General features: G+C 36.6%; 5 protein-coding genes across 7 annotated transcripts; all 5 read left to right on the top strand.

The window, feature by feature from the left end:
* The first annotated feature begins 24032 nt into the window (after positions 1–24032).
* Positions 24033–32406, top strand: PKL (chromatin remodeling factor CHD3 (PICKLE)). The gene is made up of 31 exons (XM_078981254.1): positions 24033–24191; positions 24299–24384; positions 25490–25635; positions 25715–25852; positions 25943–26097; positions 26183–26344; positions 26438–26682; positions 26779–26874; positions 26956–27092; positions 27191–27403; positions 27480–27587; positions 27668–27718; positions 27830–27929; positions 28011–28153; positions 28240–28337; positions 28427–28565; positions 28631–28800; positions 28917–28983; positions 29077–29199; positions 29316–29425; positions 29531–29612; positions 29710–30049; positions 30141–30246; positions 30323–30397; positions 30496–30557; positions 30647–30723; positions 30824–30954; positions 31068–31401; positions 31490–31622; positions 31696–31769; positions 31841–32406. Exons 3-31 carry the CDS (start codon positions 25492–25494, stop codon positions 32093–32095), a joined length of 4068 nt encoding a protein of 1355 aa, XP_078837380.1. The 5' UTR covers positions 24033–24191; positions 24299–24384; positions 25490–25491; the 3' UTR covers positions 32096–32406.
* A 2711-nt stretch (positions 32407–35117) lies between these two features.
* On the top strand, positions 35118–36709 carry LOC145032433 (Golgi SNAP receptor complex member 1-1-like). The gene is made up of 5 exons (XM_078981246.1): positions 35118–35320; positions 35662–35892; positions 35958–36125; positions 36228–36341; positions 36473–36709. The coding sequence occupies exons 1-5, from the start codon at positions 35282–35284 to the stop codon at positions 36584–36586; spliced, it is 666 nt and encodes a 221-aa protein (XP_078837372.1). The 5' UTR covers positions 35118–35281; the 3' UTR covers positions 36587–36709.
* Positions 36710–43450: 6741 nt separating this feature from the next.
* LOC145032424 (uncharacterized) lies at positions 43451–45297 on the top strand. The gene is made up of 3 exons (XM_078981234.1): positions 43451–43902; positions 44696–44743; positions 44874–45297. Exons 1-3 carry the CDS (start codon positions 43549–43551, stop codon positions 45024–45026), a joined length of 555 nt encoding a protein of 184 aa, XP_078837360.1. The 5' UTR covers positions 43451–43548; the 3' UTR covers positions 45027–45297.
* A 13709-nt stretch (positions 45298–59006) lies between these two features.
* On the top strand, positions 59007–60342 carry LOC145032415 (large ribosomal subunit protein uL6-like). Its single transcript, XM_078981223.1, has 3 exons — positions 59007–59467; positions 59840–59962; positions 60065–60342. Exons 1-3 carry the CDS (start codon positions 59093–59095, stop codon positions 60152–60154), a joined length of 588 nt encoding a protein of 195 aa, XP_078837349.1. The 5' UTR covers positions 59007–59092; the 3' UTR covers positions 60155–60342.
* Positions 60343–65136: 4794 nt separating this feature from the next.
* On the top strand, positions 65137–69552 carry LOC145032401 (trafficking protein particle complex II-specific subunit 120 homolog). 3 transcript variants are annotated; one of them, XM_078981194.1, is made up of 8 exons: positions 65137–65612; positions 65778–65984; positions 66111–66293; positions 66369–66478; positions 66553–66886; positions 66988–67280; positions 67355–69018; positions 69132–69552. In XM_078981194.1, the coding sequence occupies exons 1-8, from the start codon at positions 65202–65204 to the stop codon at positions 69350–69352; spliced, it is 3423 nt and encodes a 1140-aa protein (XP_078837320.1). In that variant the 5' UTR covers positions 65137–65201; the 3' UTR covers positions 69353–69552. The 3 variants fall into 3 exon arrangements, with proteins under 3 accessions (XP_078837320.1, XP_078837336.1, XP_078837327.1); XM_078981210.1 differs by lacking the exon at positions 65137–65612 and having other exon boundaries at positions 65886–65997; XM_078981201.1 differs by lacking the exon at positions 65137–65612 and having other exon boundaries at positions 65900–65997; positions 66099–66293.
* Positions 69553–71812: the final 2260 nt, after the last annotated feature.

Genomic DNA, 71812 nt, shown 5'->3' with positions numbered 1-71812 from the left:
AGGTTCCTATGAGTCTAACTGATAGGGTTACCCTAGTCTATGCATCACTCTATGCCACTCACTGACCACAAAATCATCCCACTAAATCCATGATCCATTTCTTTGACCCAACCTGTTCTACCAAGTCTCACCTGCACTGTCATAATCTTGCGGGCCTCGCCCACGGGTCTCACCCCATCAAGAGCTACATAGGCCTAACCTCGCCTCGGACCCCAGTGGACCTCCTCTTACAACAGAGAAACACTCTCATACAATATTTTCCGCCTTGCCCAAGGTGCGAACTACTCCTCCTTTATACCAACGACCACCCCGACGATGGTCTATCTCAACCTGGCAAATACTACGATCCCATCACATACTTACAACATTTCCACAAGTGCCTAACATCCTGGTGAATGCTATGGCCACCTCGTAGTCTTAATACACTTCAATTCCGCCATGGTCATCGCCCATGATCTTACCACACCTCTACCATACTGACCATAATCGACCTAAATTAGACCAGTTGTTATATGTAACTATTGTATGGTCTATCTTTTGTTATTTATGCTTTTGGTATGTTTATCGGAACATGACATCCCGAATGTTGTTATATAATGAAAATGCATCTCTTGATGAAATGCTTTGATAAACTTTATTTTATCATATTTTGTTTTGGGAACAAATTCCACAACTCTTTTAAATCAAAAAGATTTACTCTGAAGTTATTTTAAAAGCATAAATGAAACCGGTCTTTTCTGGCCGTGATTTTGGGGATGTCAGAGTTGGTATCAGAGCATTAGTTTAAGCGAATTAGGAATTTGTAGGATTTCTAGACTTAAACTTAGAATGCTAAGTGGAGATTGTAAGATGTGTGTCTGTTATATTATAGACACGAGCACTAGTATATTTTAGGAAGCTGCCTAAAATGCTTTAATGTGCTAAATGTTATATGTTGCCATATATGATATTATTTGTTCAGATCTACGATTTGTTGCCAACTGGATCTGGAGACATTATGTGTTTAGGATTCTAAGTGTATGTCTATGGTATTAGAACTTGCATGTAAATGTTTTGGAGTGATAAGGATGATTTGAATATCTATCGTGAATGAGGATCTAATTTCACCTTATTCGATGTATAGATCAAAATGGTGAGAACAAGACGTGGAGTTGAAAACATGGACGAAAATAGGAATCAAATACCTGTAATAGAGCAAGTAGTTGTTGCAGCAGTAACACCTGAGTCAGTGACAATGGTTGGGGTGCAAGCCATGATTCGGGCTATGTTAGCCGAACAAAGAGAATAAATGTGACAGATGTTGCATGATAATAGGGACGAACCTATCATGCCCATTGTGGAACCTGAATTGATTCCCGAGCATTCAGAGGAAGGGAATAATAGCCACATTATGAGTCAAGTTGGGACTCAAGGAGAATGAAGGAAAGACCCGGAAAGAGGAAACAACAAGGATGGATGAATGTATAAGAATTTCTTGGGCGCCAAGCCGCCAAGTCTTTCTGGAAGCCCAAATCCTATTGAGATTACTGATTGGATCTATGAAATGGAGATGGTGTTTGAAAGTTGCGATTGTAGCAAAAAACAGAAGACTGTCTTTACATTTAGACAACTGAAGACCGGAGTCTTGAGCTGGTGGAAGTTGTTGGCAGATACTATGCCACAAGGAGAAGCCCTGAAAATATCATGGGAAGAGTTCTTGGAACAATTAAGGGCACAATATTGTTCAGAGGTAGATCTGATTGATCTGAATAATGAGTTCCAAAATTTAAGAATGGGAGAATAAGCATAGACAACTATGCTACTGCATACACTGAGAAAATGAAGTTATTTCCGTACCTAGTGCCAACAGAACTCTCCAAAATTGAGAGGTTCGCTAATGGACTGCCTGCCGACTTTGGCCTGATAGTCAAGATGGAAACCACTCTGAATACAGTTGTTTGTGCAGCTAAGAATGTGGAGGCCCAACAGAAGGAAAAGGGTCTAGAAAGGATAAAGGTTGGTGAAAAGAGGAAGTTCGATGGACCTTCGGGGTATAACAAGAAAAACAAGTTCCCGAAGTCTAGTTCGAGAGGCGGAGGAGGCGAAGCAAAATGGTGCGACAAATGTAAGAAGAATCATCATGGAAAATGTGAGGTAGTGGCCACATGTTTTAAATGTGGAAAGCCAGGGCACTATGCCAACGAATGCACTCTCACCAAGAAAGTTTGTTATGGGTGTGGTGAGGAGGGGCACATCTCGAGGGATTGTCCGAAAAAGAAGGATGCAGCAAAACCTAACATTCCGCCAAAGCCGAAGGCGAGAGCATTCCAGATGACACTGGAAGCTGCTAAAGATGAAGCCGATGTCGCTTCAGGTACCTTTCTCGTAAACAAATTGTCTACCCAAATTTTATTTGATTCAGGAGCCAACTACTCCTTTATTTCTAATGAATTTGGTAGAAAACTAGTTTTGCATGTTGATAAACTAGATAATGCTTTATTAGTCGAAGTTGCTAGTGGCAAGTTTGTACCTATTAGTCATCATATGAAAAACATCTTAATTGACTTGAATGGGAATAAGTTTCACGAGGAATTATTGCCTATCAAACTAAATGGTTTCAACATCGTGTTGGGAATGGATTGGCTTAGCGCCAATGACGCCAAGATATTATCCAAGAAGAAGATAGTTAAAGTAAACCTGCCTGGGAAAGAGTCGTTTATGGTGTATGGAGATAAACGCAGAGTAAATTCTGGAATCATTTCATTGATGAAAGCCAGAAAGTGTTTGGCCAAAGGATGTACATCGTATCTAGCATTCGTAATTGATGCTAAGAATGAGAAGAAGGAGGTGCAGAGCATTCCGATGGTGTGTGATTATCCGGAAGTGTTTCCCAAAGATCTTCCTGGATTACCGCCTAATTGGCAAGTAGAATTTCGTATTGACTTGTTACCCGGGACCACGCCTATAGCAAAAGCACCTTACCGATTAGCACCGACAAAGATGAAGGGGTTGATGATGCAACTTTAGGAGTTATTGGACAAAGGTTTCATAAGACCTAGTTCATCACCCTGGGAAGCTCCGGTGTTATTCGTGAAGAAGAAAGATGGAAGCATGAGAATGTACATCAATTACAGAGAGCTGAACAAGGCAACAATAAATAATATATATCCTTTGCCGAGGATTGGTGACATGTTCAATCAACTACAAGGTTCAAGTTACTTTTTAAACATCAACCTAAGGTCGGTATATCATCAGCTGAAGGTGAAAGAGCAGGATATAGAGAAGATTGCATTCAAAACGTGAAATGGACACTATGAGTTTTTGGTTATATCATTTGGACTAACCAATGCTCCAGCAGCCTTCATGGATTTAATGAACAAATTTTGTAATCCGTTCCTTGATAAATTTGTGATAGTGTTCATAGATAACATTATGATTTACTCGAAAATCCAATAAGAGCATGGTAGACACTTGCAAGAAGTGTTGGAATTCTTGAAGAAGGAGAAGTTGTATGCTAAGTTCTGCAAATGTGATTTTTGGATTTGAGAAGTCAAATTCTGGGGTCACGTGGTCAACCAAAAAGGGATAATGGTTGATCCAGCAAAGATCAAAGTTGTGATGAAGTGGGAGCAACCGAAAAATCCCACGGAGATTCGAAGTTTTTTGGGATTAGTCGGATATTACTGAAGGTTTATTCAAGGCTTTTCTTCGATCGCTACTCCATTAAAAGCTTTGACCCACAAAGGATCTACTTATGCTTGGAATGATAAGCATAAAGAACATTCGAGAAGCTAAAGAATAAGCTATGTGAGGCACCGATTCTTTCTCTACTCGATGGAGTTGAAGACTACGTTGTTTATAGTGATGCGTTTGGTGTTAGGTTGGGTTGTGTTTTGACCCTAAGAGATAAGGTGATCGTATATGCGTCTCGATAGTTGAAAGAGCATGAAAAGAACTACCCGACTCACGATTTGGAGCTGGCAGCAGTAGTTTTCGCTCTGAAGATATGGAGGCATTACCTCTATGGCACAAAGTGCAAACTTTTAAATGATCATAAGAGTCTCCAATAACTCTTTAGTCAGAAGGAATTGAATATGAGGCAATGACACTTGCTAGAGTTACTTAAGGACTACGATTGTGAGATACTTTACCACCCCGGTAAAGCTAATGTTGTTGCCGATTGTATCAGTCGGAAAGTCAATCTTGAAAGAAAAAGGCCAAGAGCGTTGGGAATAGAAGTTGTCTCGACAATTGTGGAGAGTATAAAGAAAGCACAAGAGGATGCTTCTGTGAAGAATGACCGAAAGGAAGAATGTTTGGGCAGAACGTTGGTGTTCGGTTTAAACAGTCATGGACTGAAGGTGTTCCAAGATCGTATTTGGATACCTAAGACAGGAGGAGTCATAGATCTTCTGATGGAAGAAGCTCACATGACCATGTACTCGATTCATCCCGGTAGCACTAAAATTTATAGGGACCTGAAACCTTACTACTGGTAGCCAACGATGAAGCTTGATGTTGTAAAATATGTGGTCGAGTGTGTGACTTGTGCGAGAGTAAACACACAACATCAGAAACCGTATGGGAGTTTAAAACCTTTACCTGTGCCTATGGGTAAGTAGGAAGACATTGCTATGGATTTTGTCACTAAACTACCCATAACGAAAAGTGGTCACGACATGATTTGGGTAGTCGTTGACCGATTCACTAAGAGTGTGCATTTCATAGCAGCCAATGAGAAGTGCTCTATGGAAAAGCTTGCGAATTCTTACGTGAAGGAAATTGTGAGGCTTCACGGTGTTCCGTTAACGATTGTATCGGATCGTAACAGCTGTTTCACCTCAAGGTTTTGGAAAAGTCTACAAGAGGAAATGGGTACCAAGTTGTGTTTAAGTACAACTTACCATCCTTAGATTGATGGTCAAAGCGAACGAACAATACAAATGCTTGAAGATATGATGAGAGCATGTACACTAAAATTCCTAGCTAATTGGGATGAACACTTACCTTTGGTAGAATTTTCCTACAATAATAGTTCCCACTCCAGTATAAAGATGGCACCTTATCAAGCTCTGTACATACATAAGTGTCTTGCGCCGTCTTGTTGGCTTAAGGCTAGGGAAAAGCAGTTTATGGAACCCGAGATGGTCCATCAAACTGCTGAAAAGCTGAAAATAATCAGGGAAAGAATGTTAGCAGCACAGGATTGTCACAAGAGCTATGCTGACAACAAGCAAAGACCGATGAATTTTGAAGTTGGAGATTCGGTTTTGCTTAAAGTCTCACCATGGAGGGGACTCATAAGATTTGGTAAAAGGGGAAATTTGAGTCCAAGGTTTATTGGACCGTTTAAAGTTCTTCAAAGAATTGGGAACCAAGCTTACAAGCTCGAATTACCCGAAGAACTGAATGGAATTCACAACACTTTTCATGTGTGTTATTTGAGGAAGTTCACGGGAGAAGTTCCAGACATGATTCCACTTTCGGAGTTGAGAATTGATGAAAACAAGAGGTTGATTGAAGAACCAGAGGCAATCATTGATTGAAAGACTAAGAAGTTACGACACAAGATGGTCGAGTTAGTGCTTGTCCGTTGGAAACATACGAATGAGCCAAATCTCACTTGGGAAACGGAGAGTGACATGATGAGTTACTATCCACATTTGTTTATTGATGTGTGATTCCGGGGACGGAATCATCCTAAGGTGGAGAGAATTGTAACGCCTGTGTTTATGGGATTGTCATTAATAGCAATGTAATAATCTAGGTTAACCTGTGTAACCCATTTTGAAATAATAAGAATGTATTATTTATGTATTATGTGTTTTATGCTTAATGGCTTAATTGTGTGGCTTAAATGAATTAAGGATAAAAATATGAGTTAAAATGAAATATTAGATAAGATCGATGTCGATACATGAAGACGTAGTGGTTGTAACGAGCTTAGCAAATATATAAAGAATGCCGAAATTCGAGTTATAATGAGGAAGTTATGACCTGTCGAAGTTTCGCGACAGAACTGGTACGGCACAACGCGACATAAATAGTGAATTTACGATAGAACGATATTTAGCCTTGGTAATGTAAACGAAAGTCGTAGAATACATTAAACCGAGAGCGTACATAAAAAGAACATCTAAATCTGAATTCGTATGAGGAAGTTATGATTTTTCTAAGTTTCAGCTTAGCAGTATGCAACCCGAAGTTCGATTACGAGATCGAGTGATTTCTAGCCGAAGCAATCTAAACGAGAATCGAAGATCTCGTTATTAGTAGTGCAACGATAAAAAGGCAGACGAAAACGGATGTCAAATGAAGAAGTTATGAATTTATAACGGAGTTTTCCTGTCCCAGCCTACTAAAAATAAACAATACAAATAAATTCAAAATTAGCCAACTGAGTCTAAACAAAAGTTGTAGAGCCTAGTCTCACCTACGCGTGGATATAAAGAACATCGAAAACAGAGTTCGTATGAGGAAGATATGAATTTTTGAAGGTTATTAAAAAATGTAAATATAAATTCGGATATTATCCAAAGGGGTGGGGGGAGTCATCGGGCTTATCCGAGTTACGCCCAACGTACCTGGATTTACGCCCAGCATAAATCGAGAATCCAGCCCCTATAAAAGGAAGTCGAGGCTGTCGAGTTCTTTGCTCATGTTATCTTCTTTCTCTCTCGTTTTTGCATCGTTTTTCGTGCAAGAAAGATCCCGAAGCCCCAGTATCAACCCCGAGACCCGAAGCAAGTCCCGAAGCCCCGAAGATCCCAAGAAGTGCAATTCCTGAGCCGAAACTCTGCTTGCAAGAAGCCAATTTTTGTGAATATCTTGCAGATCTACCGGAGAATACTAGTTCTACAAGCCGTAGTGTTGTCCGATCATCTTCTGATCAAGTGAGTGTGTATTCACTTTCTTCTAACGCATAATTATGGAATATTTTATATAAAATACGTGTTATGTGTATATTTTGTTGTTATATGTGTGAATGTATATTCACTTTCTTCTATCTCATAGATATGATTTGTTCTCTATGAAATACGTGTTATGTGCATGTGTCTCATATGTTGTTTGGAATATGTATTGAATGAGAATGCTATACATGTTTTAAAGTATGTATAAAAATATATATTTTGATCAACTAATATGTTTGGTAGAACATGGGTAGATAGTTGATGTGTGATAAACAGATGAGAGGCCTCGATGTTGTTGTTGTTAATCTAGTCATCTAGCGGAGTATGGATGACGACCACAGACTCTTTCTATACAGTCTTGTGGAACACTAGCAGGTTCATAACCTGTAGGTGTTGTGAACGATGTGTTCACCGGTGTACTCTATCCCCCTCAGGGTTGCCTTTTGGACATCTACTGTTGAGGAAACCCCTTTGCAGTAATATCCATCCTGATGAAAATCCTAGATTAGGTCCCTGGTAATAGATGTTGTTTTAGGGCCGTAAAGTGAGGATAACGGGAATAGGTAATCGGGTTATTGTTGGTTGGTGAAATTAAATATAATTATTTACCGTGGGTTGAAAACCCTGTATGCTCACCAGGCTCCCAAACCTGACCCACTCAGTTTTGTTGTATTACAGGTAGTGGCGCGAGAGCATAAGTTGGATGACTTATCAAGATCTTTTGATATTAGACCAGTTGTTATATGTAACTATTGTATGGTCTATCTTTTGTTGTTTATGCTTTTGGTATGTTTATTGAAACATGACATCCCGAATATTGTTATATAATGAAAATGCATTTTTTGATGAAATGCTTTGATAAACTTTATTTTATCATATTTTGTTTTGGGAACAAATTCCGCAACTCTTTTAAATCAAAATGATTTACTCTGAAATTATTTTAAAACCATATATCAAACCGGTCTTTTCTGGCCGTGATTTTGGAGATGTCACACGTAATTCTCACCTTGAAATATCTAATCTAGTAGATTGGAACCATCAAATTTGGGGGCAATTAGGTGTGTAGTGTTCAGCGGCGGAGGATCGTGAGAGCTAGACGATTCAAGTTTAGGAGGTGGACCGGAGTGTTCATTCTAACGATGTCATTTACAATATTGTTTGTGATTTCGGTTGTTTGCTGAGTTAGGACAAATATGATTAGTGGTTTCTGGTATTTTTTGAGTTGGTTGTGGCTAGTGAACTTGGTTGAATTTTTTGTGCATAACGACCATATAATCTTCGAATTATGGTGTTTCATGAAGTGAAGTCATTATGAGTTAGGAATGAAAGAACCAATTGTTAGACTACTTCCATCGCCAACCCAATCTAATCCAAGTCTCCAACCCTAACTTTTTATTAAAAAATAGTTTCTTTCTATTCTACATACACAACTCAACTAATATCAATATTTTACACCCATTAGTAACCCAACAACCCACTCTTTGGGTAAAGTTAAAATATAACAACATTGATGTTTACTTGTAGAGGGAAAAAAATACGAATTCAGCGTAAATTATTTATTGATTGATTAAAATAAAACTTATTTTAAGATTTTTATTTTTATATAAATAAAAACCAAGAAACCAATCTTGTGTTACACCTGGTGTTATCCATGTTGTGTGAGGATATTGATGAATCAGAATCGTAAGGGATTGCATGTATGCTACATTTTTTTTCTTTTTCTTTTTTAAAAGAAATGTATGGACATGGTTGGAAATGGGTTGGAATAGTCGTAGTTACTAGTTTGAGGTAATCTCTGAAGAAGAAGAAGAATAAGAAGAAGCAAGATTGTGAGGGCAAGATCACCCCCACAAAGTATGTAGCTAGACAATTTTGATGAACCATCATTTTTTGAAAAAAAAAACTCATATGTTCAACAATCATTTTGCAATCGTTTTGACTTTTTCTTATGCTCAAAACATGATACGTTGACTTTGACTTACAGAAGCATCATATGCTAAACATGTTTAGATAGGAATGATAAAACTGGAGGTTTGACTTGAATTTTAAACAATAATATGTATATACTAAATTCTTCAAGACAGGTGGTATAGGGATTACATCTATTTGACTCTTGAACTTAACTCGCTTGGTTCTTCCTTACTAATTACTAATTGAATTTGCTCCAGGCCTCTCTCTCTATATGCTCGATGAGATTCGGAGAAAGGGAAATCAGGGTTTAAGATTACAACAAAAAAACCCACAACATATGGGGGAAAATACTTCAAATAAACACAAACAACTCCTTTAATTAAGATATCAGCAATGAATTTTACACCGAGAAGTTACCAACAAGTAGTTTTTGTTACCATGAGTCAGTGCTTCGGCCGACGACAACGGCTTAGTCATGGATCCATCCTGAACTTTCAAATGTTCAGTACCTGAATTCGATTGATGAGGATTCACATCGTTTAGGGAGGGAGGATTAGCAACAATATCTTGTGTTTTGACGTTTTGGATCAAAGACGGAGGTCTTGGAGCCACGTGTTGAAACGACAGTGGTTTGTCATTGGTATAATAAGAACCACCACGGTTTTGCCCGTCTTCTGCCGCAAAATTGTAGCACCTGGTTCCTGGTACGTATAATCTATTTAAGTGATTTAAATTTTTATCCTTGGACTTGGCGAGTTATAGGCCTCACTCGTTGAGTAGTGACGGGACATTGATCACGTTTAAGTTGGCGACTCGGCGAGTCCACATTCTGGACTCGGCGAGTCCCCACTGTTTGGATGAAACCCTAATTTCAAGGGTTTGCGCCCTATTTAAACCAACCTTATGCGCCCCAAGCCCGACTCCTTCACCCTCAGAGCTCCCTATATCGTCCTAACCCCTTTTTCTTGTGAGATTGATGTGTTTTGGTGTGATTTCTTGAAGATTTTGAGAGAAGAAGAAGAGTAAATCAAGAGGAGAAGAAGGAGGTCGAATATCTTGGTGATATTTCAGTGATTCATTGAGGTATAACTCAGTTCCTTCTGGTTTTATGCTTAAAGTCCCTTAGAGCACCATTAAAGTCCTTCTTGAACCATTTCCAAGATTGAGTATGGATTAGGGTTTGTAATGAGTTGTGTAATCTCTAGATCTAGGCATGTTTGAACTCTAGAAGCTCGGATTTAGGGCCTTTATGGAAGCATATTGCTTGAATGTTCTAGATCTACCATTTTAGCCCTTATTTGGCCTTAAATCCCCATTCTATGCATGTTTACACGTAAAGTTGGAAACTTTACATGTAAAACCTACCCTAAGAACTCAGATCTATATATGGCATAAGTTGGATTCAAGAAAAATCGAGTATATAGTAATTGCATGTGAATGACTCGGCGAGTCGTTCATCGGACTTGCCGAGTCGAGTCGCGAGTCCCCGAGTTTTCCCCCTTTTCGTGTTTGCTGAGTGGAGTTGTGAGTCATGGGTGGACTCAGTGAGTCGGAAGCCAGACTTATCTATGGAAGGACTCGGCGAGTCCAAGGCAATCATCTTACCTCAAGAACAGACTCGACGAGTTGTTCATACAACTCGGCGAGTCACAGCTAGAGTGTTCTTCGGATGAAGACGAACTCGACGAGTTGTTCATACAACTCGGCGAGTCGGATGAAGGATCATTGGTCATCAGTTAGAAGGATAACTCGTCGAGTCATCGCCTAACTCGATGAGTGGATTTGTGTATGAGGACAAATGGGAAGGATAGGGACTCGGCGAGTCAGGTAGTTGACTTTGACTTTGACTTGTTCAGGGGTAAAATGGTCATTTTACCCCAAGGGTAGTTAACAGTGTTTGATTGAGTATTTTGTAGGAAATTACAGCTGGAGGATTTCCGGAGCAGCCGCAGCAGCAGACAGATAATTCCCACACAGACCAGCAGCTACTACGAGGTGAGTTACCTTCCAGTAGCGGTGGGTCTACGACCACAATGCCGGCCCACCAGTAGGAGTTGTATGTTAGATGATTGTCTCTGTGATATTTATCTAGGGTTTCTACTACCTGTGCTATGTTTATGTACTAGTCTGATATGATGTTATGTGTTAGTGACGGTAGGGGAGATAGTCCCCAGATTAGCGGTCGATAGGGTCAAAGGGGCAGTCATGTCCAGCCACGCTAGGAAGATTATGTGATATGTGTTATGTGGTGGTAGTAGGGGGTAATAGTCCTCAGTATCCGGTCGAGAGGACCGAAGGGGAGGCCAACACCCAAATATGCTAGTCAGTATCCGGTCGAGAGGACCGAAGGGGAGGCCAGCACCCAAATATGCTAGTCAGTACCCGGTCGAGAGGACCGAAGGGGTAGGTCGGGCACCCAGATATGCCTGATAATATATGTATGTTATGTGGTTATATGGTATGTGGTACATAGGGTAACTCACTAAGCTTCGTGCTTACGATTTTCGGTTGTGTTTCAGGTACCTCTTCTGTCAAGGGGAAGGAGTTGGCGCGGTAACGGCACATCACACACACGCTTTTGTTTTCCGCATCATGAGTCATTCTGGGATTTTGTACTCTGACATTATTATGTTTTACATTTTGGTTTACGGTCACGAGACATGTTTCACTAATAGTTATTATCGTATGATGTTTTGTGACAAACGTTTTGCAAATCACTTAACTTGTAACGACCCAATTTTCACGTCCAAAAATTTCGTTTTTAAAACATTCCTTAGAAAACATTAATAATTGAAACATTGTTTAATTAAACCATTTCACATCGAAAACCCAAATTTGAAATCCACAACATGTAAACAACCAAAATATCAGAGTATCAGTCCCGGAATAAACTCATAACTACGGAAACAAGAGTGTGTGTGAGATGCTGCTACCGCGCCGACTCCTTTCCCTTAGCTGAAGAGGTACCTGAAACCAAAACTGAAAACTGTAAGCACGAAGCTTAGTGAGTTCCCCCATTGTACCACATACCCTATAACCACATAACATACATATATTGTCAGGCATATCCGGGTGCCCGACCTACCTCTTCGGTCCTCTCGACCGGACGTTGCCTAGCATACCTGGGTGCTGGCCTCCCCTTCGATCCTCTCGACCGGATACTGCCTAGCATATTTGGGTGATGGCCTCTCCTTCGGTCCTCTCGACCGGATACTGCCTAGCATATCTGGGTGTTGGCCTCCCCTTCGATCCTCTCGACCGGATACTGGGGAACTATTTCTCCCCTCTACTACTACCACATAATATACATCACAATATCAGAATCAATCTTGCATGGCTGGGTATGACTACCCCTTCGGCCCTACCGACCGGATGTCTTGGGGACTATCTCCCCCCAACTGTCACAAGCACATAACATCATATCATACTAGCACATAAACATAACACAAGTAGTAGAAACCCTAGATGAATATCATAGAGAAGATCATCTATCATACATCTCCTATTGGTGGACCGGCATATTGGCCTTAGACCCACCGCTACTGGAAGGTAACTCACCTTGTAGTAGCTGCTGATTTGTGTGGGAATAGTCTATCTGCTGCTGCTCCGGAAATCCTCCGGCTGTAATTCCCACCAAACACTTAGTCAAATACTGCTAACCGCCCTCAGGGTAAATTGCCCATTTACCCTTAACAAGTCATGAGTCAAGTCACAATCAACTTCCAGTTGACCAGACTCGCCGAGTCCCTTTCTCTATACCCAAGTCTTAACAGTCCTTCATCCTACTCGCCGAGTTGTATGAACAACTCGCCGAGTTCTCCTTCATCCGAAGAACACTCTAAGCTGTGACTCACCGAGTTGTATGGACAACTCGTCGAGTTGTTCTTGAGACAAGAAGATTGCCATGAACTCGCCGAGTCATGGCATTGACTCGCCGAGTTACTTTATGAGTGAGTCCGACTTCCAACTCACTGAGTCATACCCTATGACTCACTACTCCAACTTGCAGACACAAAATGGAACAACCCTGGGACTCGCGACCCGACTCGCCGAGTCAGATGAACGACTCGCTGAGTCGGCCACATGCAAAAACTACACACGCGATTTTGCTTGGATCCAACTCATTCCATTTATAGAGCCATGATCCTAGGACTTGATTAACACGTAAAGTTTCCAACTTTACGTGTAAATAGGCAACCATGAGGGTTTTAGGGTCCAAAATGCACCAAAAGGGTAGATCTAGGGCTTTCATGCAATATGGTTTCAAAAAGGCAGTAGATCTGAGCCCCTAGAGCTCAATCATGCCTAGATCTAAAGGTCAATCAGCTTATTACGAACCCTTAAACATACACAAGCTTGAAAATGGTTCAAGGAGGACTTTAATGGAGCTATGAGGGACAATAACCAAGAAAACAAGGGGAAAACGAGTTATACATTAGGAAACACATTGAGATAGCTCAAAGATGCCTGACCTCCTCTTCTTCTTCTTGATCTACTTTTCTTCCCACTCCAAAACTTTAAGAAGACACACCAAAAGCTTCAAATTCACAAGGACACAAGGCTTGAACGATATATAGGGCTCTGAGGGTTAATGGGGGCGAGATTGGGGCGGAAATAAGGTTTAAATAGGGTGCAAACCTTTGAAACTTAGGGTTTCATCCAACAGCGGTGACTTGCCGAGTCGCCAACTTAAGCATGCCCCCGGACCACGTCCCTACTCAGCGAATCGGACCTACAACTCGCCGAGTCCAAGGCTAAAATGACAAATACTTAGATAAATTTTTACATACCCGGAACCAGGTGCTACATAATTAAAAATGAAAATTTTGGCCCGTAATTTTGGGATGTTACAAGTTGGTATCAGAGCCCTGGTTTGAGGGATTCGGACACACCTTCAGGGGTGTCTGAAATCAAATTGAGGGATTAAAATATTTTGAAAAAAAGAAAATGTTTTCTAAAAGATTAAGTAAATAGTTTTAAGAAGGAACAAAGTGTGTGATGTACGCGACCGGCCGAGCTACAGTAAGTATTCCCCAATGTACCCATACAAGTTTATGTATGTTTATCAGTTTCAGTAGAACAACATGCTAGAATAGGACTAAGGATCTAGGAGTGATGCCTTATGTGCGTGCTTTATGTGCTTAAGTATATGAAAATTGCATGCTAGGATTGAGTAGACAACAGTAGGACAACCTGTTTAGGTTATGCCTGATAGTATGAGTATAGCAGTAAGCAGCAGTAGTGAAAGGGATCTGGTGGAGTCAAGGCAGTCCTTGAAGAAGGTACGGATAGATGTGGAAGGTAGTATGGGCCCATACTACTGAAAGCAGAGGATCCGTACCCGAATCGAGGAAGGACAAGATAAGACCAGGGAACTTGTAGTGGATGTGATCCCTCAGGAAGTATCAGTAACACTAGCGAATGATATTTATGTATTTCAGAATGGTGGTACTACGCTCGAGGCCAACAGTTGGTAGTTCAAGAGAGGGATCGGGTTCGGGATCAGGTTTCGAGCCGGTGGATGATGGGCTATGCGATTTCATCGCGTCAGAGATCACCAGGGGCATCCTTAAGTCGGCCCCCATTATCTTCGGGTCGATCAAGGAAGGGATAGTTGAGTTGATGGAGGATTGCCTCCGGGAATTCAGGAGCGACATGGCATCTGGTCAGTCGGGATCTCGCACACTGTCCTTTAAGGACTTTAGGGGTAGTGATGCGTCGGATTTTCACGGGGCGAAGGACCCCATAGCTGCTAGGCAATGGATTGCAGACATTGAGTCTGCACAATTGACTAGCTTCTGCCCTGAGGGGTCGAAGGTGATATTTGCAGCAGGATGTTTGAGGGATCTAGCTAGGGATTGGTGGAAGTCCGTTGGTGACTCGTTGGGAGCCTCGGCTATCGAGGCTATGACCTGGTCGGACTTCGTGACCAGGTTCAGGGTAGAGTTTGCACCGACCGTCGAGCTTTAGCAGCTGGCCAGGGAGTTCCTAGATATGAGACAGACAACGGAGACTGTGGCGGAAATCACCGCCAAGTTCCGGGAGAGGGCGTTGCTGGTGCCCCAGTATGCGGGCGATGAGGATACGAGGAGGACCCGCTATCATGACATGTTATCGAGCTGATATTCGGGAGCACGTCAGTTTTTCAGCCTGCCCTACCCTGGACTCTATGATCGCCAGGGCAAGGGAGAGGGAGATAGATCTGGAGCACATCCGGAAGAGGAAGGTGGAAGAGGGGCATGTTATGGGGGCTTCAGGGAAGAAGCCCAAGGGATCGGATGCGGGGCCGAAAGGCCAACTTGGACGGGGCCGCTGCAGAAAATGCGGCAAGACACACGAAGGAGCGTGCAAGTTGGGGTTGTCAGGCTGCTATAAGTGCGGCAAGTCATGGCACTTCAACAGGGATTGTACCGCCCCTGCACCTGTGATACAGACGTCTGAGTTGCTGTGTTTCCACTGCAACCAGAAGGGCCACAAGAAGGCCAATTGCCCCTAGTTGACAACATCAGTGCCAGTAAAGGCGCCAGCTCCAGCGACCCTGCGTATCATTGATGGCAGGCAGGACAAGCCAAAGGCTCCAGTGGTGAGGAGCTGGGCATTTCAGCTGACTACCGAGGAGGCACGCGTCGCATCCGATATGGTGATGGGTATGATTCTTTCGCTCTATTTTTATTTATATGATGTTATGTTATTGATATGTGCTTTGTGTATATGCGTTAGGATCGTTCCACGTGAACGGTATCCCTGTTCAGGTGTTGTTTGACTCGGGTGCCACCCGATCGTTTGTTTCTGTTGCGCTTAGCAAGAAGTTTACTGAGTCTTCAGGCATGTTAGATTGCCCTTTAGAAGTAGAGATTGCCGATGATCGATCGGTGCGGGCATTAGCGGTATTCAGAGATTGTGTTATGAGGTTATTTGAGGAGTGCTACTTGGTAGATTTGGTTCGCATTCCGTTGCGTGGGAACAGAGTGATTATAGGCATGGATTGGTTGAGCCCTAATGGGGCGGTGATAGATTGCGCACAACAGCTAGTGCGGATCAGGACCCCAGGTGGGGGATAGTTGGTGATCCACAGCGAGAGGCCATAGCGCGGACCCACAGTATGTTCAGCAGTGAGAGCTAGGCGCTACCTTCAGCAGGGTTGCACGAGATATGTCGCGTACGTTATGGACACCCGAGAGGCGGGTAAGGCGACGTTGAGCGAGGTTCCGGTGGTGCGAGACTACGCTGATGTGTTCCCGAAGGAGCTTCCTGGAATACCTCCGGAACGACAGGTAGAGTTCAGGATCGATCTAGTCCCTGGTGCGGCTCCGATAGCCAAGGCACCGTACCGGTTGGCTCTTCCCGAGATGCAGGAGTTGTCTACGCAGCTGTAGGAGCTATTAGACAAGGGATTCATTAGACCGAGCAGTTCACCCTGGGGAGCCCCGATCCTGTTTGTGAAGAAGAAGGACGGGTCGCATCGGATGTGTATAGATTACCGGGAGCTAAACAAGGTGACGGTGAAGAATCGTTACCCACTCCCGAGGATTGATGACCTATTTGATCAGTTACAGGGAGCATCTTGGTTCTCCAAGATCGATTTGCATTCAGGTTATCATCAGATGAGGGTCAGAGAGGAGGATATGCAGAAGACCGCGTTTCGGACGCGTTATGGCCATTATGAGTTCATGGTGATGCCGTTTGGGCTCACCAATGCTCCTGCCGTGTTCATGAACCTCATGAACCGAGTGTGCAGACCGATGCTGGATTGGTCTGTGATAGTTTTCATTGATGACATCTTGGTTTATTCCAAGACGCACGAGGAGCACGAGGAGCATCTGATAGTGGTTTTGGAGACCCTGAGGAGGGAGAACTTGTATGCTAAGTTCTCCAAGTCCGAGTTCTGGTTGCGCGAGGTGCAATTCCTTGGGCACCTTGTCAACCAGAATGGCATACTGGTTGACCCGGTCAAGATAGAGGCTGTGATGAGATGGGAGGTTCCGAAGTCTCCATCCGAGATTTGGAGTTTCTCAGGATTAGCGGGATACTATCAGAGATTCATTCAGGATTTCTCCAATATAGTCATACCCCTGATGCGGTTGACTAAGAAAGCCGTAGTCTTTCGATGGGGTCTGAGCAGCAGGCAGCGTTCGAGATTCTGAGGTAGAGGTTGTGTGAAGCGCCAATCTTAGCCCTGCCCGAGGGCGTTGAGGATTTTGTGGTATACTGTGACGCATCCATTTCGGGGTTGGGCGCGGTACTGATGTAGAGAGGGCACGTCATCGCCTACGCTTCGCGGCAGCTGAAGCCTCATGAGGCTAACTACCCAACACATGATTTAGAGTTGGGGGTAGTGGTCTTCGCCCTCAAGATTTGGCGACATTACCTCTACGGGGTTCGATGTACCATTTACACGGACCACAAGAGTTTGAGGTACCTCATGGATCAGCCGAATCTGAACATTAGGCAGCATCGATGGTTGGACGTTGTGAAGGATTATAATTGCGAGATCCTTTATCACCCGGGAAAGGCCAATGTGGTGGACGATGCGCTTAGCCGTAAAGCGGCGCCGATCAGGGATGTGTGTATGAGGATAACGGTGGTGACTCCCCTGTTAGAGCGGATTCGGGAAGCTCAGCAGGAGGCTATGAAGGAGGAGCATCGTAAGAGCGAGCGGATAGTGGGCCAATTCACCTCCTTCAATTTACATAGCCGAGGATTATTAACACTACATCGTAAGGTGTGGGTGCCGTATCACGGAGGCGTGCGCCAGATCTTGATGGAGGAGGCGCATAAATCCCGATTCTCAATTCATCCCGGGGCGACGAAGATGTATAGGGATCTTCTCCTAGACTATTGGTGACCCTGCATGAAGCGGGATGTGGCTTGGTACGTTGAGCGGTGCTTGAACTGCAGGAAGGTCAAGCCCGAGCATCAGAGACCGCACGGAAAGATGCAGCCGTTGGATATCCCATTGTGGAAATGGGAAGATATTACGATGAATTTTATCACAAAGCTTCCCAGGACTGCGCGAGGGGTAGATTCGATATGGGTCATCGTGGATCAATTGACCAAGAGCGCCCATTTTATCCCTATCCAGGAGAGTATCTCGGTCGAAAAGTTGGCCGATATCTATATCAGGGAGATAGGGGCACGGCATGGGGTGTCGGTGTCAGTGATATCAGACCGAGATGTGCGGTTCACTTCCAGGTTTTGGAAGAAGTTTCATGATGAGTTGGGCACTCGTCTGCATTTTAGCACCGCCTTTCACCCGCAAACGGATGGTTAGAGTGAGCGGACCATCCATACTCTAGAGGATATGTTGCGGGCTTGCGTGCTAGATTTCAGTGGTAGCTGGGATACATATCTTCCCTTGGCTAAGTTCTCGTACAACAACAACTACCACGCGAGTATTGACTGTACTCCATTCGAGATGTTGTACGGACGGAGGTGCAGGACCCCGATATGTTGGGGTGAAGTTGGCCAGAGGGTCATGGGGAGCACAGAGGTGGTGCTCAAGACGACCGAGAGGATTCAGCAGGTTCGGAGCAGGCTTCACACTGTGCAGAGTCGGTAGAAGAGTTACGCCGACAAGCGCCGATCAGACATGGAGTTCCAGGTCGGGGATATGGTTCTCTTGAAAGTGTCACCTTGGAAGGGCGTCATTCGATTCAGGAAGCGGGGCAAGTTGGGCCCGAGATACATTGGACCGTTCAGGGTTGTAGCCCGGGTGGGTAAGGTGGCATATAGGCTGGACCTGCCAGCCGAACTCAATCAGATCCACAGCACCTTCCATGTCTCCCAGTTGCGGAAGTGCCTAGTGGATGACTCAGCGGTGGTGCCGTTAGAAGACATCCAGGTTAATGACAGCCTGAATTACATTGAGCGCCCAGTCGCAATACTCAACCGGAAGTCGAAGGATCTGAGGAACAAGAAGGTGGAATTGGTGAAGGTGCAATGGCAGCACCGGAAGGGTTCAGAGTGGACTTGGGAGCCGATGGAAGAAATGATGGAACATTACCCCGAGCTATTTCAGGATCGAGCAGCAGACTTTGAGGACGAAGTCTAAAATAAGTGGGGGAGATTTGTAGCACCTAGTTCCTGGTACGCATAATCTATCTAAGTGATTTAAATTTTTATCCTTGGACTCGGCGAGTTGTAGGCCTAACTCGCCAAGTAGTGACGGGACATTGATCACGTTTAAGTTGATGACTCGGCGAGTCCACATTCTGGACTCGCCGAGTCCCCGCTGTTTGGATGAAACCCTAATTTCAAGGGTTTGTGCCCTATTTAAACCAACCTTAGGCGCCCCAAGCCCAACTCCTTCACCCTCAGAGCTCCTTATATCGTCCTAACCCCTTTTTCTTGTGAGATTGAAGTGTTTTGGTGTGATTTCTTGAAGATTTTGAGAGAAGAAGAAGAGTAGATCAAGAGGAGAAGAAGGAGGTCGAATATCTTGGTGATATTTTAGTGATTCATTGAGGTATAACTCAGTTCCTTCTGGTTTTATGCTTAAAGTCCCTTAGAGCACCATTAAAGTCCTTCTTGAACCATTTCCAAGATTGAGTATGGATTAGGGTTTGTAATGAGTTGTGTAATCTCTAGATCTAGGCATGTTTGAACTCTAGAAGCTCGGATTTAGGGCCTTTATGGAAGAATATTGCTTGAATGTTCTAGATCTACCATTTTAGCCCTTATTTGGCCTTAAATCCCCATTCTATGCATGTTTACACATAAAGTTGGAAACTTTACATGTAAAACCTACCCTAAGAACTCAGATCTATATATGGCATAAGTTGGATTCAAGAAAAATCGAGTATATAGTAATTGCATGTGAATGACTCGGCGAGTCGTTCATCGGACTTGCCGAGTCGAGTTGCGAGTCCCCGAGTTTTCCCCCTTTTCGTGTTTGATGAGTGGAGTTGTGAGTCATGGGTGGACTCAGTGAGTCGGAAGCCAGACTCATCTATGGAAGGACTCGGCGAGTCCAAGGCAATCATCTTACCTCAAGAACAGACTCGACGAGTTTTTCATACAACTCGACGAGTCACAGGCTAGAGTGTTCTTCAGATGAAAACGAACGCGACGAGTTGTTCGTACAACCCGGCGTGTCGGATGAAGGATCATTAGTCATCAGTTAGAAGGATAACTCGTCAAGTCATCGCCTAACTCGACGAGTGGATTTATGTATGAGGACAAATAGGAAGGATAGGGACTCGGCGAGTTGGCGAGCCAACTCGGCGAGTCAGGTAGTTGACTTTGACTTTGACTTGTTCAGGGGTAAAATGGTTATTTTACCCCAAGGGCAGTTAGCAGTGTTTGATTGAGTATTTTGTGGGAAATTATAGCTGGAGGATTTCCGGAGCAACCGCAACAGCAGACAGACAATTCCCACACAGACCAACAGCTACTACGAGGTGAGTTCCTTCCAGTAGCGGTGGGTCTACGACCACAATGTCGGCCCACCAGTAGGAGTTGTATGTTAGATGATTGTCTCTGTGATATTCATCTAGGGTTTCTACTACCTATGCTATGTTTATGTACTAGTATGATATGATGCTATGTGTTAGTGACGGTAAGGGAGATAGTCCCCAGATTACCGGTCGATAGGGTCGAAGGGGCAGTCATGTCCAGCCACGCTAGGAAGATTATGTGATATGTGTTATGTGGTGGTAGTAGGTGGTAATAGTCCTCAGTATCCGGTCGAGAGGACCGAAGGGGAGGCTAACACCCAGATATGCTAGTCAGTATCCGGTCGAGGGGACCGAAGGGGAGGCCAGCACCCAAATATGCTAGTCAGTACCCGGTCGAGAGGACCGAAGGGGTAGGTCGGGCACCTAGATATGCCTGACAATATATGTATGTTATGTGGTTATATGGTATGTGGTACAGTGGGGGAACTCACTAAGCTTCGTGCTTACGATTTTCGGTTGTGTTTTAGGTACCTATCCTGTCAAGGGGAAGGAACTAGCGCGGTAGCGGCGCATCACACACACGCTTTTGTTTTCCGCATCATGAGTCATTCTGGGATTTTGTACTCTGACATTATTATGTTTTACGTTTTGGTTTACGGTCACGAGACATGTTTCACTAACAGTTATTATCGTATGATGTTTTGTTACAAACGTTTTGCAAATCACCTAATTAAAAATGAAATTTTTGGCCTGTAATTTTGGGATGTTACAAAAATGTCCAATCTTCTTGACCCCTGAGCGAGATTCTGGTATAGACATTGGAGGAATTGATGTTGAATTTGTTGAATGTGATTCCAAATTAAGAGGACTACTTATAGGAAGAAATACATACACATCTACGTAATATGACGACCTATACAATGACGTCGCTTCCTACATTATTAATATTTATTGTGAAATACATGCCTTTTAACTTATATTCATAAATAATTTTATTTTTCTATTGTATTAAAAATGAGTTTTACGAAATCTTAGAAAAAGATTTATTAAAAACTCAACTAATATAAAAAAAAAATAGAATGCTAAATGTTAGATTAATAGATAATATAATATTTGTGGCACAACAAATGTAAAATGATGTATAGCCCTTAATTTTTTTTTCTTTTCTTATTTCTTGTGAGTTTTATTTTTGATAATATATAATATATTTTCATGAGATCATGGGCGTGTTTGACAAAAGTAGCTGTTAGCTAGAAGCGGGTAGCGGTTAGCTGGTAGCGGGTAGCTGGTAGCATGTAGCTGGTAGCTAGTAGCGGAAAGTTGTAGCTTTTATTTGTTATATGAATGTTTGGCAAAAGGAGCTGAAAGCTTTTGAAATATATAAAATTACATAAAAGGACAATTGATTAAAAATAAAAAATTTAAGGGTAATTATGGAAATTAATTTCAAAAGCTCCGGAGCGTTTTGTTAAAAGCTACATGAAGTAGCTTTTAGAATCGAAGCGTTTTGATAAAACTAAAAGCTAAACGCTCGTACTGCCAAACGAAGTTTTTTGTTTAAACTAGAGCGTTTTGTCAAAAAACTAAAAGCTAGAAGCTCCTAAACGCTTCCAAAAGCTCTGTACCAAACACACCCCATATAATGTTAAAATTTTCAAGAAATGAACACAACGTGAAAGAACAAATAACGCGAATGTGAACATGCTTGTTGCAGGGTCAAGGAATCAAATTATCTAAATAATTCACACTGAAGATATGCTTCATTAAATAATCATTTGATAGGGAGAATATTCATAGTTAATAACTTAATATCATTGTTTTGAGTTAGTTTTACACTTTTAGTAAATTTTCTATCTTTTGATTAAATTGTTAATCTGCAATTATAAAATAAATTTACTATTATATATTATATTTGTGTAACATAACTACTTTCTTATAAATCATGTAATTTTGGTTTTCTTACTTGTAATAGACGAAAAAACTGTAAAATGAACCATATTTGTTGCATGCATACTGTAAAATGAACCATATTAGTTGCATGCATAACCCCTCATTAATTGTTAATGCTTTGTGGATCATAATCTAATACATAATTGAAATCATACAAAATTAAACATAGCGAAAACACTCATTGAGATCTCATAATTGGACACTATGTGGATCATGATCTAACATGTACAACCCGTCAGCTAAATTGTGGGATTATTGGTATGCCTCATAATGTTGGATCACAATCTAATGACTAACCCTCATATAAATGTTGGATCGCAACCTTACGATATCCTAAACTTTTGATCAATTATTAGCTCGATCGGTAATGTTGGATCAAAGCCTAACAACTAAATTATGCCAACATCCCAGCCTCATAATCCACAAGCATTGAAAACATTATCATAAGCCATACTAGCATAACACATAACTTTCCTTTTGCAAAACATGCATAACAATTTGGCATAAAGTAAAACATATTAAATCTAGCACAACATACATAGGCATGTATCCCATTTGCAAATCACATGAACTCACTTGACAACGTTTGATCTCTCAAGTAAATTCATACTGCATAAATCATTACTAAGTTTCTAAGTTTGTATTGTAAGAGAATGATTGATACGACAGAAACGAAAAAGGAACGACGATCTTTTAGTTTTGTTGTAATTATGGACCAAAGGGTTTCTAGCTCAGGGGTGTAGGTATCGTCCTCTCTCTTTGAGATCAAGGATTCAAGTCTCGTCATAGACATTGGTGGAATTAGATGTTAGTTTATGATTAAATTAGATTTGTTGGTTAAAAAAATCCAAACATTCACCACAAAAGACTAAACCTACATGTAACTAACCCCATTACTGACTTTCTAATTAATAATGAAGACCACTAACTAACTTTTTTTAGAATATCATATTACTAACTAACTATCAATCTATCGTTAACCTACTTAAATGTTATCATAATTACTTTCCTAATATTCTTCTTTAATATACACACGCAAGAAATGTTTTTGATAGTCATCTTAAAAAAAATAGGTAATCGAAATCAGAATCAAGGTATTCGTTCGATTCTCAATTATTCATTTCCCACTAAATCGATTCTCAGTTTTTCAGTTTTCGGTCCGATTTGGGTATCAGACACATCTTAGAGGATACTTATCTATAGAACCGAACTGGAATCAAGAATCGGAGTATTCAGTCGAGTTCTTGGTTCTCCATTTACTACTAATTCAGTTTCCAGTTTCCAGTTCTTCAATTACAGTTCGAGTCCTAACCAATATTCATCCCTAGTTTGAATTCTCTCTCTATTTTTCTACATTAATGATGACTTTTGCAAGTTCGACGTGATTTATATTGTTAGCTGTTTTATTATAAAAAAGGTTTCCATAAAGAAGAAAAATGATCTTCAACACAAGAATTAATATAAATTAACGATTCTATAAAGGTATTTCATATATAGAAAATTCGAATTTTGAATCTTTATTATTTAAAAGTTGTAGTTGTTTTTATTTGTATGACCGTGTTGAAAGTTGAACCATATAAATTACCATGATTTAAGATATACATAAAAATTGGTACAGATAAAATATATTTAAACTGGGTTGAACAATAATTTTTTTTAATTATCAAATTATTAAGTACAAATTTTAGTAAAATCTAAAACAAAACAAATTATATTGATATGATTTTTTTTACATGATAATTTTCAAATTATTCCAATAATTAATGTTTTTATTAAATTACAGCTAAAACATAGATCAACGGAAAAAAAATAGTATATATGGTCACTACAACATTGTATCTCCGTATTTACATATTTATTTTATTTCTATAAAACGAACCCTAGTAAATCAGTTAAAAGAGAATCAAAAAAGAAAGGGTAAACAAAAAACAGAGGTGCAAGTGCAACAAGGGAAATCTCGGTTTTTTTTCGCGCAGGGTTTTCTCAAATTCCTCCAATCCTAAGTGGGAGCAAGGAGATTTGAAACACATAAACTGGTCATCAGGCAAGTATCTATCACTGTCTTAATTTTGCTCTTGATTCCATGCCCATGAACTTTAGATTTAGTGAAACCCTAATACCCAATTCCCTGCAATTGTAAATAATTATCAGAGTTTGGGTTCTGTGTACCGAAATCCAAAATCTCAGTCGCGTGGATTGGAGTTTGACACTAAGTTACAAGATCGCTGCGGTTTCAGGTGAATTCTGATGAACCTTTTCTTAGATATGATTGGTCGATTAAAATTGAGATGCTGTTGGAGCCTCATTTGCTTTGAGGGGTTTTTCTATTATTATGGCGTCGAGTTTGCTACATTTCAGTAATTATATGCAACACGTAATTCCTGTATATATTGAACCTTTGTCGAAGTGGGGTTGTTTTTGCTCGAAACCCTAGCTTTTAATCACGAGAATTCATGTATGATCAGATATTAATATATCAGCACTTGTTATAAACACCTTTGAGAAATGGCATATACACCTCAATTAACCTAATTTTTGTTCTCTTGCGAATTTGTGTTTTAGGGATTCTTTGATTGTGTATCTAAATATGTTACTGATAGTTGTATATGCACAAGCTTTTAAATTGATTGTTGATATATGTTAATTGACATCCTTTCTGGCACTACTTATAGTTTCTTTGAAGGGGCTATTTCATGGTTGTTTATATGATGCTATTCTGTTTATACTTGCTTAGTTGTAGAAGCTTCATTCTATCTAGAAATGGAATGAAGCACAGAATTAATACATATACGGGTTCACACATTTGAGTTTGTATGCTGCAATACTAATCCGATTGAGAAAGTTTGAGTCTGACCAGGGTCTCACAATCAGCAGTCTCATACTTATGAAATGAATGGTTGATGCAAATAATTTGACTGTATTGTTGGGTTTCTTACTCTCTTATGGGATCTTGGTCATGGATTTTATATTGCTATTTGCTAATCATTTTTCCTTTTCTGAAATTAGAACTTTGGTTCTTGGTAGTAATGGAACCTTTTCTGCTAATATGTGCATGCCTGAATTTGTAGTGCCACTATGTATGTGTCTGAAATATCCTAATTTGATTCAAGTAAACCCTTTTTTGAGAAATGTAAGGTTTTTTCATTTTTGTGTCCCTAGTCCCTACTGGTTACTCTTCAAATAGTAATGAAATAGCTTGTCATTATCATTTCCTGTGTAATGTATGAATTCTTTGTAGAGCTTAAGTACCTATCAGAATATAATTGATCTTTATTGTTAGAGTTAATTTGTAAGATCCTGCAAGGTAAATAAAAAGTAATAGTTTTGTTGGTTATGTTGCAGGAATGAGTAGTTTAGTTGAGAGACTTCGTGTCAGATCAGACTCAAGACCCCGCTATAGTTTGGATGATTCTGATGATGAGTCAGACATCCTGCTAGGTAAATCCAAGAATGCAGAGCAATTTGAGAAGATTAACAGAGATGATGCGGTAATTTTCTTTAATTTCATCTTTTTAGATACCAATTTCATTGTGTTCTGTTGTGATTGGGTTACATATTCATGTACAGAAAGAAGATTCATGCAATGCATGCGGTGAATCCGGGAATCTACTTGTCTGTGAAACTTGCACTTACGAATATCATCCAAAGTGTTTAATACCACCTTTGAAAGCTCCTCTTCCTACCAGCTGGAGGTGTCCAAAATGTGTAAGTTCTAAAATAGCACTATATGAATAGCTTTCCTTCAACACTTCAAATGCTACATTATGATTTTAATGAGTTTTTTTTTACTTGCAGGTTAACCCTCTAAATGATATAGAAAAACTTTTGGACTGTGAAATGCGGCCTACTGTTGCTGATGATAGTGATGCCTCAAAGTTGGGTTCCAAGCAGATATTTGTGAAACAATATCTTGTGAAGTGGAAAGGCCTATCTTATCTCCATTGCACATGGTATATCTACTTATCTGTTTATCTACTCTCTTATTCATTTAAACAGTATATGTTTTGCTGATTAGCAAAATCACCTGTATTTCAGGGTACCTGAAAAAGAGTTTATAAAAGCTTACAAGGAATTGCCTCGCTTAAGGACAAAAGTAAACAATTTTCGCAAGCAAATGAATGTGGGCAACAACAATGAAGATGAATATGTCCCTATCAGGCCAGAATATACAATGGTTGATCGAATTCTTGCTTGCAGGTGAACTTTCTTGAAAATCATATATTAGCTATATAAGACAAAATTTCATTTTGGTTCTTTTTAGTGAAATCTTATATGTGGTGGATGAATCAGGCAAGAAGGTGAGGAGGAAAAGGAATATCTTGTAAAATGGGTGGGACTTAACTATGATGAATGTTATTGGGAATCAGAGTCAGATATCTCATCATTTCAACAACAAATTGAGAATTTCAATAGACTGCAGTCTAGATATCGGAAACTAAGAAAGCAGAAAAGCAACAATCATGATGCAGCTGATTTAAGAAAGAAGTCAAAAGAATTTCAACAATTTGAAAAGAGTCCTGAATTTCTTCCTGGGGGTAGGCCATATCTATCTTGATTTTGGGAATATTATTTATAGCAGGTTTTGTACTTTTGATACTAAGAGATCTTAAGTGTTGTTGTTATAATTGTAGGTGAGCTCCACCCATATCAACTTGAAGGGTTAAACTTCTTGCGTTTCTCATGGTCTAAACAAACACATGTCATACTTGCAGACGAAATGGGTCTTGGTATGTTTTCCCTTTAGTCTTTTTACAGGTTTGTGACTTGTTATTGTTAGTTACAACTTACATTGTTATATACAATTTCAGGAAAAACAATACAGAGTATTGCCTTTTTAGCCTCTCTATACGAAGAGAATGTCTCTCCACATCTAGTAGTAGCACCACTTTCTACATTGAGAAACTGGGAACGTGAATTTGCCACATGGGCGCCTCATATGAATGTTGTAAGTTACAAGATCTTTCAGTTTCTAATATTTTCTTTTGAATAAGAATAAGTTGTACAAAATAAAGCCCTAAACCCTAAACCCCAAACCCACTGCAGGTTATGTATGTTGGAACAGCTGCTGCACGTGCTGTCATACGTGAATATGAATTTTATTTCCCAAAGTCTCATAAGAAGGATAAGAAGAAGAAGTCAAGTCATGGGTCAAATGAAAATAAGCAAGCCAGGATTAAGTTTGATGTCCTATTGACATCTTATGAAATGATCAACATAGATAATGGGTCCCTCAAGGCAATAAGCTGGGAGACTATGGTAACTTTTTTTGACTTTTTACCACAATGATTACATCATGACATCTTTGTTTGATGAATTTTTTTCAATCATGCAGATAGTGGACGAAGGCCATCGTCTCAAGAACAAGGATTCAAAGTTGTTTTCTGCACTGAAACAGTTTGATACCAGACATCGTACATTATTGACTGGAACCCCTCTTCAGGTTTGTTCTAGTTTTTAATTGTATAATTTACTTTATCTTTTATTTTTATTTATTTGATCTGAATTGAAAATGGCTTTCAGAACAACCTGGATGAGCTTTTCATGCTTATGCACTTCCTTGATGCTGGAAAGGTTAGTATTATTGCAACTCCTTATCATTTCCTGTGTGTGATTATGATATTTCATAAGGAGAAGTAGATAACCCTAAAACATCTTCTTGTGTTGCTACAATTTTTTTTGCAGTTTGCAAGTTTGGAAGAGTTTCAGGAAGAGTTTAAGGATATCAATCAAGAAGAGCAAGTTTCAAGGCTCCATAAGATGTTGGCCCCTCATCTTCTAAGAAGTAAACATTCAAAACTTGTGCTTGTTCATGTTTCTTAAATCTTAATTGAACTTTATAATAACTTTTTGGTGATAAATGTAGGATTGAAGAAAGATGTTATGAAGAAACTACCTCCTAAAAAGGAGCTCATTTTACGTGTGGAGTTAAGTAGCAAGCAGAAAGAGTACTACAAGGCAATTTTAACTCGTAACTATCAGTTATTAACTCGCCGAGGAGGCGCCCAGGTGAAAAGACTGTTTTGTCCTTGATCTGCTATCACCTTATCTTCAACTTAAAACTAACATCTAATACTTTTTAATTCTGAATTTAGATTTCTCTCATTAATGTGGTTATGGAATTGCGCAAGCTCTGTTGTCACCCTTTTATGCTGGAGGGAGTTGAACCAGAAGACACCAATGAGTTCTACAAGTAAAATATATTTTAGCTTTTGTTATGTTTCTTATAATATTTGTTTTCCTTTTCTTTCTTGTGTATTGATGTCCATTTTCATTTGTCAGACAACTGTTGGAATCTTCTGGGAAACTGCAGCTTTTGGATAAAATGATGGTGAAGCTCAAAGAGCAAGGACATAGAGTTTTAATTTATACACAGTTTCAGCACATGTTGGATTTGCTTGAAGATTATTGCAATTACAAGGTATGAATGTTTAACCAGTTTACCCTTTCATTTGGATTGATTTAACCTTTACTTTTTTCTTCTAGAAATGGCTATATGAACGAATTGATGGAAAAGTTAGTGGTGGAGAAAGACAAGTTAGAATTGATAGGTTCAATGTCAGTAATTCTTCTAGATTTTGCTTTCTGCTATCTACTAGAGCTGGTGGTTTAGGTATTAACCTTGCCACTGCAGATACAGTTATTATTTATGACAGGTAAAAAGTTGTAATTTTTCAATATTTATTAGTATTAACCTTGCCACAGTTATTATTTATGACAGGTATTAACCTTGTAGTTGCCTGTTTCTATCTTGATATATATTTTGTAACAGTGATTGGAATCCTCATGCTGATCTACAAGCAATGGCCAGAGCTCATCGTCTTGGACAGAAAAATAAGGTTAGAAATTGTTACAGGAGATCAGGCTATATGTTTTGGTCGGTTAACTAACATAAGGGTATTTCTGTAATTTCTGATAACTGCCATTTTCAGGTTATGATATTTAGACTTATAACAAGAGGAACAATTGAAGAAAGAATGATGGAGATGACCAAGAAGAAAATGGTGTTAGAGCATTTGGTTGTTGGCAAGCTTAAAAATCAAAACATCAATCAGGTACATGTTTATAGTCATTTGATGTTCATATGCATGTAAACAAAATATATTACATTGATTGATTAAGCAATTGTTGTATCATATATGATCTGGTTATGATTTATTACAATATGTAGGAAGAGCTGGATGACATCATCAGGTATGGATCAAAGGAGTTATTTGCTGATGAGAATGATGAGGCTATGAAATCAAGACAAATCCATTACGATGATGCTGCAATAGATAGGTGAAAAATGCTTAACTCATTAAGATCATTAAATAAAAAAGGAACATTCCTTAAATGGTTTGTTATATCTTATTTTAACGTTTGTAATGTTTGACACTTTGATAGATTGCTTAACCGTGATTACACTGAAGAAGAAAATGCTGCAATGGAAGATGCAGAAGAAGATGGCTTTTTGAAAGCATTTAAGGTTTTCCTTTTTTCGCACGATAAATTGATATTTATTCACCTCTAGACTAAAGATATGAACTTTTAAATTTTTTGCTGTGTAAATGAATATGATTTAGGTGGCAAATTTTGAGTACATTGATGAGGCATCAAAAGATGAAGAGGAAATACAAGAACCCATAGCAGAGGACAAAAGTGCAGCCACAAATCCAGAAAGATCAAGTTATTGGGAGGAGTTGTTAAAAGACAGATATGAAGTTCACAAAGTTGAAGAGTTGAATTCTATGGGAAAAGGTAAAAGAAGCAGAAAGCAGATGGTGTCTGTTGAAGATGATGATCTTGCTGGATTGGAAGATGTAAGCTCTGATGCTGATGATAATTATGAAGCCGAGTTGTCTGATGGAGAGAATTCAGCTGGAGCAACACCTGTGAAAAAGCCTTACAGGAAGAAAACACGTGGTATTTATCATTTAATCTTCTATAAGTTGCATAAATTTGTTTAGGGTGATAATATTTGTTAATGGGCTCTTTTTCTTAATCATTTTTGCAGTTGACAATGCTGAGCTACTTCCTCTTATGGAAGGTGAAGGGAGAGCCTTTAGAGTATTGGGATTTAATCAAAGTCAAAGGGCTCAATTTGTTCAAATCTTGATGAGGTATTATAGACTTGTCTTTATCTTTTTACACTTTTTTTATTAGCAATCAGTATTAACTGTGTAAAGTACATTGCAGATTTGGGGTTGGAGACTTTGATTGGGCAGAATTTACTTCACGTTTGAAGCAAAAGAGTTATGAGGAAATTAAAGTGTAAGAGCTGTTTCATCTGCAAAAATTAGTTTAACATTTTCTTTTGTTGGTGGATTGAAATATAAAAGACCATCTTTTTGGTTTATTATGTCATGCAGTTATGGAACTCTCTTTTTGTCACACATTTCTGAAGACATTACAGATGCTGCAACTTTTTCAGGTGATTTTTTGTGGTTAAAACTTAAAAAACTATGATTTTTATTTTTTTTGTCAGAGTTCATGTTTTTTTATAATTTTATTTTAATGCAGATGGTGTTCCGAAAGAAGGGCTAAGAATAGAGGATGTACTTGTCAGGATTGCAGTCTTGCTTCTTGTAAGAGATAAGGTAAGTTGATGATCAATACGTTTCTAAAACTATCTTTTACATGTTTGATTTTTTTTTTCTAATCTTTTTGGTATGTTAATTGTTTTAATTACTGCTACAGGTCAAAAACACTTCAGAGAATCAAAGTGCTCCCCTTTTTACAGATGACATCATCTATCGGTATCCAGGGCTAAGAGGCTTAAAATTCTGGAAGGAGGAACACGATCGAACCCTTCTCCGTGCTGTCTTGAAGTGAGCTCAATAATTTAAAATTTTATTTTGTAATTATAAATAAATAAATACGACTCAATATCATGTTCATATTCTTTTTTTTGTTTTGTGTGTATAAACTATAAACTATAAAGACATGGTTATGGAAGATGGCAAGCTATTGTTGATGACAAGGATTTAAGGGTGCAAGAAGTGATCTGTCAAGAGTTGAATCTTCCTGGTATAAATATGAGTCTCCCAGGGACAGGGGCACCTCAAGGTCAATTTGTCCCACCTGGAAGTGTTGAAGCTCAAACACCAGCAACAGCAGTAGCAGCTACTCAACCACAAGTTCAGGATTCCACTACTGCTGCAAATAATGCTTTGTATCACTTCAGAGAGATGCAAAGAAGACTGGTTGAGTTTGTTAAGAAACGTGTCCTCCTTCTGGAAAAAGGACTTAATGCTGAATACCAGAAAGAATACTTTGTAAGTCATTATTATATATGTTTCTTTTTCTTTCTTTCTGCTGTTTTTTGCTCATTTGGTGTTTTTTTTTTTTAAATAAATAAAATAGGGTGATGAAAAACCCAATGAGATTCGGAATGATGACATGGAAACCGATCAAAAGGTTGTGGACAGACCAAGTGCAAGCCACAATGACACAAGCTCTCAGATGATTGGTCAATTGCCTCAAATCCAAGTTATCTGTAAGTCAAACTGTCAAGTCAAAATAATAACACATGCAGTTTTTTATAAAATCTAATTTGTATTTTCTTACAGCTCCAGAAGAAATAACAGCAGCAGCTTGTGATGATAAAAAGGATCGATTGGCAATGGCCCGCCATTACAACGAGGTAACTAGTATTTTTTTTTAATTATGTAAAGTTATATTTACTTTAGCTAAATTGTTACATATAATTTGTAGATGTGCAAGATAATTGAGGAAAATGCAGTTGAATCAGTTGAGGCATATGTGGGGAACAAACCTGGTGCAGGTTTGAAGCTGAAAAAGAAGCTTGAACCACTGGAAGGGATACATGAACAAGTCTCCAAGATTCTTGGAAATGAAAAGAGCAATGGTGATGTGAGTCAGCATGAAGTCAATGGTACCACAAACACTGCTGATGTGGCAATGGAAGATGGGGAAGGACAAAGCCCGGGTGTCATTGTGTTGGAGTAAAACATGTTACTACTACTAAGTTAATTTTTTTTCTCATGCTTTTGAGACTTGTTGAGAAGGTTTTTATAGAAAAGTGGTTGATGGGGTTTAGATGTTTTGTGCCATGAAAATGAAAAACAGTTTACTAATCAAAGTTATTAGGAGCTAAAGTTTGTGTAAGGTGTTCCAACATGCGAGACACCACCAAATGTTGTTAGTTTGATAGTTAATGTTGTCTTTTGAGTATAGGAAGGAGGAACTGATGATACATTTTCATTTCAGCTACTTTTATTGTTATATCCAAGTTTCTACTATGGGTAAACTTACAACTATTAACTGTCGCATTTTACTTGTCGTGGATTGTTTTGTTTGGGACAATCATTAATTAAGCTGTGTTTTAACTTTTAGTTAATGGACTTAAATTGAAAATGACTTAATCTGTTAAGCTATATATGAACAGAAAATATTGAGAAGGAAAGAGGTCATTTATTATTTTTGTAAGATCTTTGTGTTAAATTAGATATTTCAAACAGTGAAATTCAAGAATTCTTTTCACCAAAGGCCTTGCATTCTGCTCACCATATAGATCCACTGCTACTTCATGATAGTATATATGATAAATATACAAAATAACCATAAAACTTACATCTATTAATGAATCAGTATACATAAATTGAGTCGGTTAAAGATTAGTCATTTACTTGGCTATAAAAAAATTAAGATTTCAACCATTTTCAAAATTAATTTATGAATAGATCTGACATATTGAAAAGGTTTTCAAGTGTAAATTACGCAAACTTTGGTCACAATCTTTATTTTATTAATCATGAAATTACTTTGCTGGTGAGAATATATGATAAGAAATAATTATTTGTTTAATATTTTTATTTAGTATATGACTTTGGATAGGTTCACCAACGTTTTTTTGAAGATTTAGATGTTTCATATTATGGGTGTTTATAGTTCGTTCCGGTCATTACGAGGTACAAAATTCGGCCAAATTGATGATCTTGGTTATTGCAAAACAAATCTCAGTTTTTCATTGCATAGCAAATTGTTTTTCACCAAACCAATCAAGAGTTTAACACCCGATTTTTGACAAAAATTATTTGAAGAATTTCGTATATACCTTTATTAAACGTTAAAATATCATAATTACTCAGTCTAATTTCTAAATATTATATTTACCGTTCTAAATCTTTGAAAATATCACATTTGCTCAAATATATATTTTTAATATTTTTTAATCTCCTTTATATTTTAATCACATTAAAAAAAAAAAAATAAAAAAAAAAAAAAAAAAAAAAAAAAAAAAACTATGTTACCCCTACATTCTAAGAAAGTCATCTTGGAGACCTCTTGTTCAAACGTGTGATGAAGATTACTTTTCTATTTCTTTCTTATTTTGATTTTTTGCTTCTTAAAATATACAAAAGAGGAAAACTATGACTTTTCTTTTTACTTTTTGATTTTGTATTTCATCAAAATAGTGAAAAAAACATATTAAATAGGTATAACCAACTGTGCTATCAATTGGAATCTCTATTGTAGGTCGTGTGCACAATGGATAAAAAATTGAGTGATTTCTAATATATTTTGTGTGTATACAAACCAAAATTTGACTTCTCACTGTGACAACATAGTCTATTCGACGCAAAGTTAAAGTTAGTTTGCTAATGTTCTTTTAGTTTAGAAGATAAGGGTAATTTGGTATATTTAATTATTATTTCAATTTTAATGATTTTAAATTATTAAAAAATATATTTGGGTAAATATGATATTTTAAAAATAAAAATGAAGAAATATGATATTTAGATTATTTGATAAAATATGATATTTTAATGTTTAAGAATGGAATATATAAAATTCTCTCAAAAATAATTTCTATAAAAAATAAATCAAGTTATTAAAACTAGTATTAAAAAGCAACTAATTTAATAACGATTAAAAAGTAAAAACATAATAGAATCAAAAACTTGACTCACCAAATTGCTTTGATTGTGGTGAAACAACTCAAACAAGTTTGGTGTATTATGTTTTTTATGTGCTTACTTTTATATAAAGACCGGATGAATGTTCATGTTTTTATATGAATAAAATATTAATAAATATATATTGTTAAAAATAACAAAGAATTTGTGATCGATTATGAAATAATAATAACTTATTATATTATATTATTAATATATAACATTGTTATTTTCTTGGACGATATGACAGATGACATATTTATTAAAAAGTTTGAAGTTGAGAAAATACAATATTTATAATTGTTGAGAATCACAAAATAAAATATATTAATATAATTTGAGATAAATATTTATATGAAATCATATTATCTCAATAATCCATATGATAAAAACTATTGATCTCTTAATTAATTAGTTTAGTCACCATGAATTTTTGAAATGTTATTAACTTGGTTTTTAATTTTATGTAAATTTTAGTTGTTACGAAGTTTTCGATCTAATATTTTTTTTATACTATTATTTGTAATTAACTTACAACTATTTATTTTCATATACTTTTTTTTAATTTCACAAAATATGTGAGATATATTTTTATTTCTTTTTCATTTTGATTTATGTTTAGATATAATATGACATTAATTTTTTTTAAGTATTTTTAAAAAATAGTTTTCAGCTATCTTTTTAATTTAACACCATATTTGAATTTTGTCTATTTTTTAAAAAAAAAATAAAATTCAGCTATCTTTTTAATTTAACACCATATTTGAATTTTGTCTATTTTTAAAAAATAATTTTCAGCTACTTTTTAGTTCAACATCATATTTGAATTTTATCTATTTTAAACATCAAAATATTATATTATACGTATTTCAAAGATTATATTTATTATTTATAAAATTTTAAAATATCATATTTCTTTTACATTTTTAAGTATTTTATAATTATTTTAAATTGTTATTTTTTTAATCCACTGATATATATATTTCTTATAAATTTAATTTTAAAATATAAGTACCTTTCACCATGACTATTTCTTTTATATATTATAAAAAATACACAAAATTAAGGTGCATCTACAGAAGGGGTTTACCTTCCTTTGTTCAAGTGTGTATGTGTATATACGCGAGGGTTTTTATTTTAATGGTTCAAGTGGTTTCGTCTTAATCGTCTGTCGGTCCATCACAATTCTAAACATCAATTCCATTCAACAGGGAGGAACTGGTTTCCTTCTTCTCCCATGGATCCACCAACCTCTTGGGACTCCTTGCGAAAGCAGGTTTTTATGTTTTCCCTTTTTACCTGTCAATTTTCTGTTTTTGATTGCTTAATTTCAATTCGCACAACTCGGTGTTTGTGGTATCATATATTTATCTCAGCTTTACTAGTAATTAGTACCGGATTTGAGATTAAGGACATGTTTTCCTATCGAATTCTGGGGTGTTTAAATTAGTTAGGGTTTATAATAATAAACCAATGATGATCGGATCTAGATTCTAGATTGAGATCAAATTTATTGGACTTCACAATTTGGATTGATAACTTTCGTTTTGGGTATATAAAATGTTTCTTTCATTGTGAGATGGTTCTTATGTTTCTTTCATTTTGGGTATGGAAAAGGCAAGGAATCTCGAAGCACAGTTGGATGATCAAATGCATTTGTATCGTAAATTAGTTTCAACAAAAGTTGATGATGGCAACGAGAAGGATCTTGGATCACAAATAGAACAACTACTTAAACAACTAAACCATGTAATTTCACAAATGCAAGCGTGGGTGTCATCTGGAGGATCAGAAATATTTTCTCATACATTAACTCGTCATCAAGAAATCCATCATGATCTTAGTCAGGTAACATCATTCTTGTTATCCTTTCAATCAAGGGTTTCATGATCCTTATTTCTATTTAATTACAGGAATTCAACCGTCTTCGATCTAGCCTTAGAGCAAAAAGAGAGCATGCATCATTGCTTGAAGATTTCAGGGAGTTTGATAGAACAAGATTAGATCTTGAAGATGGTGGTGCCTCTCAAGAACAGTCTCTCCTTAAGGAGCGAGCTACTCTTATGAGAAGTACAGGCCAGGTGTGTATATAACTGGATCTATTGGTTGAATTTAATTTTTTTTATAAAATTTCATTTTTATATATATTGAAATTTGAAATGCTGTATTTAATGTGGATGTAGATGGATGGTGTAATATCACAAGCACAAGAAACCCTAGGTACTCTCATGTTTCAAAGATCAACATTTGGTGGTGTTAATTCAAAACTTAGCAATGTTAGCAGTCGTCTCCCAACTGTAAGTAAACTATCATAAACTAATTTCATTTTACTAAAACTAAAAAAAAAAAAAAAAAAAAAAAAATCATATTTGCAAAAGGGTTTATTTATGATTTAACAACAAACTATTTTGTAAATGTTTAAAAACAGGTGAATAGCATTCTGTCATCGATAAAGAAGAAAAAATCATTGGACACAATTATTCTTTCATTAGTTGCTTCCGTTTGCACCTTTCTAATCTTGATTTACTGGTTGACAAAGTAGCAATATATACAGGTATATTGTATGGGTATATGTAATGTATGTCATTGTTTTTGGGGACTCGGTGTGTCATAAATGTATTTTAATCGACATGTTTGCAGTTATATGATCAATGTCCTTCAAACATCTTTATGTGGTCGTTTGAATGTGCTCAAAACATTAACATTAGGATCCGTCCAATACATGTCAAACACAATCTATGAGTCTAAGACTGACAGACTGTCATGTGTCAGTCCAATGCATGACAAACAGAGTTTATGAGTTTAAGATTGAGAGACTGACGTGTGCTTACCTCTTTTTTATGTATAATAAACACAAGGGTAAAATATTTTGATGGGATTTATGACTATGAGAAATTAATATTTTTTATGTATAATAAACACAAGGGTAGAATATTTTGATGGGATTGATGACTATGACGCTCTTTGAATATGAGAAATTAATGATATGTGTAAGGTTCGAATATCAGATTTATGGTACGTAAAGCACGTGATGTGTCGACCATTCAAAAGCATACGTAGGAAGGATAACTGGTATCTTGATCCTGGACAGTGCACACGCATCCACTGAATCATGAACTACCCCACATCCCCCCTAATCCAACAAGACAAGTAGACAACTATACAAAATACAAAATTATAAAAGACCAAAAGGCTGGTCAGTTCTCTACAAGAATATGTATGGTCTTGTAGGTTGTAAAACAACACGTCAATAATAAATACAAAAAATTCGAGTTTAAGCGTTCCTTATGTCGTTATCTTTTACAATAGGTTATCTTTTACAATAGGTTATGCCTGTCTGATTAAAGTGAAGTTACTATTTTTCTTATGTTCTTAGACTAGATTACAACTTACAAGCGATATTATCCTCCTTTACTCCCGTGATATCATTTGCTGCCCTCTCGCGGGAGTGTCATAATCATAGTGCAGTTTATCGTTATTAAAACTCACGATGGATTTGAATTCCATCATCTATTGTAAGACTATCTTATAAGGTATCATGATGATTATCTCCACCTCTTTCTTGTGTTCTGTAAGATGCGTCTGGAGCCACCATAACGTGGAATAAATTATATATTTGGTTACTACCGACATCAGATCAATTTTCCCATACAGTTGATTTTTAGTTAAAGTAGGATATTGATATGTGACTACTCGGTTCTCACTGTATTCGAAGAGTAACTACACCTAAAATAATATTTGACATTGTTGTTATGAAGTATATGGATAATAACGAACATTCCAAGATATTGATAATACAAACATATTTGATTTGGTTGTAACCTTAATTTGGAAGCCACATAGTTGTTAGAATTTAAGGGTTTAGAATAACAATAGCTTGGATAATCTTTTGGATCATGTTTGGAAATCGCTTTCTGAAATCTATAGTTCTACCCTTATTCATGGGGTTACACGAATGAAGACTTATGAGACAGTTTAAGAGATCGAACCATATCACATCACAGGACCAATCTAATTCACAAACAAATAATACTTTGATTATGTTATGTGTTCTTCGAAATAGTTTGATGCGGAGACATGGAAATCTGTTTTTGATTATAACCCTTGTGTGCAACGGCGATCTTCCTTCTATGCAAGGAAGATGGCAGTTAAAAGGTGTTTACAACACCATATTGGCGCCAAAAAATAGCGGTTAACGGTAGTTATAAAGAAAAACCGCAATTGTATCATGTAATGTAGCAAAAGAGTTTTAAAAGGGAAAAAATGATTTCAAAAGAGTTTTAAAAGAGACAATTTGATTTTAGACCAATCCCTTTATAGAAAGGGTAGTTACAAGGAACCCGTCAGGGGCTCTATCACCTGGACCTCGTTAGGGGTGTTGTCCTTAGACTTCGCCAGGAGGGCCTCTCCGAGACTCCATATTCTCGATTTCACATTTATCATTCTGTATGTACATCTCGTACCTTCAGTCTCGAATAATAAACTGAACTCAATCTATCTCGATAGTAAATACTTGTTACACTAAAATATATTCACAACACTAAAATTATCGACATGGTATACAACTCACAAAAGTTGATATTAAAAGTCAAATTTCCATTATAACATTTATATAATATGGGATTATATAATATATAATATCATTGATTCGCACCCATTACAAAAAAGCGACTAAAAAATTTGGTTATATAAACTCATATTGAACAACTTTTTGTATTAGATAATTTATTAAAGACTCGTATTATCATAAACACCTTAAACTTGTGAAATTTATTTTATCGGAAATATAAATCTAAAATTTACGGCTGTCAGATAAACAAATTTTAAAATATACGATTGTTTATGTTTTAAATTGTTTGTGTCACGTCTCAACGACATCCTGAAAGTAAAACCAAAATTGATTTAATCAGAACAAACTTCAAAAGTGGTGATCATTTTATTAATTTGAAAACATTAGATTAGTTTCCTACATTCCGTATTTTCAAATGATGCAATATTCTAATAAGTAGTTATGAAAAATGGTTAATATAATAAAAGATCTTACATATTTGGTTTTTTCCAGATTACACTTTAACTTTTTTTTTTCTAACAAAAACTTGCATTTTTTATTTTTTTCACATTCAACCATTATTGAATGTAAATCCCTTTCCGATTTTAGATATCTTCTTTGGGAAAACCCTATACTTCGGAAAAAAAAAAAAAAAAACTCACATTTGACAAATTCGTTCTTTTGAACCAACTCTTTCGTTTTGGCTCATAATTCTTATGTCCAAATATTGTTGATAAAATACATATCAAAATTTACTTGTATGATGCTTAAAGATTGTAGCAAATGAAGAACAAATGTCTATTATGGCTAATGTTTCTAATCAGGAAAACATGAAAACTTATATTAGATTATAAATATTGATTAATGTTTGGAAGATGTCTTTATGTTTATAGCTTTTTTAAAACAAGATAAGATACCGAGTTTACTCGGATTGTTATTCTTCATCTGTTACATTCTCCAAACATTATGCAAATATATTTTTATATACATTTTGGCCAACAGAAATTTAACACAACAGTTTTTCTTTTTCTTTCGAACAAATCAAATGTTTTATTTAAATTCTAATGCTGATAAACCATTAAAATGCTATAAACGGCAGCAAAAAAATATGAGAATTATGAGTCAAAATAAAAAAGTTGATTCAAATTGAAACAAAAATTAAGTCTAATGATATTATTGATCAAATATATTCTAAGATGGAAAATATTTGGAAATGGAAAAACATGAAGATTGAAGTTAGATTCCAAAGTGTATATATATATATATATATATATATATATATATATATATATATATATATATATATATATATATATATATATATATATATATATATATATATATATATATATATATATATATATATATATATAGGTGGGTTCAATTGAGAAAATAAAAAAAGGTTGAGGGGGAATCATTCTCAACCACTCATTTTATTCGAGTATAAAAAAACACAGTGACAAACTTGTAAATATGAGAACAACCTTCAATCTCAAATACGTATCCGTAGTTCAAACCCATTCATCGTTTGCAGGAAAGGAGACCAAGGTGAAGATTCTCCGGTGCTCGTCTTCATCTGATTAAGGGGGAGAAGCACGCAGGTGCGTCGCCCGACTCGCAAACCGAGATGGTCTCCGTGGTTTTGACTAGACCAAGAGGTGTTTGGTTTTGCTAGGAAATTGCGGTCGGAAAGAAGCCAGAAGCGAAGGTTTGGTTTTGCTAGGAGATTGGGTCGGACGTCCGCTGCCTCTCATTTGCTTCCTGCCGGCGAGAAATGAAGAGAGAGTGAGGCAAGGGAAGATGGCATCGGTGTTAGTGGGTCAACGAGCTAAGGCATAAAGGGAAACCGAGGTTCCAATCGACGTAAATAGTCTAGAAGATGGTGGCTTTTGGCTGTGGTAATCGACGGGAAGTGTTGAAGGATCTCGATGGGGTAGTTACTGCTTCAATTGGTACGGTCCTCTTCTCGTTTCTTTTATTTTGATTGTAAATCAGTTAGGTGGGTGTTTGGGTGATCGATGTTCAACGGGTGAGTAGATGGGGGAAAAGGATTTGATCAGGTTTGGTGTGTTCATCATGAACAGATGGAGAAAGGGGTTTGACTGGAAATCAACGATAACGAAGAGAGTTTGGTTTGTTTCATTTGACAGGAAAGAAAACAGATGACAATGATTTCATGGATGTTTGTTTGCTATTGTTTAATCTTGTTTGGATAGAAATGTATGGTGTGTTTGGTTGGATCATTTGACAGGAAAGTCTGTATGTTATTCATATGTGAATAACATATAAAAATTATATATATTTGTGAAAATACATTATAATATTCATATGTGAATATATTGTGTAATATTCATATGTGAATATATTGTGTAATATTCATATGTGAATATACTGTGTAATATTCATAAGTGAATATATCATCTAATATTCACAAATAAATATACTATGTAATATTCACATGTGATATACCATGTAATACTCTGTAATATTCAGATATGAAAATATTATCTAATATTCATAAGTGAATATACCATCTAATATTCACAAGTGAATATACTATGTAATATTCATAAGTGAATGCATCGTCTAATATTTAAATATGAATATACTATGTTTATTATATGCTATATTCATATATGAATGATACTTAAATTGTAAAAAAAAATTAATCATAGTTTTTATTTATAACTGAATAACGAATGTACTGTAGTAAAAACCTGATTTATTTTTGTTCACTTATGAATAACGATAGCTGAAAATATAAAAAAAATAAATTTTTTATTTTATCTTAAAACTATATCAATATGGATGTCTATTTGTAGAGAATAAAAAATCATGAATTTTGGTATATTTAAAATCATTTTTCGATAAAAATAGCTTCTTAAAAATTAAAACAAACGAAAAAACTATGTTTTTGTATATATTAAGGTAATGATTAGCATAGTTTAAGGAAACATGTTTTGTTGGAAAACACATGTCTATTTCCTTCCCATTTCTATCGGTACGACGAAGTCTTTTGCGGCAAAAATAAATGAGTGGCTGAGAATGATTCCCCCATTCTCAACATTTTTTTTTCTCAATTGAACCCTCCTCTCTCTCTCTCTCTCTCTCTCTCTCTCTCTATATATATATATATATATATATATATATATATATATATATATATATATATATATATATATATATATATATATATATATATATATCTTTACTATCTTATAAAAGAAATCTTACTATTTCTAAAAATAGATTGAATATAATAATATTATTTTTTTAAGACGTTCAAATCATTAAGTTAATAGTACAAGTAGTCATCAATAAAATAATATTAAATTTTAACCTGTGTTTTGAATCCTTATATTTCTCAACAAATTCTATCTCCTTCCCTGAATTTCGGATAATTCAAAATTTAAAATCATTAGAAAATACATGTTGATTCAAATATTCCTCCTGCATATGGCTCTTTCTTAACAGGTTTTTATTTTAATCCTTACTTGTAATTGATTTCATCATTTTTAACTTTTTATATTTTTATCTTATAAATATATTGGGTGAAGGCTTTATTATATCATGTTTGTTCCTAAAAAAGTTTTTACTATGTTTATTTAATTTGTTGGCTTTGCAGGTTCAAAGAACTCAACCAAGAGGGCCAATTAGAGCATTGTATTATCATTAGTTTGTATATTTTGGCATCTTACTTTTGCAATAAATAACGGTTAAACACAAGATTTGACATGATTAAGGTAATTTGTATATTTTTCACCTTGTTTAGTCTAAAAATGAATTTTTTTTCATCATTGGTCCTTATAATATCAAGTTTCATCACATGGACTTCCTGATTACGATGATTATTGTCATTATTATAAGGTTCTATATAGATTTTGTTCAATATTTTAAGGTTTCGAGAACCTAAATCAATATGAATCCTTGAATTACATACCATCGTTGAAAATGTTTTAATTTGTGACCAAACTTGGTTTAAAATCACAATGAACAAGTTGACACCTGAGTATTTTGACATTCTCAAAAGCCTATTTATCGACTTTTGAATCACAACACCTAATATTCTAAAGGTTTATTTTTATAAACTATTATTTATATATTTTAGCATTTTACTTATTAGGACATTAAATTAATAAAGGAATTAAGGAAAACGAAAAAAAAGAGGACGATAAACAGTACAAGTGGTTTGAGTATTATAAATGGAAGTAATAACCATTTAGGGGGTGTTTGGCAAAAAAATTTATTGCTTATTAGTTTATTAGTTTATAAGTTAATAAGTAAGTGTAGGGTAACTTATGAAAAAATAACGTATTAGAGATTCCCCACCGGAATAAGTTATTTTAATCCAAACACTTTTTTAACTTATAGTGATGTGGAACATAATAAGTTGTTTTAAAAAAAGCTTAGCCAAACACCCCCTTAATATGGTATGGTAATACTCTTGAAAAATAAATGTCATTTAATATTCATTTCTCGAAGTGAACGCAAAATGGTTTTAACTCTAAAGAGATCAAATTATTCGCCGTCTGCCGCTTTGCGCAGGTAGACGGCTAGTGTATATATATATATATATATATATATATATATATATATATATATATATATATAACCCGTAAACTTGTTAAAATTTTTAAAAAATTAATAATGCCTTTTAAAAGAATATTAAAGTTGAATTTGAAAAGAAAAGAAAAAACAATATATAATATCTTATATTAACCCTTTAAGAAAAAATAATGCACCTATAGTTTTAATATATAAAAATCACGATCTTGAGAAAATATTCAAGTAAAGTCTTGGACCCACATCACATAAAAATATTCATTCACTCAATTCAATTCACAGTTCCTATAAATGCCTTTTTCCCTTTCCCAGCGTCACCATTATTCCACTCTTCATATCTCCTTATCAGTTACCTCTAACCGTGAAGATTGAACAAGATACAAACAGCTCACATGATGAACCAACGATGGGTAGCCGCGGCGTTTACCAGCGACGCTCTAGTGGCGGAGCTTTTATTGCGTCTGAAACAATCTGCCTCATCACACGTTTCACCACCGCCGACTACATCAACAACAACCGCCACCACCACAGCGTCGTTGAATCCAGTCGGATGGGGCGATCGTAAATCTCGCTCGAAACCACCGAGCACCGCTGCCTTCTCCGTTACCAACGGGTTCGGGAAAGGACAACAGAGGAGCCCTAGCACGCCGCTGTCCTGGAGCAACGGAGGTGCTCCATCTACGAGCGACGGTTGTGATGAGTCCAGTCGCCCTTCAGATCTCTCCTCCGGAGATAGATACGTCAAGGTTTGTATCTCTTACCTAGAACTGGTTTTCCGTCGACCGGATCTATCGGACCTGGTCGTCGGCCGGTATATTGATGGATTTACGACGTATCAATCAGCAAAACATACAAACATATGCAATGGTTTATTACCATTCTGCCCTTTGTGGACTTTTATCTATTCATCTTCCATTTTCGTCCTCTTTTCAACTTTTTCGGTCGGTTGTCAGTTGACGATAACACCCCCAAATATTCATATGTGCAAACGAGGGCTTTTCAGTCATTTCATATATAAATGGGTAGATCGGATCCTGTTTGGCCAGTAGTGTATAGATTCGATTTCGCGTCTCATACTTTTTAATTTATTTTCCCAGTTACCCATTAATTTACCCGAGGGAAAGTATTTTCGAGGGTACATTGGTAAAAAAAGAACAGGGTAAATTTTTTATAAACTTCCAGCAGTGATATTTTTTTGGTGGACGAAATTACCCCTGAAGTGTTCCTGGATTTGGATCCTATACCTTGTATATACTTCGTAAAGAAGTGAAGGGTATTTTTGTCTTTTAATTTACTTACTAAATTTGGATTTTGGAAATTCGTATTCTGTTAGTGGGGCCGCTTTTACTTATGTTTCTTTTCTTGTTGGTTGGGATGTAATCAATAACAACGTGTTTCCATTTTTGTTACGGTGAGGCTTTCGGGTATCGACTTTGGATAATCCGATTTCAAATTCTTAGATTAATCAGGAAAGCTTTAAAAATTAAAAATAAATAAAATAAAAGACATAATACTAATATCCTCAAATGAAATTTGCAGGTTGAAAGTTCAACAACTCATATGGACAATAAATCAAGAAAAAGAAAGGTTTGCTTTCTATTCAAAAAATTTCTTTTTGTTGTAAAGAGTAACTTTGTATTGTGACATGGTGAGGAGCTGTAATTTGATGTTTTTTTGTTCAAATTTAATAATTGAAATGCTTCTTTGTCTCTTGTAGATTGATTTGCATAGAGTCCCCAAAAAGGAGGTTGGCCAATTTATTCAAGTGTCTAGTAAAGCTGAATCAGAAATAGAGATCCGGAAGAGGCAGTTTGTTTTGCCAGATCTAAATGAGACACCGGTGGCCTACGAAGAATTGGCTGGACTGTGAAAAACTGCTTTGTGTAAATATATATATAAAACAATGACATGTGGTTAGTGTGATGTTGAGAAATGTTGGGATGAACTCCCACCAACGGGTCAAGGCGATAAACTTAGACTGTGTTTGGCACGTATAAGCTAGCTTATGTTTCGACTTTATTGCAATATAGTGTTTGCTTAGATCATTAAAGTAGATTATAAGCTACTTTCTTAAAAATATTTGATATATTCTTATATACATTACCCTTATTATTTGGATGAGACTTGATAATTCTTTCAAATGCCTACTGAAATCATTGATAACTATTAAATATATATGCTTCTAATAAGTTAATGTCGATCAATGGATCAATGGTTCGTTTTATATATAGACTGAAGTACATGGTTATGTGGAATGAAAAACAATGTCTAAATTAAACACCTTAAGCGCTGATTATGAGATTGTTCATCGAAGTTATTAGAAACTATCAATTTTGTCACGAATTTCAAAACATGTTAAATTAGACCATCGACGCGTAATTTTGGTTTCATTTATTGATTGTCACATGTGATAGTAGGTTACGTAAGTAATGCCATGTAAACAATTTTGGATCCAACTCTATGTGACATGTTATGTAGGCAAATTTTGATCCAACTCTATCTAAATGGCCTTACATGGCATCAATATGGAATTTAAATACATATATTTTACTTATTTTAAGTTTAATTTAACATCGGTGTGGAATTTAAATCCGATCAATATCAACCTATATATAGGTTGTTATGTATAAAGATATGATATGATATGAATCAAACCAATCAAAATAATATGTGTGGACGTGTACTCCTAGTAAACTCACATGAACATGTTTTTCAATCACCACCTATTGATTTCAAATATGTGTTACTAAAAGACCAAATACACTTACAAGGTAACACCATAACTTAGGTTAAATAACCTTTTTCCTAACATATACTCATAATATAAGGGCCAATGAAGGTGATATGAAGCGAAAAAAACGCAAGAGTTATGAAAAAGTGACATATGTGGGACATGAGAACACAACCTGTGTGTTTGAAGCCTTTATAAAGCACACGGTCCATGTACACCTTGCACACAACCCAAAAGTTGCAAGTTTTCCTATTATACCATTGTACTTTTCCTAGATGTGTTAGGTCCTTTTTATATCAACTTATACCAACTTTTGTGGACTAATTACATTATTACAATGATGAATTAACTTCATCGTTCCCCACACATAACCTATTAAGTACATTAAATCAGGTCTCAAAGTCTTTATGTTATCCAAAACTCCAACTAAAAGGGTTATGGTCTTATGGACCTCTTTTACACGTATATCCATAAGTGGTAAAGTAATTAATCCAATTCAACTAATAATCATTTTGTTAGGGCCATGATCCTTACAATATTTAGGATCCTCAAGTATCCACGATCCTCAGCTACCTCAAGATACCGTTATTATTTTTATTAATATTTATAATGGTTATATATTGTCTATAACTAACACGTGTGCAGAAGTAGTCAAAGAAATACCAATTTTTAACGAAGAATCATCTCAACTATGCTAAAGACCCGAAATACTTGGTCAAATAACGTTCATAAAGCTGGTCATAGAGAATCCCAGAAATATCGGACATCTTGTTGGCTAGTTTAGATTATAAATTGACATTTGTAATCTGCACATGATACACTGTTTTTTAGTCTAAGAACTCATTGTAATCTTTAGTTTATATCAATAAAATCATCAAGGCGGGTGATCATTATCACCTCCCAATGTTTTATGTCGGAGATCCTAGCAAGGATCAAAGACTTTCCTTGTAAACCATTGTGTCACTTTCTTTTTACCATTTGCTATTACACAATTTGAACATCACAGTCTCTCATTCAATTTGGTTGAATAATACTTGTGTAATTTTTGACCAAAACAATCTAGCGCCCACCCTGGGGCCGTGGTGTTCAAAATCCTCGAAAAAATCATGTCTACACAAACCGATCCTCTCTTCGTCCTCTGATCCTTCCATTCCAACCAAAAACCTACAAACTCCTTTGAGTGGGCCCCCTACTCAGAGGAAAACGCATGATACTTCCAGGAAAAGCACCCCCTCAATCGCTAATCTAGGAAGTTTGGGATCCTCAGGGCTCGGGAATCCAACTACCTCAGTCACTAGTGCGGAACTTTTCGCTGTGATGAGGAAAATGACGCAATAGGTGACCCAACAATAGGAGGAGAATAGAGCACTATTCAAAGAAGTGGAGAGGATGAAGGCAGAATTTTAGAAATCCCAGGAAACAACGCCCACAGTTGTGCAACCAAGGATCCTGGACTTCAATAATGCAGGATCCTCAGAAAATCGCCAGAAGAACACAATTCCTACCACTGTAGCATCACCCTGGGGGGGGGGGGGGTAATTATAGACAACCGAGCGTTCATGATCAATGATCTCAATAAGCCTTTCAACACTCCTAGAAACCTTGATTCTAGTAACTTCTTGAACAACAATACTATTAATGCTAATTATACTAACGCTGATGCAGGAATAAACCCAAACATGGTCAAGGAACTTCAACAATTAAGAAAAGTGATCTCTAGTGTACCCGAAGTGGTCCAACCAGTACCAGAAGCATCACCTATTAGCCACAGGATCTCGAGATTTGCTCCTGTGATAGCCGATACCAAAGCTCCTAAGCGCTTCCAAACTCCCAGCATGAAGCTATACGATGGAACTACAGATCCTGAAGAGCATATAGCCCAATACAAAGAAAGGATGGAGATCATTCACATCCCAAGGCACTTGAAGGAAGCTTGCCTATGCAAAGGCTTTGGTTCGACCCTTAAAGGATCAACCCTCAAATAGCTGTTAAACGTTCCGCATACTCTATTACTTCATTTGCACACTTAGTCAATATCTTTAATAACCATTTTTCTTGCAGCATAACCTTCAAGAAGATCACTAGTGATCTCTACTGGGTGGTTCAGAATCCTAAGGAAAAACTTAAGGACTTTGTTAACAGGTTTGGCAGGGAAGCCGAGTATCCTTAACATCGACATGGCCACCGTTGTAGAAGCCTTTAAAATAGGACTAAGAAAAGATTCACCCTTCTATGAAGACCGTATGATGACCCCATGCAAAAGATTGGATGAATTCAGTGTTGGATTAATGTCTAAGTTCATAACTATATTTGGTATGTACTTGACCCGACCCGGCATGGTCCATTTGGGTTGCACTTCACCAACACAATTTATATGGATAGTCTTTTGAGAATAGTATATTTATGATTAATATTAATATATTATAATTTCTAATATATTAATATGGAATCATATTATTTAATTAGTATTGATCAAAAATTAATTAAGTGATCAAAATGAACTAATTAAATATGGACTCTTATATATACGGAATGGGTCAAGTTCATTTAGGTTGGACTAAGCTCTCATGGATAGTCCATGGAGTGTTTAACCCATGGATCATATGAAATGAAAGGTCATGGGTTTAACCCTAGTCTCCATACTATATAAAGATGTCATTGGTTGGTGAAATTGGCACTAGTGTGGTACACTATGAAGGGCTAGCCAATTTCACTAGAGAGAACCAAGTATCCATATTCTCTAAAAGTCTTCCAAGGTGTTTTGGTGATTTGTGATTCCACTTGAGGCTTCCACACTATTGGGGTTAAGCTCTTAAAGCTTGAAGACATCAAGCTAAATCAAAAGGTATGCCATCTAACTAGTACTTTGTAGTATAAGAACTTCATAATATGCTAGTTAGGATTAAAGCTTTGGAAAGTTCTTATTTGCATGTATAATAGAGAAAACATAGATCCAAGGTTTATAGGGTTGCATGTACACCATAGGAGTGTTAGAATGCTCAAAGCCCAACAGTGGTATCAGAGCCATGAGTTGTTTTTTTTTTGTTATATTGATGCAAATATTTTATTTTCAAAGTTGAAATTTTTTTTTGACGTTTGTCAAATTTTAAGATAATTACTTGTTTTTGTGAAAAACTAATTATTTGTAAAATTTGAATCATTTGCTATATGAGTTAAATTAGGTCAAATTTAGTAAAAGATAAAATGATATGATTATTTTATCAGTTTTAAAAGTTTAATCTAAAGAGTTTTTTTGAAACCTCCATAAATTATGGATATCAAAAGGTTTAAAAAAAATTGATTCAAAGCTTTTTTATGGAGTTACAAAAATTGGTGTTAATGATTTAAACAATTCCATAACTTGTTCTTAAGTTATGGAACATGAAAAGTTTCATCATTAAACAAACATTAAACTCCATAAGTTATGGAATCCAAAAGTTTTTTTTGAATTATTTTGATCTTATGAGTTGATTTAGATTAATAGAAAATTATGTGATAATATGTTTTCAATCCATTTTAATCTAAGATTTGATTCTAAAATGTGTTTTGTAATTTGTCCTCAAGTTACTTGAAAAGTCACATTTAAGATTCTTAAGACTCATAAAAGTTGTAATAGGTTACAAAATGAAGAGTCTTGTCCTCATTAAGTTATGGAGGTTCAAGAGTTTGTTCATTAAATAAAAAAAATGTAACCTTAATTAATTCCATAAGTTATAAAATAAAGAAAAGTTAATTCTTTTATTAGTTTAAAGTCTTCCATAACTTGTCCTCAAGTTATGGAACTTGAAGAGTTTTTGGATTAAAACTACTTTAAACACATAAGTTATGGAATTAATTAGTTTTAAATAATTTCAAAACTTGCCCTCAAGTTTTGGAATTTGAAAAAGTGTTCTCTTATGAATACTTTAATTCCAAGTTAGCCCTTAGAATTTTAAAAGTTAAAATTTAACCCTTATACTTTATAATATTATAAGATAATAATATTTATATATATATATATATATATATATATATATATATATATATATATATATATATATATATATACTAGCAGCGTACCCGCGCAAAGAGGCGGGGTGTGTAAATTCTTTCGGTGATATGTTTCCTCTACAAAAATGTTATGTTACAAAAGAAAGTACATGTCGAAAACAAAATAATCAAACTATGGTGTTATTTGGGAGATGAAGTCATTTTTTGTTCCTAGACGGTGGGCTTTATAGCAGATGAGGGAACAAAGAGGTATATGCGATTGGAGGGATATTTGAATCAACATGCTAAATTTAAGGATATCTAAAAGGGTTCAAAATTTGAATGAATCCGGGATTTGAGGGAACAATATCAAATTGCTGAGAAATATAAGGAGATTTGATGATAAATATTTGAATTCAAAATGTGGTTAAGATTTAATATTATTTTATTAATGTTTACTTGTACTATCAGCTTCATTATTTGGACGTCTTAAAAAAATATTATTATTATAATCAATCTATTTTTAGAAATAGTTAGATTTCTTTTATAAGATAGTAAAGATATATATATATATATATATACATATATATATATATATATATATATATATATATATATATATATATATATGTATAAGAGTAAAGTCAGTCTTACCGTTAGTAGGCCTCATTCACGAAGCCGGTCTATAAGGAGGGTATAAGGTTACTGCCTATAAAATGGTAGTTTAATGAGTGTCCACTCTCACCCACTGCTTCCTTGACCGGTGGAAGGTCGTTAGCCGAACGAGTTTGACAGGACTATAATTCTCCCTTGATTAAAAGTATTAATGATAAATACTAAGTAACTAAACTCTTAATAATACCCAATTTTAGTTACTTAGGAAAATGTGAATAAGGTGCTAATCCATGAAATTACACTTTGCAATTTGTTTAAGTCGGTTAGTGGAGCGTGTGTGGTTAACCGGCACACTAACTCGTATTTAACAAGGTAGGCAAAGGGTAACTTAATGTTTATCATAGTATCGATGGAGCGTGTGTGGTTAACCGGCACATCGATTGAGGGGTAAACACTTAAGGGTACCAAGTAATTTGCATGGTTACTTCACACCTTGTTTTGTGATCCTCGGCATCCCAGTCACAAAACCTGAAGGGCACACTCAAGATTGAAACATGCCATTGAACAGTTCAATGAATCTCAAAAGACCTAGGAGTTTCAAATCCAATTAAAACCTAATCATACATTTCGTTTATCTTGGTGGAAATTGGTGAATCGTCATTCACCTACCTTCAAATATTTTATAGCTTGGATTATGACATCCCTCTTCTAAGTTATAAAATAGTTTGTTGGGTCCTAGCCTTAATATTTCATATTGGGTGTCATATTAAGGGTATCTTAGTGCATTCTTATGACTAAGAAGAGGAATCTTGAATTGTTGAAATGGTTAAGTCAAGAAGATGAGTCATACTTTGTTCCAATATAAGTCTTAGAGTCATACTCCAAGATTGTAATTTGAGTGACATGTCTTAAATAAGGTTTAAAACGCTTGCCAAATGTAAGAGTAAAAGTTTCCTACTCTTGTACATTTGAAATTGGTAAGTTGTGATGTTTTGGATAAAACAAATACCAACTAAGGCTAATTGTGTGAAGTGTTTGTCTTGATTAGAATCCGCACTATCTCTTGGATGTTTGACAAGGGAGTCTTATAGGTCAAGAGGACAGTGAGAGTCTTAAAGGTCTTGAAAGTCTCAAGAACTAATCAAGAATAAAACCTGAAGTTCTTCACTAGCACACGACTTGAGGTTTATAACCTATCATGTTGACATATTCTGTGCCCATTCCAGTTAAAGTTGGCTTTGCATATGAGTTCTTAGAGTTCTCAATTGGTTGCGCAACAACTTGGAAGCAATGTCAGGCTCTTGCTGCCAGGTGGCAAGAAGATAAGATTGCACAAGTTCAATCCATATGAGTTAGGATTTGTCACTAACCTAGTATTGTGATTATGGTTTTGACAAATTCACGTGGATAAGACCACTTACACCATAAAATCTAAGTTTCATAAGGTTTCTCTTCGATTCATAAAAATGATGGTAAGGAAACTCTTTCACTAAGTAGATTTTAAGTAGATAGCAATTGTGATATTTGCAGTTCTCAAAGTCGTTAGTGGAGTGTGCGTGGTTAATCGGCACACTAACATTAACTTATGAGAAATGGCAAAAGGTATAAACAATTTAGACTATGATTACGGCATCCATTTTCATAGTTCTGAAATTGTTTAGACACACTTGTGAGCTATCTAAGAGAGGTGTATGATTTTGATAAAGTCTTATCAAGGCAATCTAGTATCAGAAATCTGAACTTTGGTAAGAAAGTCAATAAAGTATTGATTTCTAGAATCCAGTTGATTTCTGGGTACATGCCAAAGCTAGTGGGAGCATAAGTGTTATGCTAATAATCATCATGTTAGTGGGAGTATGATAATTATGATAAAGGCCGTTGTAGCGGGCGAGGCCCGAGGTAGGGGGCGAGGCCCAAGATAGGGGGTGTGGCCCAGTATGTGCAGTATGTGGTTATGCATGGTATGTGGTAGAGTGGGGAACTCACTAAGCTTCGTGCTTACAGTTTTCAGTTTTGGTTTCAGGTACTTCCGGTAGCGGAGGAAAGAGCTCGGGGTGATCGCATGGCACACACCATAGATTAGACAGCCTGGGAATGTTTACTCTGATAACGAACATATGTTTTGAAAACTTATACTAATATTATGTTTTGGAATGATGATGTTACTTTAAGTAATGATTTATTAAAGAAATTTTTGGTCGTTACACAACGCCTCTCGACTAATACTGATGTGCTGACTAAAGGCTAAAGATACAAAATACCGACTCGCACCCGAGTCAAATAACACCAAGGCAGGTACAGAATTCACAAGAAAAGTACCTACGCATATCATAATATAAGCATAATATCTCAACATAAAAAAAGATACATGAAAGTATACATACCAGCCACAACGTCGGGTGCTGCGCGAACCTCTTCCGCGGCCAACTGGAAGGCTCTCCCTCGTGCCTTCGGTGCCTCGGGCTTCACCGGCCGGTTCTCTGTAACTCTGATAGCAGTAGGGGTAGATCCTGAGATGCTCCCTGGGCCGACCCTCGTAACTGCGAACACTCTGCCTTTCGGTGTCCGGTCTGGTTGTAGTGGAAACATACTACAAACCCCTTGGGGCAATCCTTGACCATATGCCCCTCCTTGCCACATTTGTAGCAAGACCCTGCTCTACACACCCCGTCATGACTCTTGCCGCACTTGTCACAAGTGCGACCGTTCTGGTTCCCTGTCCTCGAATCGGCGGGCTTGGCCCGTTTGGCTGCTGGCTGCCGGCTCCTGGAACATCCTGGTAATCACTGTAACAAACTCAATACCCTGCTTGAGAGTCAAAAACTCCTGGGCCAAATGCTCCCTCTCCACCTGGGGACATACTCCTCTTGAAACATAGCGGTGAAACTCTCCCAGGTCACTACAGCATGCTCAGCAGACAAATAGTGCACCGTCACAAACTTCCACCAGTCCTTTCGCTCCCAATTGAAGCTGGTTCAGTGCGAACTGAACCTTCAAATGCTCTGGATAAGAGCATCTGAAGAAACACCCCTCAATGTTCGAAATCCACCTCATCGCCGCAATCAGATCTTGCATCCCATCAAACTCTGGTGCTTTTGTGTTGTTGAACTCCCGAAACAGCAACGCATCACCACCCTGCGGTCTAGTTGCAGCTACCGCTGCAGTGGCCGCAACAACAATAGCATCAAAAAGAGTAGCATATCTCTCATCAAAAGTCGCTATCAGCGTGGTCTTGATAGACCCAAACATCTCTGGTATCTCTGCCTTGATGGCCGCAACCACCTCCTCGTGAATGATCCTACGAATATCCTCATCACTAGCACCGCTGCTCTCTGGTGTAAGGCGTATCCTAACCATGGCATCTCTAAAATACAACATAAGAAAATATCAGGGACTCGCTCAAGTATACTCGCACCCGATAACTCTACCCTACTTGATCTCTGATGCTCCAAGGATTCTTATTTGGATTGTGCACCGCTCTGGTGTCTGCAGTAGTACGTGCCCAATACTAGTGTCCACACCGCATCAATATACACCCCAATTCCTCCTCCTAGGATCCGAATTACCAAGTACTCTACTCTCACTAAGCATAGTCTACTCTCCAGTAGATCTCTCATAAGCCTCTCGCTGCTATCTACTTCCTGTCAAGCATCTCCTAGCAGCAACCCCTAGGCTAAGGCATCACAAATCAAGCCACCCTAGTCCTAATAGAATACCTAGTCTGCTCTAGCATGCAAAACATATCATAACGCCTCATAAACATATAACATAAGGGTATTTTGGGAAATCACTGTTCGGGGACTGGCTGATCGTACACACGGCTCTGCTCTGTTCTTTTCAATTCATTTTACTCTTTTAGAAAACTTTGTTTCACTTTTTGAAAAATATCTCTCAAATCCTCAGTTTGAGTTCAGATACGCCCGAAGGTGTACCCGAATCCCTCAAACCAAGGCTCTGATACTAACTTGTAACACCGTAAAATTTCAAACAAATTTTCACATTTTTAAAATCATTCAATTCACAATATTATAAGACACATTGTTTCATATATCCAAACATGAGTCAAAAACCCCAAGATCATATCATATAAATAAAACTCCATGTGTGTGTATTGATCATGCCGGCGCCTTCCCGCGATCCTCACTAGTACCTGAAACACATAACACAAAACACTGTGAGCATGAAGCTTAGTAAGCTCCCCCAAAATACCACACATAGCACATACTAGCCACTCGAGGCTAAATCTTTGTGGGCCCTTGGGCCCTAACTCTGTGAACCTTCCGGTTCTAACTATGATATACCCTGATATACATACGACATAAATCACATAGAAATAATGCAGTGCAACACATCAGATAAATAGCATACAATAACTCTATCACATAACTCTAATTACCACTCAAGGTAAAATACAGTGAGAAGACTCACCTCGGATGTCTCGGTAATATCTCGCTCGCGTAACACTGATCTAGCCTCTGCCTAAACACATAAACGATCATCTCAATTAATAATGGCTCTCCAGGCTAGATTAAATCCCCACACATCCTCTAAGAAGGCTAAAAGGCCATTTTACCCTTCCAACAGTACACAAGTCCAATCGTTGACCAGACCCTAAAAGTCAACGGTCAACCGTTTGACCAGACTCGCCGAGTGCACAATTGTGACTCCGTGAGTTCATTCATGAACTCAAGTCCTCAAAATCCCCAATGACTCAACGAGTCACCTCTCCAACTCAGCGAGTCACCAACTGTGTGATTCATGGGGAAAAACCCATCCTACTCGTCGAGTCTGTTCTTGGACTCGGCGAGTTCATGCCATGCCCAAACTCAAATGACCTCCTGAGGTCAGATCCGTTCCTCTAACCCATAGATTTGGCCTCCTTAAGCAATATAAACACGTAAAGTCTCGATCTTGACGCCCATGCAAAGACCTAATGGCTCTATTTGAAGAAATGGCCTCAATATGTCACTGTAAGCTCATAACTCCCAATGACACCCATAAAGATCAAGGAGATAAGGTCTCTGGACCTCTTTGGATCCAAATTCAAGGTCTCAACACAAGAAGGGACCAATTGCTCCACAATTCATACTCTAAAGGGGCTAGAAACCCTAACTCTCAAAGATAAACACCAAAACTGAAGAAGGATCGAATATGTACCTCAATATGAAGTCCTTAGGCTCTGAAATCCACTGAATAGCACCCTTTTCAGTTCCCTCTTGCCTTGGTCACCTTCTTTTTACACAAGAATCCAAAATAGCCTATTCTTCCTCACAAACACTCTAGATCTCTTAGGGTTTCACTCAGGGGTTTGGTAGCCGCAAATGGTGGCTATAAGCCCCTTTAAATAGGTCCCAAACCCCGAGAATTAGGGCTTCATTAAACAGTGCGGACTCGCCGAGTCCGATCATTAACCCGGATAGAATTCGCGATCCTACTCGGTGAGTCTAAGCGTCAACTCGTCGAGTCCCTCAAAATTCTTCAAAATGAATGAATAAAAAATGTACCTGGAATCCGGATGTTACACTAATGCTCTGATACCAACTGTGACATCCTCATTTTTACGGCCATAAAAGACCGATTTGTTTATGCTTTGTTTTTAAAATCAGAGTAATCGTTTAAATAAAACTAAGGCGAAATTTGTTCCCAAAACAGAATATGATAAGAAATGTATTTTCATTATATAACAAAATTTCGGGATGTCATGTTTCGATACAGACACATAAGCATAAACAGAACTTACATTTATTTACACTAATGATTTACGTCTCCTTTAATCTCTCGGTGAAATATGTCTTCGTAATAATACCTGTGATACAAAGAAAACTGAGTGGGTCAGGCTTGGAAGCTTGGTGAGCCTATAAGGTTTTCAACCCACAATAATATAATTATTGTATTCAACCATCAAACAATCAACCCAATTTAACCATTCCCATTATCTTCTTTATTTCTTAGGATTTTACCCTCAGAATTCAACTACCCACCATTCATTCATTCCTAAGGATTGACCTAAGGAATTGACACAAAATCTATTGCTAGATAAGGCGCATCTACCAACATCATCCTTTAAGCGCCTCTGCCAGGATTACGTCATACACTATGAGGCGCGACTACCAGGTTTATGACATTCTATTTTGGGCGCATCTGCCGACATTATCTTATAAACGCATCTGCCATGATTATCCTATAAGCGCATCTGCTAGTATTATGAGATTCTCTACTTGGTACATCTACCAATATTATTCTTTAAGCATCTTACATACCTCATCATTTACCTCATCATTTTATCACATACCAACTATCTCATCTACCCATGTTCTACCCAACGTATTAGTAGATATAAAATACATATACGGTTTAACTCATTTAAAAACCATATAAAACTTCCATTCCATACTTATCTCAAATAAACAATAGTATATAAACACATAACACCCATTTCAAAGCAAACACTTCATATTTATGTGTTAGAAGAAAGTAATCACACACTCACTTGATCAGAAGATGATCGGATAGCACTGCGGCTTGTAGAACTACTATTCTTCAGTAGATCTGGAAGATCTTCACAAAAACCGGGCTCCTCGCGGGCAGAGCTTCAGCTCGGAAATTTTACTTATCGGGATCTTCGGGGCTTTGGGACTTGCTCGAGGTTCGAGATTAATATCGGGGCTTCGGGATATTTCTTGCACGAAAAACGAGGTAAAACAGGAGGGAGAGGAGAGGAGAGGAATTGAGCAAGGAACTCGGCTGCCCTCACACGCTTTATATAGGGGCTGACTCTTCGAATTACGCTGGGCGTAGCCCGGTGACTCCCCCCCCCCCTTGGATAATATCCGAATTTATATTTAAATTAAATACTTTAATTATTTAATAAACTTTAAATATTCATATCTTCGTCATACGAGCTCCGCTTTCGACGTTCTTTATACCCCGCGTAGGCGAGATTACGATCTACAACTTTCATTTAGACTCCTTTGGCTAATTTTGACTTTATTTTTATTATATTATTTTAGTAGGCCGGGATAAGAAAACTCCGTTATAAATTCATAACTTCTTCATCCGTCGTCCGTTTTCGTCTGTCCTTTTACCGTTGCACTACTATCAACAAGATCTTCGATTCTCGTTTAGATTGTTTCGGCTAAAAACCACTCGATCTCAAATCGAGTATTTGAGCTGCATATCGCTAAGTCAAAACTTAGAAAAATCATAACTTCCTCATACGAAGTCAGATTCAGACGTTCTTTTTATGCACGCTCATGGTTTAACGAACTCTACGACTTTAGTTTAGATCGCTAAGACTAAATATCACTCTAACGTAAATTCACTTTTTACGTCATTTAGCGTCGTGCCGGTTCTGTCGCGAAACTTCGATAAATAATAACTTCTTCGTTATAACTCGGATTTTAGCGTTCTTTATATGTACGGAATCCTTGTAACATATACCAAAACTTAGTTAAGATTATTCCTTCAAAATAATCTTCCATCAAAAAATCATTTTTAATGCTTAACGTCTCTAAATTGACTAGCCTTGATCTACGGGCGTTACATCTTGATGTTGTCGGGGTGTATAAAATACATGAGACTCTTCCATGAGAAGATCCCGTATACCATTTTGTGACATTGTAGAATGTAAATATGACTTTACAACTTCATTTTTGATCTATATCAACACCCGATTATCCACATCAATACCACCATTGTTTTGATCCTAAAAAGATACTTGTAACTTTTTTCGATAAACCTAACATGAGCCCCACTTTAAGACTTTTTTTTAATTCTTGTGTGTGTAATGTTTTCCACAACCCATAAGGTGCTTATGAGTCAATTTCTAAAAGTTATATATATATATATGATATAATATTTACAACAATATGAACATCATAACACATTGTCATAATTAACTATGCAGATTCAATTATAGAAAAAATTAGAGAAATCACTAAAAACAAAAATCAGATTTCATAATGCACTAATGTGAAGCCCGTAATTCAGTCATCAAAGTACATGTGTTAGTGTATTATGTTTCGTTAAAAAATGAGAGGCCATCAAATCTGGAAATCAGGAATAGTGGAATACTAGTTTAATTTCAGTCGACAATTAAAAACAAGAGCGATAGTGCAATCAGAATTGAGAGGCGGCGTCTAGTTGAATCAAAAACCAATAAACAATAATCATCGCTTGAGTTTTGCGGTCACCACAAATTTATAAATTTTGAACCGGAAGAAAATGTAAGTTTGTAATTATCGCAAATCTACATTAGCACATTATCAGCCCAAATAGAATTTTTAATTTTAAATCTAATGTTTTAAACATACATATAACCACACAGTCAGAAAAAAAAGTTCGGTTTTATTTTCAAAAAAAGAGAAAACCCGATCGGGTGTGCAGCTCTAGTCCTCTACCTTTATTTACAGCTTACAAGTTAAAATTACATTTATTCAAAGGCCAACATAAGTGGGTTTTCATTTTAGAAGGTCTGGCCTATTTAGATGTTACAAGCCCATCTTGATATTTGGTCATACGTATATATACACTTCTCTCGGTAGGGTTTGGTTTCTTGTGATCCCAAAACCCTAAGTTTTCAACAGCAGGCCGTCGGCGTTCTAGCAAGCGAGAGGGACAGGATGAAGACGATCTTATCATCAGAGACGATGGACATCCCTGACGGCATCGAGATCAAAATAAAGGCCAAGATCATTGAAGTGAAAGGACCACGAGGAACCCTAACTCGCAATTTCAAGCATCTCAATCTCGATTTCATGCTCATTACTGATGAGGAGACCGGGAAAAAGAAGCTGAAGGTTGATGCGTGGTTCGGATCTCGCAAGACCACAGCCGCCATCCGTACTGCACTCAGTCACGTCAGCAACCTAATCACCGGTGTTACTCAGGGGTTCCGTTACAAGATGCGATTTGTGTACGCTCACTTTCCAATCAACGCTAGCATTAGCAACTCCAACTCTGCGATTGAAATCCGTAACTTTCTTGGTGAAAAGAAGGTGTGTATTTCATTCCATATATTCGTTAACATGTTTATTCTCTTTTGACATAACATATTATTTGTAGCTATGATCATCTTCTGCATATTCATAGATTTTATCTGCTTCACTATGTTAACTAGCTTGTATATTCAACCTTAACAGTTCAATTTGGTTTCAGATGCATTTTCTTTCGTTTATTGTGAACTATTGTTTATTTCCTTTATCTTGCAGTTTGCGCTATAATGTTTTCAATATCGCTTTATCTTTTTGTATCATATGCGTTCATCAGCATAATCGATCATGCTCTGGTTTTCTTCCAACATGGTGTTTACGTCTTCTTTTTACTTAATTTATATCTTATACCCTAGAGTTTTTCTTGCCAACAAACAGGTGAGGAAGGTTGATATGCTTGATGGAGTTACTGTGGTCAGATCCGAGAAGGTTAAGGATGAGTTGATACTTGATGGAAATGACATTGAACTTGTTTCTCGATCATGTGCTCTAATTAACCAGGTATTCTTTCACACATAACGGTTTCTGTATCAAATTATCAATGTTATCAGTTTTATTTTTATCTATGATGGTTTGGTGATTGTGATTTTGTTGTATATGCAGAAATGTCATGTGAAGAACAAGGATATCAGAAAGTTTCTTGATGGTATTTATGTTAGTGACAAGGGAAAGATAGAGGAGGGTGATAATTGAGTTTGTTTTGTTATCTGCACTATTTTCATTCAGAGTGTTATCTTTTTTCTTTAGCCATATTTTGAACATTTTTGTCAGACTCTTGTTACCATTGAGTTCTGAAGTTTTCTTGAACCTTAATTACTATTGTACTGTCCTTTTGGTCTTGTTTATGCATCAAGTATATCAAAACCCGACCTTTTTTTGTTTTTTGTTTGTTCAATATGATTGGATTTCATTTTCTTTACTGATAAAGGGGGTTGAAATCAGGAGAAGCCAATTTGAAATGTTTATGATACTGAACAAATTTTGTCATAAATGAGTTCTTGTTTGATTAGCCAGATATACTAGCATGAGTAGTTTAAAGTTAAACATCTGAATTTGGTGGTTTTGTTTAGAAGTTCAATAGTTAAAAATCATTTTGTAAATAAAGCAAATTTGAAGTTAAAACTTCTGGGTTTAAGCTGGTATGTATTATCATATGATTTAAGAGGGGAATCCAATTTGTTTACAAAGTTGGATATTTGTTTTTGCTCTTTTAAGCTACAGATAATTAGTCTAAATATCAAATAAGTAAAAAGAAAACGAAAATAATAAAGTGACGTTAAAAACATTCATGATATGTTGAAGTGCAAGCAATTTGGGTAACCGATACAAGGTAATTGCTTTTGTTGTTTTTTCCTATAATGAAAAGCAAATTGATGAATCATATTGTTACCCTTTTTACTGAAATTAATAGACAAATGATTATTTTATGGCAAAAAAAGAAAGACAAATGATTATTTTATACATGTATTCTTTTCAGATCATAAAAGAAACTTTTTTTTGACAAAAAATCATGCTAAAACATTTTCATGATTTTGCTAGTAAAGCCATTGCAATCCCAATGAGGATTGAAATGTAATTATGATTTTATGAAATATGTTGACCATTTTAAAGAAGCAACAACTTATTTTCAGGGTGGTTAATCAATGCTAGTTGTCTTAGATCTCAATCAAATGCTTTTAATAACAGAAGCAAGTAAAGGATTTTGAGTTGTGACATGTTTTTTTAAGTATTATTAATCAAATAAAACAAAAAAATTTTAAAATGTATTCTTTTCAGATCATAAAAGAACCTTTTTTTGGACAAAAAATCATGCTAAAACATTTTCATGATTTTGCTAGTAAAGCCATTGCAATCCCAATGAGGATTGAAATGTAATTATGATTTTATGAAATATGTCGATCATTTTAAAGAAGCAACAACTTATTTTCAAGGTGTTTAATCAATGCTAGTCGCCTTAGATCTCAATCAAATGCTTTTAATAACAGAAACAAGTAAAGGATTTTGAGTTGTGACATGTTTTTTTTAAGTATTATTAATCAAATAAAACAAAAAAATTTTAAAATGTATTCTTTTCAGATCATAAAAGAAACTTTTTTTTTGACAAAAAACCATGCTAAAACATTTTCATGATTTTGCTAGTAAAGCCATTGCAATCCCAATGAGGATTGAAATGTAATTATGATTTTATGAAATATGTTGATCATTTTAAAGAAGCAACAACTTATTTCCAGGGTGTTTAATCAATGCTAGTCGCCTTAAATCTCAATCAAATGCTTTTAATAACAGAAACAAGTAAAGGATTTTGAGTTGTGACATGTTTTTTTTTTTTAAGTATTATTAATCAAATAAAACAAAAAAATTTTAAAATGTTTTATAAAGTTACCTTTGGTTTTTTTTTTACTTGTGCTCCCAATTAACAATTAATGTATAACCATATATTCAAACAAATATGTGCAACAAAACAATCTAATAATTGATCATAAAAGAAAGGGACTAGTGGGGAATCATCTAAATGTGATCAAAGATATGAATTACCAGTTCTATAATATTTTATTAGAATATAGTAAAACACGATATGTCCCAAATAAGGAATTAGGAAATTTTATGACATCAACATTTTTTTTATCCTGCTTTGTTGAAGAATAAAAAAACCTAAATATTTTCGGTTGGACGAAAGAAAATGAACTGTAATTTTCGATTCTAGACACTATGACCTATGATTTCCTAAACGTCAAAGCATCTACTGTAGCTTCAAAATTCATTTTTTTCTCTTAGTGACATGATTATTTCGAAATGGAAGTCAAGACTCACTACCGAATCGATGAAAATATGTGTTTGTTTTTACGATTATTTTTATGATGTTGAAAATGCATTTTTTAACCGATATGAAAAAATGAATTTGTTTTAATGATTACCTGGTTTTAAACCAATTTGAATCCACTTACACTGATCTAGTAGTCCCCACCCAAAACGCAACCTGGATTACCCGAAATCCAATCGTTTCAAAATTGATTTAAAAAAAAATACTGAAAGCCAATGAATCTGATTTTTGTGCACCTCTTTAAAAGGTATATATCAATGCGTCATAAAACGATACTCTCCTTCAAAGCTATGCAATATTTGTAAGAGTAAATTACACGAATGGTCCATATGGTTTAATGTAATTTGTGTGTTTGGTTCCTAACTTATTCTTTTAACTCGAAAGGTCTTTACTGTTTGTTTTTGTTACACACTTGGACCATGTCTTACCTAAAAAAACTAGTTTGCCCTTGATTTTTTAAAATATTTAAATAAACACACCCCAACGTTAACCCCCTCACCTTATCTTATCTATCTCATACTTTTTTCTATTAAAATAATAGTATTTTTAGCTAAGATATGGATAAATTGCGTAATAAAAACAAATAGTAATGACCAAACATGTAATAAAAACAAACAATAGAGACTTTCCAAATTAAAAAAATAAATTAGGTACCAAGTACGCAAATTAACCCAAACCATAGGAACCATTCTAGGAACCATTTGTGTAACTTACTTGTAATTACAGATTGTCAAAGAATCAAGAATACATTATTCTTAGTTAGAACTCCAATCCACATTTATATTGACATTGATTAAAATAAGTTTTTCATTTTATATAATAAAAATACATTTCATTAATTAATCTATTATGAATCAAAATCTCTATATTTTATTTGTTTTAAAATTATTAAAAAAAACTATCGATTAGAATTTAGGGATAATGACTTGAAAAGGTAACGAACTTTCGACTTTTGTCACATTTAGTCACTAAACTTTTTTTCGTTATCTATTTGCCATTAAACTATTGAAACTGTTCACATTTTACCCTTATGACCGGCTGTTAACGGTCATAAGGGTAAAATGTGAACAGTTTCAATAGTTTAGTGGCAAATAGATAATGAAAAAAAGTTTAGTGACTAAATGTGAACAAAATCGAAAGTTCATTTCCCTCTAAAAAGTTCAATGACTAAATGTGAACAAACTTCTTATTGTATTATGTTTTAGCAAAATTATTTATTTTTGTTTAATTGTAGCAACATTTGTTGATGAAAAAATCTATGAAATAAAAAAACAAAATGTAACATCCGGATTTCCAGGTATCATCATTTAAGTATTTTTCTTTTGAGTTAAGAAGAGAGACTCGACGAGTTGACGCCTCAACTCGTTGAGTAAGGTCGCGACTGATGACTCGGATTAATAAATGGACGCGACGAGTCAGTGAGGTGACTCGACGAGTTCACACTGTTGGCAGAAACCCTAAATCTTTGGGCTCGAGCCATATTTAAAGGCATTTATGGCCTTCAATTGCGACTACCTTTCCCATAAGTGAGAACCCTAGCGAGCTTGAGTGTGTAGAGTGAGACGAAGAGCTATCTTGAGCTTTTTTGGTGTGATAGATCTGGACCCTTCTAGGTTCAGAGAGCCGAGAATATGAAGCTTTAGTAGAGTAAACCTTGGGGTTCAAAGTTAGGAAGCATTTATGGTATATATAGTTACTTTCATCTTACACATAGATATGAAGTATTTTATATAAATTACGTGCTATGTGTGTATATTATTTGAATATTTGTTGTCTATACTGGATGAACGATTTTATACATGTTTTAAAAGATTTAAACGGTATATTTATTTTATATCTACAAATATGTTGCGGATGAAACATGGGTAGATGAAATAGTTGGTGTGTGATGAAATAAAATGATGAGAGATAGGTGATGATAGAAAGGTGGTGATAATTAGGTAAATAGATGATGATGAATATGTGATGTAGGATGAAAGGAGATATCATAACCTTTACCAGCAATGTGGCGATGTAGTCATCTACCAGAGTATAGATGGCGACCACGGACTATTCTAGCCAACCCAGTGGAAACACCAGCAGACCCATAACCTGTAGGTGATGAATTACGAGTTCATGCGATGTTGAAACTACGTATTCATGTGGTAATACTCTAACCACTTACTATGAATTACGATTTCAGACGATGTTGTAACTACATATTCATGGGATGTCACAAATTTCGCATGCCAAACCAATGGTCATAATTCACATCAGTGAGAATGATTCATTTTTTTGTAAAACCAAAATCAGATTGGAAATTTTGATTTTTTATTTTGGAAAATGTCAAACCATTGGTTTTTTATTTCAGTTTTGGTTTTTTGTTTTTTTTTATTAAATATATTTTCAGGGTTTTTTTTTTTTTTTTTTTTTTTTTTTTTTTAATTTCATAGATTTCTTCATCAACAAATGTTGTTACAATTTAACAAAAATAAATAATTTGCTAAAACATAATACAAGATGAAGTTTGTTCACATTTAGTCATTGAACTTTTTAGATGGAAACGAACTTTCGATTTTGTTCATATTTAATCACTAAACTTTTTTTCGTTATCTATTTGCCATTGAACTATTGAAACTCTTCACATTTTACCCTTATGACCGGCAACAGCCAGTCATAAGGGTAAAATGTAAAGAGTTTCAATAGTTCAATGGCAAATAGATAACGAAAAAAACTTTAGTGACTAAATGTGACAAAAATCGAAAGTTTATTACCCTTTTAAGTCATTATCCCTAGAATTTAAGAACATTTTAGGCATTAATAATAGGGGAAATTGCACATAAAAACTTTTCTCAAATTTCTAACTGTAGTAAATTCGATTTTAACCAAACTTTGTCACCCTTTCCATTGATCGTCGTTCTCCTCGTCGGCGGCGAAACAATGGAGCCGGACGTCAGCATCGAAACCAGTTCCATGATCCGGATAGCTGTCATACCAATCGGAACTATCCAGTCACACCAATTCCGAGACTACGTTGCAATGCTCGGTCGCCACCACAATATCGAACTCTCAGCGATCAGTTCCTTCTACACCGTACACGAAAAATCACCCTTCTCGCAACAGCCCTGGTATTCCGGCAACCTCCGCTTCAAATACGTCATCGGTGGATCTCCGCCGAGTCCGTGGGAGGATTTCCAACCCTATCGGAAAATTCATGGTGTTATTGGAATCTGTCATTGTCCCTCTTCTCCTGATCTGGGCAGTGTACTCGCGCAATTCCTTGCGGCGTGTAAAGGATACTCCTCTTCTCTTATTCAACGCTGTTTCGCTTTTTCTCCCTGTGATTCTCAGGTTTTAATCTTATTTTCAAAGTTTTAGAGCACTGTGTCGATCAATTTTATTGAAATATCATATATCATTACAATGTAGCATTCAAATTTCAAAACCTAGGGATGTGAGCAACATGAATATCAACCTAACCGGTTTCCTTTATCATATCATCATCTATTATTGCAGTTAGAGGATGAAAGTAAGAAAAGCAATAAGCTGGTGTTATTTCCTCCTGCTGATCAACGAACACAGGAATTTCATCTGCAAACAATGATGCAAGACATGGCTGCTTCACTTCTGATGGAATTTGAGAAGTGGGTGGTTGCAGCAAAATCGAGCGGGACCCTTCTCAAGACTCCTTTAGATTCTCAAGCCAGTCTCAGCGCAGAGGAGGTTTATGTTTTAGGTGTCATAGTCATAATTTCCCCCTTCCTCCTCCACCTTTCTTACATTGATTAATCTAATTGAGTACCTCTTTTAGACCTGCAACTTAACCAACTTGATCAGCAATTTTTTCAGGCGATGAAAGCCAGAAAAAGGAGAGATGCCCGAGCCCATAAAACCATAGGGGATTACTGTCTACTAGCTGGATCACCTGTTGATGCCAATGCCCATTATTCTGATGCTCTAGAACTTGCAAGAACAATCGGAGATTATTTTTGGTATGCTGGGGCATTGGAAGGTGGTGTTTGTGCCTTTCTGGTAAGCAACCACATTCAATCATCATTAATCAAACATACAAAACCTTTTGTTGATTCATACATTATTTGCTATAAGATGAGTAAAACAGGGGAGAAGGATGCAGCTTTAGTGGAAGAGGTCAAGTTTCGCTACAATGGTGTCATCACTCATTATCGCAAGTCATTTATATCAGAAAATGCTCAAAGGTAAATTCTCATTCTTCACGGTTGTAACATTCTTAAATATGTATCTGCTTTAATGTCATGTAACATTTTTGCAGAGTTTCTCCTCTGAGCTTTGAACTTGAAGCTACTTTGAAACTGGCAAGATATCTCTGTAGACCAGAGCTAGTGAAGGAGGTGGTGGAGCTGTTGACTACTGCAACAGATGGAGCCAAATCATTGATTGATACAAGTGATAGACTGATTTTATACATCGAAATAGCTCGTTTATTTGGAACTCTTGGGTACCATAGAAAAGCTGCCTTTTTCTCCAGACAAGTGGCTCAATTATACATGCAACAAGAAAGCAATTTAGCTGCTTCAAGTGCTTTACAAGTATTGGCACTCACCACAAAAGCTTATCGTGTTCAAAGTAGAGCTTCCATTTCCAATGTGTGTTAGTAAACATAAAACATTCCAGATTCTTCATTCATGCATCAAATTGAATCCCTCCCAATTTTCTCATCTTACACTTTGTGTTTACATTATGCAAGGAAACCGGTCAATATCTTGTTGATGGTGGAAAGATGAATCATCATTTGGTGGTATCTTTATTCGAGTCTCAATGGAGCACATTGCAGATGGTTGTACTAAAGGAGATACTTTTATCCGCCGTTCGCGCCGGCGATCCTCTTGCTGCATGGAGTGCCGCCGCCCGTTTAATACGATCTTACTACCCTTTAATCACGCCGCCCGGCCAAAACCGCCTCGCAAACGCCCTAATCAATTCCGCCGACCGCCTTCCTTCCGGCACTCATTGCTCCGATCCCGCTTTGCCCTTCATAAGGTACGCCCAATTACACAAATCACCACTCTCAATCAACGACTAAATACAATTCCGATTCCGATTCCAATTCCCAGGTTGCATTCGTTTCCACTCCATTTCTCACAGATGGACATAATAAAACGGAATCCAAAACGAGAAGATTGGTGGGCGGGGTCAGCTCCTTCGGGACCTTTTATCTACACACCGTTTAGCAAACGTGATGCAGTTTCGAACAGTAAACATGACCTAATTTGGGTAATCGGGGAACCAGTTCAGGTGTTGGTGGAATTAGCAAACCCTTGCGGGTTTGATTTGATAGTGAATAGCATCTATCTCTCAGTTCACTCTGCAAATTTCGATGCGTTTCCTGTGAGTGTAACCCTACCTTCAAGTTCTTCCAAAGTTCTTAGTTTATCAGGAGTCCCAACTAAAGAAGGGATAGTGAGTATCCCCGGATGCATCGTCCATTGTTTTGGTGTTCTTACAGAACATTTCTTCAAAGATGTAGACAATTTACTCCTCGGAGCATCTCAAGGCCTCGTTTTTTCCGACCCTTTTCGTTGCTGTGGGTCTGCAAAGCAGAGGAATATAACTGTTCCCAACATTACAGTAGTTCCCAGACTTCCATTGTTAGTTTCACACATGGTTGGTGGTGATAGCGCCATGATTTTATACGAAGGTGAAATTCGTGAGCTCTGGATGAGTTTAGCTAATGCTGGAACAGTTCCAGTTGTGCAAGCGAACATCTCATTATCAGGGAAAAATCAAGATTCTGTTGTGTCAATCGGATATGAAATTCTGAAATCTGCATTACCATTAAAACCTGGAGCTGAAGTGATTATACCAGTCACATTAAAAGCATGGCAACTAGGGTTAGACCCTGATACAGCTAATAAGAGACAGGTGGATGGAAGCAGCCCGGTTTTGTTGATTCATTACGTGGGACCCACCGGAGACCCCATGCCACCTGGACGCCGCCTTGTTGCCCCGCTAAATATCTGTGTTTTGCAAGGGCTTTCCTTCATGAAAGCTCGGTTGTTGTCAATGGAGATTCCCGCTCATGTTGGTGGCGTTTCTGAAAATATCTGTTCTACTGATTCGCTTGTGAAGATTGATCCTTTTAGAGGAAGTTGGGGTTTGAGGTTTCTTGAATTTGAGCTGTATAATCCAACTGATGTTGTGTTTGAAGTTATTGTCTCTGTGGTGGATGGAATAAATACCAATAATACTAATAATAATAATAACAACAGCAATAATAACGATAAAGATAATAATAATGAATTTAGTTATCCGAAAACGAGAATAGATAGGGATTACACTTCTCGGGTGCTTATTCCATTAGAGCATTTTAAGCTACCTGTTCTTGATGGATCTGTTTTGATTAACAATGGGGGTGGGGGAGTGAAGACGAAAGCTGAATTGAATGCTTCGATAAAGGATTTGATTTCGAAGATTAAGGTGAGGTGGCAATCGGGGAGGAATAGTGCGGGGGAGTTGCATATTAAGGATGCTACACAAGCGGCTCTTCAGACATCGGTTATGGATGTTTTGTTACCGGATCCTTTGACTTTTGGTTTTAGGGTTGATGAAAGGAAGGAGAAACAAGATTGTGTTGTGGCAAATGAGATGAGTCGGATGGCAGTTATTGTTAGGAATAACACAAAAGATTGTATAAAGATGAGTCTTAGTATTACGTGTCGAGATGTTGCAGGTGAGAATTGTATTGAAGGCTATAATAATCCTACCGTACTATGGGCAGGTAGGTATCTGTCTGTATATGTTGGAGTCTTTCATTCTCTGTGAAACAGACACTTTTGAAGAGTTAATATAAAAGACTCTACATATATCTTACATTGTATATTAATTTTTTAGGTACTTTGATTGGTGTGAAGGTGGAGATTCCTCCGTTGAAAGAAATTAAACATACATTTTCTCTTTATTTTATGGTACCTGGTGAATACACGTTGTTAGCTGCTGCAGTAATAGATGAACCTAATGAGATATTGAGGGCACGTGCACGTTCTACTTCGTTTGATGAACCAATCGTTTGTCGGGGCCCACCTTATCATGTTCGAGTGCATGGGATTGTTTGATGTCTTTTCTCTTTTTATAACTACGGTCTACATGCATCATTCTTGACCCAAAATTTTGTATTTTTTTCACTGTTTATGCTTCATTATTATTTTTTACTTTAGCCAATTTTGGGCATTATAGCTATTGTTTTTAAGTCCAAAAATTGTAATGCAAATAAACATGTTCTTACTGCTATATATAGGATAGACTTGTTATTGAAGTTCTAAGAGGAAAAGATCGTATATTGCTTGTCATGGATCATATCAGTTGTGAACAACTTTGTTCAAGGCTATTTTTAAAGCAAACCTCCTAATTTTTTAGGCTATATTATGGCGATATATGCTTGGGAATTTCCAATGACATAGGTTTTATCCATTAAATGGAGATGATAAGTTTTGTGTGGGTAATTGAATTCTTTGACTAGCTATGTACAATAACTTATGTGTCTAAACCCACGAAATAACCAAATTTGTACTCAAGCTCACAATCCACTTTTGCTTATAACTTATATTTGAAAATGTTTATTATAGAGGAATTATGGAAATCAATTAACATTTACCACACTTTTAATCCTTAAACACCATATGGATCACAACATCATTTTTCTTTGTTCAACACCAACATAGCAATTTACCTTTGATAAAATTGCAAAAATGGTCCCTGTGGTATGTATTTTTTTGGGGTTTTAGTTCAAACCTCGATTTTTTTGGATTCGTGGTCCTTATGAGTTGGTTTGCTTTTAGTTTTGGTCCCTGGAAAAACTGAAAATACTAAAATACCCTTGAGGTATTTCTTTTTTAGTTTTCTTTCATTTTTTTTTTATCTATTTTTATACTTAAAAAAATTAAGAAAACTCTCTCTCTCTCTCTCTCTCTCTCTCTCTCTCTCTCTCTCTCTCTCTCTCTCTCTCTCTCTCTCTCTCTCTCTCTCTCGTTGAACCACCACCAGAGGTGGAAACCGGCCGTCGGAAAAGTGCAGCAGCCCTCCACAAGCCTCCTCCACCTCTTTCTCTTGTCAAGTAATAACCCCAACACCCTCTTCTACATGCATACTTTCTCCGTCGCTCCGAAAGTTGCCAAAGATGAAGAACGAGCCACAAAGGGCTCGTCGGAGACACCAGCTGCGACCTCTACCCCGTCTCTTCCTTTCGTCGAGTAAGCACCTTCTTCATCGTCTCCTTTTGTATTCTTTAATGAATCATCAATAATCCTATCCTATTTGAACAATTCGCCTTCTATCAGCCCATCGTGAGTTGTAGGTCAATGGAAGAGGCAATTTTGCGATTCGTTATCAATTGGCTTTGATCGACGAAATGAAGCACGCAACTGAAATCGTGCTGGTGAAGTTAAAGAGACCGAGACGGCGAGAGCTTACCAATAACGACAACAACTGATGGTGGACCGAAGATTCTTAACAGCAGTAGTGGTGGTCAATGGGTGGAAGGAAGCAGTCCTCCAACGATGATTTGCAAAGGGAGGAAGACGGAGACGATCGTTGTAGTTGGTGGTTTAGAAGATGGCGAGAAAGGGTGCTTGGGCAGCTATAATAGACGAGAAACAACCAAGAAAGGAAAAGGGGGTGTTTGGGTGATTCAGTCGACGGAATGGATAGAAGGATGGTGAAGACAGTCGGTGGCGATAAGTTATTTCCGGCCACCTCTTGACTGATCTGTTAGCGAAATACACATGGGAGGGGGTTCAGTGGCCCTTATCGACTTGTGTATTTTGAGGAACAAGATAAACGAGAGAGAGAGAGAGAGAGAGAGAGAGAGAGAGAGAGAGAGAGAGAGAGAGAGAGAGAGAGAGAATGAATGGGGTGTGGGCCCCACTTTATTATCAATAAAACATTAAATTAAATATAAAAAATATATTAAGAGGACAATTTAGTCATTTCAATTTTCAGATGGACCATTTTTACATACAAACTAGTCTAAAAGGACCACAAATCTAAAAATTGTGGTTTGGACTAAATCTCCAAAAAAAAATGCATGCCATATGGACCATTTTTGCAATTTGGTCTTTACCTTTTTACCTTTGTATATTTTGCTATTTTACATAAAGGGTCGGGCTGGCAAGTTGGGCCAACCGTTATGGGCCTCAAGACAATTGGCCCCAAACTTAATTTTGTTAGATATTTTGTGTATAGTTTTCATTTAAAAAAAAAAAGAAAAAAAAACACAAGTTATGTAGGTAAAGACGTGCATTTCATTCACTTAAATGAACAAAACAATGTTGATTCTTGTTAGCCATATTTTTAAGAAATTATAACCCACAAATATAATAATAACAAAGTTTTTTAAAAAAATAAAATAATCAAAGGCATTTACACTTCAGATTAATATATTAGTTATGCTTCATGCTTTTAAAGTGAAATAAACGCAATTAAAATTGGTCCCACATCGTTGGACAAAGAAAACAAAAGCTATTTCTATGTTTATAAAAGAAAAAAAAACATCAACATTTACCGCTATATATATATAT

The sequence above is a fragment of the Lactuca saligna genome, chromosome 1 (genome assembly GCF_052625555.1).
Source record: "Lactuca saligna cultivar CGN05327 chromosome 1, ASM5262555v1, whole genome shotgun sequence".
Lineage (NCBI taxonomy): Eukaryota > Viridiplantae > Streptophyta > Magnoliopsida > Asterales > Asteraceae > Lactuca > Lactuca saligna.
Note: the sequence above shows the minus strand (reverse complement) of the source record. Positions and strands in the feature narration are given on the sequence as shown.

Bases quoted from the DNA above. Each gene is read 5' to 3' on its own strand.
- LOC145032401 (XM_078981194.1), top strand. From the start codon at position 65,202: ATGGAGCCGGACGTCAGCATCGAAACCAGTTCCATGATCCGGATAGCT. The intron at 65,985-66,110 runs GTTTATGTTTTA...CAATTTTTTCAG, and splicing joins CCAGTCTCAGCGCAGAGGAG to GCGATGAAAGCCAGAAAAAG. The intron at 66,294-66,368 runs GTAAGCAACCAC...ATTTGCTATAAG, and splicing joins GTGGTGTTTGTGCCTTTCTG to ATGAGTAAAACAGGGGAGAA.
- LOC145032433 (XM_078981246.1), top strand. From the start codon at position 35,282: ATGGATCCACCAACCTCTTGGGACTCCTTGCGAAAGCAG. The intron at 35,321-35,661 runs GTTTTTATGTTT...GGTATGGAAAAG, and splicing joins GGGACTCCTTGCGAAAGCAG to GCAAGGAATCTCGAAGCACA. The intron at 36,126-36,227 runs GTGTGTATATAA...ATGTGGATGTAG, and splicing joins TTATGAGAAGTACAGGCCAG to ATGGATGGTGTAATATCACA.
- PKL (XM_078981254.1), top strand. From the start codon at position 25,492: ATGAGTAGTTTAGTTGAGAGACTTCGTGTCAGATCAGACTCAAGACCC. The intron at 28,338-28,426 runs GTAAAATATATT...TTCATTTGTCAG, and splicing joins GACACCAATGAGTTCTACAA to ACAACTGTTGGAATCTTCTG. The intron at 30,558-30,646 runs GTGATTTTTTGT...ATTTTAATGCAG, and splicing joins AGATGCTGCAACTTTTTCAG to ATGGTGTTCCGAAAGAAGGG.
- LOC145032424 (XM_078981234.1), top strand. From the start codon at position 43,549: ATGATGAACCAACGATGGGTAGCCGCGGCGTTTACCAGCGACGCTCTA. The intron at 43,903-44,695 runs GTTTGTATCTCT...TGAAATTTGCAG, and splicing joins CCGGAGATAGATACGTCAAG to GTTGAAAGTTCAACAACTCA. The intron at 44,744-44,873 runs GTTTGCTTTCTA...TGTCTCTTGTAG, and splicing joins ATAAATCAAGAAAAAGAAAG to ATTGATTTGCATAGAGTCCC.
- LOC145032415 (XM_078981223.1), top strand. From the start codon at position 59,093: ATGAAGACGATCTTATCATCAGAGACGATGGACATCCCTGACGGCATC. The intron at 59,468-59,839 runs GTGTGTATTTCA...GCCAACAAACAG, and splicing joins ACTTTCTTGGTGAAAAGAAG to GTGAGGAAGGTTGATATGCT. The intron at 59,963-60,064 runs GTATTCTTTCAC...TTGTATATGCAG, and splicing joins CATGTGCTCTAATTAACCAG to AAATGTCATGTGAAGAACAA.